This window comes from Triticum dicoccoides, chromosome 2B (assembly GCF_002162155.2).
Source record: "Triticum dicoccoides isolate Atlit2015 ecotype Zavitan chromosome 2B, WEW_v2.0, whole genome shotgun sequence".
Lineage (NCBI taxonomy): Eukaryota > Viridiplantae > Streptophyta > Magnoliopsida > Poales > Poaceae > Triticum > Triticum dicoccoides.
In genome coordinates, this window is record NC_041383.1 from 4,790,110 (window position 1) to 4,851,057 (window position 60,948).

Below are 60,948 nucleotides of genomic sequence, written 5' to 3' on the forward strand. Positions count from 1 at the left end.
AAGATGCATTGTGCCCCGATTCTCTGGATGGAAAAAACATAAATAGGGAGGACTTCGTTCGAAGGAGGGGCTGGGTACCAGCAATGACTACGTACGGATGGCCCTTTAATAGTAGAGATTTGGTTGTTCAGAAAAACAGGGATCGATGCGTTAGGGAAGTTAGGATTTGAAATTGATTGCCACGAAACTGGATCTCATTGTTTCATAAATGTGTTATAGGAAAGTTTGGAAAGGTTAGAAAAGTTTTTTATTGGGAGGGTGAAAAAACCAATTTGAAGAGGTGATGGTGAGAAGTGAGACGGAATAAAACCATGGAGGCGAAGCTACCAAGTCCCCTTTAAGAGTAGAGATTTCATTATCTAGAGTAACTTATACTTCTTATTACAAATAGCTTCCAAAAAATTATAAGCAGTGACAAAATTTCAGTTCTTGTAACAATGGCAATAATGTTTTCCTCGCTTGAGCTCGCATGCCCCTCTGGCACATCGATTTTTGCACCATGAGTCGCACTCGTCATTTTTAGGAGGAATGCAGGAGTCGTGCTCACCCCAGGAATGAAATTTTTTGCCACATCTTGGTATTAACGTTGCAGGTGCTGCCCAAGCAAAAAATACCAAATAATTGGCTTTGAATCTTAACAAATTAGGTTACACCGATACAATGCTTCAAAAGTAAACATGGCCGATGTCTCTCTATCTAGATAAAAATATATGACAACATTTAGTGAATATATCATGCAAACCAAACAAAAGTATTCGTGAAATTCCATCATCATCATCATCAACATTTGTAAAACAAGTGAATGTAACTCTACCTGCCGAGACTATCATGGATGAAATAATAAGAAATGTAACTAAACCGCGGGCACCGGCCATATTGTTCTTGTAGGCAACTTGGTAGTCAGGTGTTCAAGTTTGAATTTTTGATATATTTTTAGTGCGTGGGTGCGTACTAACCTGCTCATATTTATAAACCAGGACCCCTGCTATTTTTAGAATCAATTAATTGCTAGAGGCGCCATTTTTGCAATGCACGTCGTGATCAGGTATGATATCAATTACTCATATACTTCCTCTGTCCGGAAATACTTGTACTACAAATGAATAAAATTTAAGTATCTATAACTAAAATAAGTCTAATCCATTTCTAGGACAAGTATTTTCGAACGGAGGAAGTATGTTAATATGCGCCAATTATGTCGGTTGGGGCCGACAGGTGTGATATTATTAGGCCTTGTACAATGGAAGGTGCTTAGAGAGATGCTTAGAAAAATAAACCGGATTTTTCTGAAGCACCGGTGCCTATTTCTATAGAAGAGACGCTTAAGCACTGATGCTTAAGAAAAGCTTGTTTTATTTCTCTAAGCACCTCCCCTAAGCATCTCCCATTGTACAAGGCCTCACGTGTTAAACATATCGGACGCTCAACATTGAACATGAAACGTGGCACTTCCGGCAAGCTTGGGCTGGCAGTGGCGGACCAAAAATATTTTTCTGCCATGGGATGGACATTGACGAGGCTTGAGGTTGATACGCGTCCGTCCACCACACAGGGGAATCCCCTGCCTGGGCCAGCCCATGTACTAGGGACCTCCTATATTGCGCTTTGCGCGCTGGGAGAAGACGGAGCGCACCCGTTTGGATGGGCCCATGTCTGAACCCCTTTTTCTAAATTTGTTTTTATTTTTTCCTTTTACTTTTCATTTTTTATATAATTTAAATAATTTGAGATTTCGAAAAAGTTTTGGAAAAAATTAAAAATAGAATTTTCAAAACAAATGTTCACGAAATCAAAAAATGTTCATGATTAATTTAAAAAGTTTATGTATTAAAAATATTAATGAAAATGAACAAAATTTTGCCAATTCAAAAAAAAATCATGAATGAAAAAATATCCTAAAAATTCGAAAACTTATTGTGACTTAGATAGTTTATTCATTCATGAAATATTCGCTGATTCAAAAAATGATCATGCATTTAAAAAAATGTTTGTTAAATTAAAAAAATATTCCTGAATTTCAAAAGTTGTTCCACCAATTTCCAAAACAATGTTTGTCCATTCAAGAAATGTTCGCCGATTCAAGAAAATTGTTAAAAAAATGTTTGCTAATAGTATAAAATGTTCATGAATTCAAAAAATGTTTTTGATTTTAGAAAATGTTTGAGAATATGTAAAAGTGTTCATGAATTTGAAAAATGTTCACGAATTTAAAAAATGTTCATGATTTCACGAGAGAGTGATAGTGTATCTCGGGGATGCAACAAAATGTGATCATGCCCATTGGAGATTATAAAAAATTTCTCATGTTGCAATTCATGGACCCTTTTTGCTAGTGATATCCAGTATGTGGTTCAACAAGACCAAAATATATTAGTCATGTATAAAGAAGACTTCCATAAGAAAGTTGAACATGTTTTTCTCCTCCCCACAAACGACTCCCACACGTCTAGGGTTTTCTCGTTTCTCATAGGGGGCGCCGTCGATCTACCTCATCTCCTGTGGCCTTAGGGCCATGCAGACGCGGTGGATCCCAGCACTTGCCAATGGGAGGGCACCTGCTTCATTTTTAGGTGTTCTTTGAGTCTGTTTAAGGTTTATGTCCTACTTAGGAAGGCAAAGCGACGATGCCTCCTTGAAGATAGAATAAGGTTCTCCCCGTCTAGACTCCATCCCGTCGATGCGTCACGCATTGTCAGAGGGCGTGTGGAGGTGTGCCTCCCACGGATCTCATAGGATTTGGTCGGTGTTTGTCTTTCGTGGATCCGCATGGATTCAGTCTTCATTCGTCTGCCTTCGTGTGTCTACGGATTGGAACCTTCCGATCTACGCTTCTATTCATCGGCGACGGTTGCTGTAATGGTGCGCTGACTCTTTGGGGCCTTAACACGACGACTTCCTGGTTGTCTACCAGAACAATGCTTGCCCGACTCCTGTGACGGAGCGACAATGATGGCGGCGTGCATTCGTCTCGCTCCGGTCAGTGTAGTGATCTACGGACATGGTTATAATTTTTATTAATTTTGATGTTCTTTGTACTATCGTGGTATTTGATGAATAGATAGAAAGCTTTTCCCTCAGAAAAAAAGAAAGTTGAACATAATATGACCCTCACTCACAGAATTAACCGGGTCCATGAGTAACATTTGGTTTCAAGGTAATAGCTACTAAGAAAATATATTACTGTATATAGACGTTATCTCGTTTTCCCCAACTAATCCTATGCGGCTAGGGCACACTCTTCCCTCCAGAGTTCACCCGTGATCTCGTTGCGCCTCCTGTCTGCCCGCCGCTTCGGCAACCGGTGGTGGGGAGGGGATCCTGGTGCATCCGCTCCGGTTAGTAGCTAAGGTTAGGGTTTTTTAGTCCTTGCAGATACGACGCTTTAGGGTGCTTCTTCTTCGAGTTTGTCTTCCGTGTTTCGATCCTCTCCAAGTTCGTCTATCTGGACTTAGTCGACAGATCTCTAACTTAGATTCATGTAATCTCGTTGGGGCACACTAGTAGAAAACGGAGCTTTAAAACTGGTTTGTAAGGGCCTTTAGTGCCGGTTATGGAACCGGCACTAAAGTGTGGGCACTAAAGCCCCCCCCCCCTTTAGTACCGGTTCGGCACGAACCGACGCTAAAGTGCCACCACGTGGTGTGAGCTCGCGCCCTAGTATGGGGGACCTTTAGTACCGGTTGGTAACACCACGTTGCCACCACGTTGCCACCACGTGAATTTTTTTTTGAAAATTTTGGAAAAAAAATTTGATTTTTTTTCAATTTTTAATTTTTCTAAATTATTTGATGATTTAGTCTCTAATCACCTCTCTTAACTGCTCAAGTGTGGATTACTCATTCGAAATCATCTAACTTCCCGACCGGTCACCCATCCCTCTCACTACTCCAGCCCGAGCACGCTTAACTTTCGGGTTCTATTCTCCTTCGTTTCCAAGTCTGCACTTGTTGTTTTCCTGACAATAGTAAGATGTCAATCCTATTAACCCTCAGGAGTTTAGCTTGAGCATGAAGTCACACATTTCACCGTTTGAGTTTGAAACTATTATTCTAAAAAAACTGTAATTATTTAGTAACGCTGATATTTCTTGAATAAGTTTGACCATAGTTTGACCAAAATTCAAAAAATTGAAATAATTATTTAGTAACACTAATATTCTTGAATAATTATGTAGTAACATTAATACTTCTTGAATAAGTAGTTTGACCAAATTTAACCAAATTTTTTTAAAAAAACTGAAATTTGACCATACCTTTTTTTTCTTTTCGAATTTGAGGATTCTAAAAAATTCCAAACAGGCCGTAGGCTGTCTCCATCGGATGCGGATTTTCTTGCTGAATTTTTTGATATATTATACATTTTTTTCCGACATCGTATGCAAAAGTTATAGCCGTTTTACATTTTTCCTACACTTTTTGCAAAACATGTCCAAATTTAAGTTTTCAAATTTTCCTAACTAGTAGATATAGTAATATAACTACCTCTCGAAGGATTTTATTTTTTGAATTTTTTATCATTTTCTTTTGATTTTTTCAAAACTGAAATGGCGATACACGGGGGAGGGGGGTAGAGTTTGAAAATTGGCCCCTTTAGTACCGGTTCGTGGCACGAACCGGTACTAAAGGCTTGTCCCTTTTAGTACCGGTTCGTGGCACGAACCGGTACTATAGGTTAGACCTTTAGTACCGGTTGGTAACACAAACCGGTACTAAAGGGGCTCGTGGGGACCCGGCCTGACGCCAGCCTGCCACTACCCCTTTAGTACCAATTCGTGGTACGAACCGGTACTAAAGGCTCAACACGAACCGGTACTATTAATCGCAGCCACGAACCGGCACTATTGATCACATTAGTGCCGGGTTTTTTTTTACAAACCGGCACTAATGTGCTTCACATTGACCCTTTTTCTACTAGTGGCAGTGTGGTTAGGATTCCTCATCACGTGGCAAAATCAGATGTCTGGTGCTTCATATCTATGCAAGCAACAGCGATGATGGCGGCTTCAGGGCGCTGGTTCTTAGAGGCACGTGCCCGAAGACTTTCCGGCTGTCATCGGCAAGGTGGCTCGTTCTCGCATTAGTAATGGTCGTTCGGTGGTCTTGAAATCTCGACGTAATTTTTATTATGTTTGGTGGTTGTTTGGTACTCCCTTCGTAAACTAATATAAAAGTGTTTAGAATACTAAGTTGTGATCTAAACGTTCTTATCTTATACTCCCTCCGTTCTAAAATAGATGACCCAATTTTATAGTAACTTTGTACTAAAGTTAGTACAAAGTTGAGTCATCTATTTTGGAACGGAGGGAGTATTAGTTTACAGAGGGAGTAGTTTTGTAAATTGCCATCCCACAATGGGTTTTACTGCGAAGAAACCTCCGCGGCATAAAACCCTCGCCGCAGCCTCCTCTATCACGCGCAGGCTGTAGCTCCACTCCCCTCGCCGCCGCCGCCGCCGCCACGCAGCTGCCATGGCCGACACCGCGCCGGCCGACGACCGGCCGGAGCCCTGCCCCGTCGCCGCGGACCCGTCGCCCCCTCCGCCCCCCACGCCGGAGGAGCTGGTGGCCCGCGGCGTCGCGCCCGTCAAGCCCGCCTTCCTCCGCCCGGCCCCCGTCCGCGACGCCCCCGGCGAGGACGGCAGGGCCAGCGGCGCCGTCCCCCTCGAGAAGAAGTCCAAGCGCCAGTTCAGGCGCGACCGCAAGCAGGTAACGATGGCGGTGCACTCAAGGTGCTCGCGGTAATGCCCCACAGACAGCGTAGACCGTAGTGTTGTGAAGCAGCGCGTGCCAGGTGCTTGTGGTAATGCCTGCGCGTAGTTGATTTGTAGTTGGACGGCGTTTCTGTCGTGGCGTATCTGTTTCCTGAAATTTTGATCTGTTGGAGGGTGGTATGTGCCCGTGCAAAGTGTGAAGTGGACCAAATGTGTTAAGGAATTCAGGCTAAATAGTTTCTAGAAATTGGTCGCGGACCTGCCCTGACAAGATTTGTTTTGCCTCGACACTAATGGCTAGTAAGTACATAAGTTGTGAGCAAGAACCACTTACTGAATACAAATGCGAGGACTAGAAATTTTCACTGGCCTGCATGAACACATGCTCTGTTTCATTGACTATAGTTTATGTAAGAAGCAAGCCTGTGGGCGTCTGATTTCTCTCTAATGCAGGTACCCTTACATTTGTGATTCCTGTGTCGGCACGATGTCTCTTGTTACTATGATCTTTACCACTATGAGCATGTCCTGTGTCCTTGTCAGACTGATTGCTTTCTTTAAATACTCATCGCTCTTTATAAGCTGGAAGTGTGCACCCCAATCCCTGCAATTTTTGGTGTCCATGCCAGCAATTTTTGATATCTAAGTTGGAAGCGACTTAACACTCGTTATGTTCCGTCTTTGGTTGTAGTAATGATATAAGATGGCCTGCTTTGATTTTCAATGACAATTTGGGGCTACCTTACTAGTAGTATAGTAAGATCTATGTAACTCAAGTTATGTACCATCTTTGTTGCTAAGCAGCCTCTGAACTACCCCTGTTGCATGCCTGCATCTCCCATCAATTTTTGTCTCTACTATTCGCTCCGGTCATAAATATCTGCATGCTTTGGGAGTGCCCCATGAACATGGCAGACCTTTGTGTATTTGTTATGTAGGCAACATATACTAAAAACTGTTGGTCGTCAACTTAATTTGGTTAGTTTACGTGCCACTTATGCAGGAACAGGAGTCGGTGTTGCGTCTTTGTGTGGCAGTTGCCAAAAGTGGAAATGTGGACGCTTGCAAATTTGGTGCTTCTTGCCGTTTCACCCATGACATAGATGCTTATTTGGCTCAGGTATTCTTTTATTTGGCCATTCCTGGCCCTTCTTGATTTGGTGTTCTCTTCTCCCTGGACCTATAACTCATGACTGAACTCTTTGTTACTTTCACAGAAACCAGCTGACCTTGAAGGAACATGTCCATTCACTGTTCTGGGGCAGCCATGTCCGTATGGACTAACTTGCAGATTTTCTGGTACACACAAAGATAACCATGCACCTTCTGAAAGTCACGAGATAAACACTTTGAGTAAGGATGTTCAAAAGCTCTTATGGAAGACCAAATATAAATTTCCCAGGGCCAGTGAGCAGATCAAACATCTTGGTCTTAAGGTACATAATTTAAATTTCTTGAATTCTATTGTCTACCAGGTCTGTCTTTTACACTTGTTATCATGGACACAGAGTGCACGATTTATGTTTATTGGAGCACATTGCATTTGTACGGGTTAAAATTTGCATATTTAATGGTTACCGGTTATCACCTGCTAGATGGGAATGGCTAAACATATAGTAGTCGTAGCCCTAATTTTGGCAATATTGGAATTTCTCTGCCTACTGATTTTACTGCATCTCCAAATGTAAATCATAGTGGTCCTCTCATACTCAACTTCTTAAATACATAGAAGAGATGTATGTTCTTAGCATTGGCAGTTACTATGTGCCTGATACTGATATGGGTATAAGATCTCAAATCTTGCCAACACATGGCTATTGAAATTTGTTATGTCATATACCACTTTTTATTTTGATTATAAGTTATTGTTATGAATTTTCTGATGCAACATGGGGCGTGGGTGCAGAATCTGTTGTTTTAGGATCTATTCTGTGAGTTCTGTCACATGATAATACTTTCATTTAGTCTCAATCGGTGTGTTTCATAATGCAGGAAGTCATCAAGATTAAAGCAAGTGCATTAGCTGAAGATCGGAGCGCTGATCATGATAATCCAGACGTATCATGTGAACTGAATGGTGATGAAAAAACTGAATCTTCTTGCAATACTGCTGTGAATGTGGAACATGATTCCAGTTTGTGCAAAGAAATTGATAAATTGGGGGGAGAACCTTTGGATGGTGACTCTGTTGCAAGGGCAGCAAAGAAGTCAAAGATTGAAGTTGTTGAAATTAACAAAGGAGCTGGTAATTTTGTTTCTGGATTTAAGAGCCATTCTTTTAAGTGCTCCTATTGCTCATAGTATGGTTTCATTTATTAACCTTTTTACGAACATTATGGGTTAGGTACTCATGACACTAAGCCGGAGCCTGAAGATCCTAATTTAGTTAATGGATTGGAAGTGCCCTCAAATATCCCAAGCTCTTGCAGAGTTGACCTAGTCGCAACACCTCATTTACGTGAAAGGAAGATAATAGATTTTCGGGAGAAGCTGTACCTTGCTCCCTTGACCACTGTTGGAAATCTTCCTTTCCGGAGGCTGTGCAAAACATTGGGAGCTGATGTTACTTGTGGAGAAATGGCCATGTGCACAAATCTTATGCAGGTTAGAAAACAAAGCACCTTGCTGGTCTGTTCCATCATCATATGTGACATATGCCCTTTTTGTGTCTTTGAGTGGACTTAATTTCTTACATCCCTTACAAAATGCTGCCAAGGTTAATGAATTGTCATCTATTTATTCCTTGTGATGACATTTCATATGAATAATATGTTTCATGTAGGGGCAAGCTTCAGAGTGGGCTTTGCTGCGAAGACATTCATCAGAGGATTTGTTTGGGGTGCAAATCTGTGGAGCTTTTCCAGATACAGTGTCACGGACAATTGAACTTGTGGATAATGAGTGTTCGTTTGACTTTGTTGACATAAATATGGGCTGCCCAATCGATTTAGTTGTCAATAAGGGTGCTGGGTCCTCATTGCTTAACAAACCTATGAGGATTAAGAGTATTGTTCAAGCATCATCTGTCGTTACTAAAAGGCCTTTAACTGTTAAGGTAATTCAACGACACACATATTAAAATTGAGTAGCAGAATTGTTGTGCTCACCTTGTCTTTGCTTCTTGATTCTAGGTAAGAACAGCTTTCTTTGAAGGCAGGAACCGTGCTGATTCTTTAGTTTCAGACATTTATGACTGGGGTGCTTCAGCCATAACAATACATGGTCGATCGCGGCAACAACGCTACAGCAAAAATGCCGATTGGGACTATATTAACCAGTGTGCACAGAAGGCCCCTGACGACTTGCATGTCATTGGAAATGGGGATATATTCTCCTTTACCGACTGGAACAGGCATGTTTCTGGCAGCTCCAAAATTTCCACTTGCATGATTGCTCGAGGTGCGCTTGTCAAGGTTAGTATGTACAGCAGTTTACATGATTTAAGTTGTTATATATTATGAGAATAAAACAAATGGTTCGGAGTATTTTGGGAAAGCATGATTATGAACCAAATTTTTAGCTTGGAATTGTGTTCAGTTCTAGATCAGTGAACTATGCTCCAGTGTTTAGTCTTGAAAAACTTTCGACCAAAATTTCAATGGCCGTTTGCCATAAGAATAAGTGCTATTCATCGTTGCAAAACATTGGATATTTGTGACACTGTTTAATGCTCTCCATGTGTCTTCTTTGTTTTTTGTGTGAATGGTACTCCTTATACTTATAACCATTCTAGAATTGGAACAACTACTTTGCATGTCTTCTGTTGTGCCTCAACTGCAGCATATAAACTGTTATTTTCACATTTGTTCCTCTTCTATGAATTTCTCACTTATCCCTCTTAAATCTAAAAAATTCAGATGCCAATTATTCTAAAAATCTGCGCATTTGGTCCGTGTTCGTAGCTGCCAAATGGTTGATGACTGTGCATCCATATTGTTTACGTAGTCAGTGGACGGTCTGTATAATGCATACTTCACATTGAATCGATACCTGATAGACAAGGTAAACTGTAGCATGTAATCGGTAGTAATTCAGGAGGATACATGCAAACTCAGTATTACCTGGATGCTCATAGGTCCTAACATTTTTTGTAATGCTTTTACTACCTTAGTTAATAAGCTCTCTGCATGTCTGTACTAGATGAGATGTTTGAATGATCAGTCTAATAATAGTGCCTGATCACCATTGAAACAACCTATGCATTGATTTCTCAAACATAATGGAACACATAGTCGGCAGGAAACGTCTACATGGGCTTGCCCTTTATGGGTTATTGTATTAAATTGTGTTGGTGCTCATGCATGCCGTTTTGATGCCTGGCAGCCTTGGATATTTACTGAGATAAAAGAACAAAGGGACTGGGATATCACATCAGGCGAGAGATTGAATATTCTGAAAGATTTTACGCGTTTCGGTTTGGAACACTGGGGCTCTGACACCAAAGGTGAGTCCTCTCAGCTCCGAGAGAGTATGTAGAAATTAGGACATTTTCCTTGCCATGTTTTCACAGGGAGTTGTATGGCCCATCGTTTAAACTTACAAATTGTCTTGTCTTGCAAATAATCATCTTCATTCTCAACTTATAGTTCAAAAAATGTGTTTTCAGGTGTGGAGACGACACGCCATTTCCTACTAGAATGGCTGAGCTACACGTGCCGGTACATCCCGGTCGGGCTGCTGGACGTCGTCCCGCAGCAGCTGAACTGGAGGCCCCCGAGCTACTGTGGCCGCGACGACCTCGAGACCCTGATGGCCTCCGACTCAGCAGCCGACTGGGTAAGCCAGCTGCTATCCTCTTTCTCCACCCGGTTGTCTGATGAACTACTTGCAACATGATTGGAAAGCTAGCTGATGCACCTCCTCTATGCAATACGGCAGGTGAGGATCTCGGAGCTGCTGCTCGGCAAAGTCCCGGAAGGGTTCACCTTCGCGCCCAAGCACAAGTCGAACTCGTACGACCGCGCCGAGAACGGCTAAAAGAACGCCGCATGATGGTTATTCGGCAGTTTACATGACGTGAATAAGATCGCGCCTCTTCTCAGTTAGTTTGAAACTCAGCAGGGGCTCCATGTTGCCTGCCTCATAATGGTTATTCAGTAGAGTGTGGAGCAACATCATGATGCTGTTGCATCTTCTTTTTTTCTGAATGGTGGTTGCTTTTTAATTTGAAGCATGCAGGATCCTGCTAATTGCAAGCATTAACAGTTCTCTATACAACCAAACATATTAATTTAAGTTGTTGGTGGCTCAGTTATATATCGCTTAATTTTCTCTCTCAAACGATCAACACAGAGCCGCTGGAAGATTTGGAAGGTTTCGGGCAAAATTATGAGAAATATATTCCCAATTTATTTTCCTATCTGAAGACGACCCATTACTAGTTATTTTGGTGAGTTAGCCCATGATTTACTGGATGCGGATTTGATGAATATGATTCCACGTGCACCCCTTATAAATACTAAATTCAAAAGAAAATACTAAGAAAAAATCAAAAGAATCTAAATATTATTTGTAACATACATAGTCAACCAGTGTACTCGCGATCGAGGCAAAAATGTCAAAACCAAAGCTATATCTTAAGAAAACACTGTTTGATGAATAGTACGGTCTCAATTGTATTTTCTTCACTAAGAATACCACGGATGTCAATAATTCATGAAGCTTCACACATAGAATGGTTGACCATGTTTGGTACCCCAAAATTTTAGAATTAAAAAAAAGTTTCCTTGTATTTTTCAAATTTACTATTCACATGGTGCACATGGAACCATGCTCAGCTTTGTATTTTCAATGATTATTTTAACATAGTACAGACGCAAGCGCTCATATATGCGCGCATACACTCACCTCTATGAACGCACACACGCACACCCTACCCCTATGAGCTAATGAGCACCTACTGATGTTTTAAAAAAAAAGAGCCAATGAGCACCTCCGAGAGACTGAGTCGGCATATCATCTTCAGATTTACGAAGTCACCGCATGCACTGTCATCGACGGGAACGTCTCCTTTCACTAAAAAAGCGCATCATCGAAAATCCTGAAATAAATCCAGAAATAATGCAAGCACCAGGACTTGAACCCTAATGGGTTAGGCATACCATCGTCCATCTAACCATCCAACCACAGGTTGGTTATATATTATGATTGTGTAAAAAAACTAGACCCTTATACCTACCCATACATAGTGTGATTGTGTTAATTTTTTTTATACTATACCCTTATTTGGTAAGAATTTTCTCGGTTTACCAAAGAAAACATAATTTTATTCGCAAAGTCTATGCGGTGGAAAGTTGACGCAGTTTTCAGGAAAAAAACAGTGTGAAAAATCATAAATGGAAGGAAAAAAAATCAATGCGGATAGAGGGAGAGGGGGCATGTAAGATTGGCCAAACGCACAACAAAACCTTACTATAAGCAGGAGAGATTTCATGGTGCATACAACATTCATTTGAAATGATTTATCACAAATGAAATGAAGAAAAAAAAACATTTCATGATCAAGACGTCGTAAGCTCAAACATTGACCTGTGATGTAAGTATGTATCAAGCAGCTCAAATGGCCGTAGCAAAATGGTGAGACGATACAAGACATTTTTTCTTCATTCATTCAAGTTTCGGGCTGCCAGAATGAGAAGAGCCGCAGGCCCTGGAACAAGGAAAAGGGCTAGATAACATCAGAGGGTGCTGTGACGGTGACGGCGTGGGGCTTCTTCCTCCTTATGCGGTGCGCAGGATGATGTGAACCCCGCTCTCGGTGTCGATGATGTTGCTGATCTCCCCCACCTTGAGAGCGTACGTGGCGTCCTCGAAGGGCTTCTGCATCTGCCTCCTCCCAAAGGTGCCTATCAAGGATTCATAGCAAGATAACGGTTACCAAGGCGCAGTTGTGGTGGGACGTCAAGGGGTGCAATCAGCAAGAATTCCATGAATGAAAATCATTGCTGTGTTTCCACAGAGATTGTATTATTAATTGAGCGGATAAAATGTAGGAACAATCAATAGCATGATGGTTGCAGCACCATGGTAGCGACGCTTCACCCTAATCAGCAAGAGTACAAGCTTCACGGAAGAGATGCACACTGATATTATAAGTCTAACAACACAACAAGGCAAGGTTCTGTGATAACTGGTGTCAAACTTGCAAGTTCATAACAACTTCTGCTTCATGCTTCTTCCTTCAAACTAGTTAGGCGACACGAAAATCTTAGCTTCAGGCTTTCTTTAAATATCATAAGGAGACCCAAGCTCTCTCTCTTGTTGAAAGCCTAACCCCACATTCGTCATTCAGAATGGGAACAAAAACGAGCAAGGAAGAAATTGAAACAGGCTCATACCATGTCACTATTGTCATATCATAAAAATGATGCTCTTTTATGACATTGCATAAGAGGGGATATATTCCAGCAGCAGGCAAGCACAGGAATGTATGGCGTACTTCAACTATATTTAATATCAAAACACCAGGAAATGATGAGGCATGCAAATGTAAGAGATCACAATTAACACTACGAAACGATTCCAGCCAACTTATTATTTCTCACAGATAATCGACATCAAAGATCCAACGAAAGGCGCGTGCCGGGACAACCGACTGAATATTTAGCACTCTTGTTTTAAAGGCAAGTTACAATCTTACAGAATGTTTATGCACTTTCAACTGAACCCTATCCATCATCCTCTTATCTTAGACATAGCTATCCCTGAACTATCATATTCATTCATACTACATACTACACCCAGCAATCACCGCTTCGTACTACGAAATAGCATCACTTCACTTCCCTACACAGTATGACACATGATTAGTTCGTGGATCCAGGAAGGAATGCCGCTGGCCGATCGATCCGCCTATCTTCGCATAAAAATCAGTTTCCTAGTCAGAATTTGGCCTCCTGTGATGTAATGTTCACCCCATAAAAAGCACAGTAGTCAACACCTTCCATCGTCCATGAATTCATCCTAATTACATTACTGGCCCCTGCCCATGTTAGGAAATAACCGAGCGCCGAATCGCCGGATCGACAGCTCGGATCGTAACCCTAAATCCTGGCGGGCGGCGGCCTCGCATCCAAATCTAGCCGGAGCGGAGCGGGGGGCGAGGGGGGCGGCGCATCGCGTCGTGCGTGCGTGCGTGCGTACGTACCTAGGTCGCCGCCGCGGCGGGCGGAGGAGCAGTCGGAGTGCTGCGCGGCGAGGTCGGCGAAGGAGGCGCGGCCGGCGAGGATCTGGGCGCGGAGCTCGCCGAGGCGGGCGGCGGCGTCGGCGCGCGTGGTGGCGGAGATGACCCGGCCCTCGGGGTCCTTCCACGACGCCTTGCGCCGGGACCCCTCGTGCTTGATCAGGATGTGCGACGCCCGCACCGTCTCCTCCCCCGTCGCCGGCGACGCCATCTCTCCGCCGCTCGCCGGTCCGGTCGCTTCGGTGGGTGCGGTGGCTCCGTCCGGCGCAGGCAGGCAGGGCAAAGCGGAGATCTTTTTTCGAGTTCCCCTGATTGGGTTCTGTGGGCGGAACCTAGTAGCGAAAGCAGAGCATGAGGCGTATTCCGAAAGTACGCCTTCGGGCTGCGTAAACGGAGAATAGGCTCACCTTAACATTGGATTTTCCGGGACCCCTAGATACATCCATATGTGCGACAAGTAATTCGGAACGGGGGAGTACGTCAGAGGCTCTACCAAGTCTTTGCGAGAGAATTAAATTTCAGTTCTTGTAACCAGGCCTTAACAATCTTAGAGGTGTAAACACTATAATTGAAACAGACAAGGCTATGAGGTTTTGATCCTGGGTACCTGCAGGGTCGTAGAACGATAAAGAGATAAGAGACAACTCTGTAGCAATCAGACACATACATGACATTAATAATTCAGAGTCATTCCATCGACTCCTTATACAAGTATATAGGGTTGCAAGACTATGTCTCAACCTATTTGCTTACCGAATTACTCGCACATGACAACCAGCTCGCAAGAGGAAATCATTGGAGAAGACATAAAGATGAATTGATAACATCCCTTACAATGGTTGCCAAATGCGATACACGGTGACGACTATGGTGGTAAGAGTGGAAATGGCGACGGCTAGGGTTGGAAAATGGCTTATGTAGTGTTCCGCTTGACGTTTTGTTCGCCCTCATCCACAATTCTGGTACGGGGCCCTTCATAAATGTTGTTGGGTTGGACCTCCTGGAGCCGTGGGCACTTGGTATGTACGGGCGCTCGTGTGAGCGTATGCCGTCATACTAGACACCGTCTTTCGCTCTGGTCTCCTTGCTGCGCCTTCAATTCCTTCCAGCCCTTCTCCATTAATTTATTTCGTTCTATGTGATCATTTATCCCCATAATTTAAATTTTTTCTATGAAAACAAACTAGACAAAGGATTTCGTGATCTCTCACATTCATTAGTCATTAGTAGCAATATCAGATGATTTTCTCATAGTTTTCAAGCTTATCATGTTTAAACAAACATTGTGATGAGTGTAAAAACATCACTCATCAAACCCCCACACAACCTGAAAAACAACAACAAAACGCAGCATGAGCCCTCCCACCGGCAAGGGCCAGGATGCACCATGCCGCCATGGCCCTAAGACCATAGGAGACAAGGCAGATCGGTGGCGGCTCCGGCAGGAGGCGGAGAAACCCTAGTATGGGACTCACTCGTGGATGGAGAGGAGGAAAATGTTTCGTTAGGGCCGGGTAGCTTGTATCTATAAAGTGTGGAAAAAACCTATTTTAAGAAAGACAGAAAAGGGTACTTTCTTCCATTCTAATTTATTCCTTCATGTTTTTGTTTTTTTTTTCTCACTGAACTTTCCCCCCAAAACCGTCTCAACTTTTAGCTTTAGGGGAACATATCTTCCGTAACTACTGAATCCCCGAAAGAGTGTTCCCCTCCTTATCCCCATTAGTGTTTACTCGGGAGTAGTGCGTGCATGACTCTAACCCTTAGACAATCGGGTCAGTGATATGCTCCAGATTTACCCATAAGGTATCCTCCTCCGAATGGGTACCCTTACCCACCAACATAGGGCGACTAACCAACAAAGTTTGGACCGGTCAAATCCTGACAACCCAAAATTGAAGTTTTCGCGAACCACCATGTAGTTGGATGGTTAGAAGGACAATGGTATCCCCAGCCCACCAGGGTTCAGGTCCTGGTGCTTGCATTATTCCTAAATTTATTTCAAGATTTTCGTCTATGTGCTTTTAGTGGAAGGAGACGTTCCTGTCGACGAAGAGGCGCCTACGGTGACTTCCTAAATCTCAAGATGATATGCCAGCTCAGTCTCTCGAAGGTTCTCATAAGGGTAAGGTGTGTGTGTGCGTTCATAGGGATGAGTGTATGCACGTATGTATGAGCGCTTGCGTTTGTATTGTGTTCGATTTTTTGTTTCGAAGTTTTCAACATTTTTGGCACTTTCTATTCTTGGTCCGTTTTTGGTGACTTCTAGAAACTCCAGTGCCAAATTTCAAAATTTCTTGGGCCATCTTTTAGAATTTAAAACTTTTGAGATTATTTTGGCCATTCAAAATTTTGGACTTGAATTTAGGAAATTTTCAGATTTGTTGCCTCGGAATTTGAACTTTTAGCATGATTTCAAACTTCGCAAATGAAAGGGAAATATGAAAAAGGCAGAACAACAGGGCCCACACATGAGAGAAAAAAAGGTGGAGAGAGAAGGGAAAGAACCCATTTGTGGGTCCCCATGCACATTCTGTCTACCAAAAAAGGATACCTCCCAACATCCTGTATGTAGACTTAAAAAAAAACATCCCGTATGTAGGTCCCACCCATTAGTTGTGACATAACAAGGCATGTCGCCTCGCTTCCCTATGCTCGCGCACACGGATATAAGCATGTCTTTTCGTGACGTTCCCCTCCTCTTAAGGGTAGGTTTATTATACCCCTTCCGGTTCCAGGCGCATAGGGCACCTTGGGGCATACACATCGATCAAGACACACTAAGATCGGCCAATGTAATGTTTGAAATTGTGGAAACGAACCTGTCATGTTCCCACAAAAGATGCAACTAAAAGAGGCGTTTAACCCTGCATGTGTGGGGAACTGGGGATGAAAGCTTTGAGATATGCATGTGTGAGATGGGGAGCCAAGAAATATTAATTTGTTGGTTACAAGGGATATTAATTACAGTCGTTCGGTGGTCTACATACATGGATGTAATTTATGTTTCTTCTGTTGTTCTTTGTACTGTCATGATTATTGATAAATAGATCGAAAGTTTTCTTAAAAAATACCCGATTTCTTGCAAGCGCTCTATGCACCTGGATGGAGGGAGCATTACGGTTGATTATTGTGATCTTGTCTGTCACAATGACAATTGTATTCAAGTGCCCGTGCTTAGCGAATGTTTAGGGTGTCCCACGAGTTTATAGCCAGCAGTAAATTCAAAACAAATGTGAAAAAAAATTTAAAAGTTCTGATGTTCTTACTTGTTCATGTTAGTGTTCAAAAGTGCCTTTGAATTTTTTTCATGCGAAACGAAACAGTTGTGTTTCAACAGAAACAAGACAGTTTAGTGGTCTAGAAGTAGCAAAATTTTGCTACTCTGTTCATGTAAAAAATGATTGGGCTTTCACCTAAACTTTTGCTGATGACACTTGGCCATGTCCAATTTTTTCTGTATTTTTTTAACTTTTATTACTAAATCATTTTTGACGCGGAGTCCAAGCCGGAGACGCTTTGATCATCCGTGCGCCCAACGTAGCTTTAATAAGCAATCCAGATTCCTCAACGCCACCGACCCCGAAGGCCGACGCCCAAACTCGAGCGAGCAGCCGCCGGCACGCGCAGCGCGCAGGCGATCCACCGACGTAGTACATGGAGACGCCGGCGGTTCGGATCGGAGCAACCGCCGAGGAGGCGAGGGCGGCGGGCCTGCATTGGATCAAGGTTAGGGACGGCGACGGCAAGAGGATGATCCTTGTGTCCGAGGAGTTCATGGACGAGCTCAGGGCGAGGCCGCCTCCGCGCTCGCGGTTCCCTCCGCAGCTTCAGCGAGGAGCTCCTCCGCCGGGTGGTGAATGGTGACGAGGCCAAGCTCGCCGTGCTGGTCGAGGGGTTCGAGGCCGCGCGGAGGATCGTGGACATGGAGAATGACATCCTCGACCAGCACAAGGCCGTGGGGTACGCCTACACCGAGCTCCGCGGCGACGCCGTCGTGGACGGCGACGAGGCTTAGGTCTAGCAGTGATTAGCTCGATCGATATGAAACTGTGTGTCTTACTCCCTCGGTACGAAGTTATACTAGAGTTGAGACAATTATTTTGGGACAGAGGGAGTACTATCTTGCAATGCTTTGTAATGACCTAGGCCAAGTTTGGTTCGTTAATATTGATCAGTTCATCGACGGTGGTTGCAATCATGATCTTGTATGTATTCCGTGTGTATCTCATGGATGTATCCGGAAAACACCGTGGATTTACTTGGGTCGCATGTTTTGTTTTGCCCGTTTCGATTGCATAATTTGGTGTGACTAGTTCTTTTTTGCCGGGGGATCACATTGGTTATTGGATGGTCCTGTTCCGGCAATAGGATCAAATTATCCCCCCAAAAAGGTCCCAAAGTTTAACATGAAACTTAACAGAAAGCCTTCTGGTGTCCGCTCCGCTCTATCAGAAGCTACCCTTTATAGTCTCTTCTCTTGAATGTCAAGTTGACAAAATCAAACGATGGCGACTGATTGCATGATCATGGATTAAGATGTTGATTACCTAAGCAATTCATACTTCACAAAGGTTGATTGCCCTTCAGGGTCTTCAACAAGAAAGAAGAGATTTTTGTAAACTCAAATCCTGTTTTGTTCTTTCTATATGTGTGGATATCCTCCATGGTGATTCACAGAAGCAGCCAACATATGCATGAATGAATAATTTCTAGCAGACTGGCCAAGAAGTGGCATGCCTGATATCTTGGTTAGCTATTACTTTGTACGTGATGCCAGTGATAAATGACCTAGATATGAAAGACATATTACCTAGATATGTTAGATCCACTATCTAATACTCCATCTGATCCATAAAAAGTGTCGCGGTTTTGAACTACAGTTTTGCTATTTCACATCTAGATGTGAAATAGTATCTCACATCTAACTTTCTAAGCACATGATTTATACATCAAGATTTGTATTCTTTTTTTGTTAATTGATCTTGTTCCCGTGCATGTCACTAGTGGGGCGCCCGTTGTGGCAGTAGGCCGTGCTGTTTTTATCGATTGATTTTGTTTCTCGTGAGTTGCCTCGTTGGCTGTTGTGGCCACGAGTGAACTTTTTCAATTTTCAATTTTCTTTTTTTTTTCTTTTTCTTCTTTTTTCATTTATTTGTTTAAAATTTGTAAGCTTTTTAAAATTCATGACTTGTTTTTTTACTTTTTATCTTTTCTTTTTAATTTTTTAAATTCATGTTTTTTTTCATATCGTTGTTAGTTGGCTCTCCATCATCAAACATGAGTTGTCTTTTTTTTTCAAGTTGCAAGTCTACCCTCAATTTGCAACTCAGGTCCGACCTTCTTTTGTCATAATTGCAATACCATCCTCGATGCGCAACTGAAATTTGATATATTTTTGTCTCGGTTGCAAGTCCATCCTCGAATCGCAACTCGGCACGAAACTTTTTTTTTGTCCTAGTTTTAAGTCCACCCTCAACTTGTAACTAAGGCCCAACTTTTTTTTCCGAGTTGCAACTTCACCCCAACTCGCAACTGGAGCCTGATCTTTTTTAGTCCCAATTGCATGTACATCCTCGACTCGCAACTGGACCCGACTTTTTTTGTCCCGGTTACAAGTCCACCATCGGCTAACAACTGGACTCAACCTTTTTTTTCCCAGTTGATAGTCCAACCTTGACATAACTGGGTCAACATTTTGTCCCAGTTGCAAGTCTACCATCGACTCGCAACTGGGCCCAACCTTTTTTGTCCCAGTTGCAAGTCCACCCTGGACTCACAACTGGGGTCCGGTCTTTTTTTGTCCCAGTTGCAAGTCCACCCTCGACTCGCAACTGGAGTGCAACCTTTTTTTGTCCCACTTACAAGTTCACCCTTGACTCGCAACTGTGCCTCGTTCTTTGTTTGTTCCAATTGCAAGTCCATCCTCGACTCGCAACTGGGATCCGGCCATTTTTTCCAGTTGCAAGTCCACGGTCGACCCGCGACTGGGGCCCGAGCTTTTTTATGTCTAAGTTGCAACTCCGCCCTGCACTCGCAACTGGGGCCTGGCCTTCCTTTTGTCCCAGTTGCAAGTACGTCCTCAACTCGCAACCTAGGCCCGACCTTTTTTTGTCCCAGTTGCAAGTCCACCCACGACTCGTAACTGGGGTCCGACCTTTTTTGTCCGAGTTGCGACAGAGTGGGTGCTTGAATTTTTCATGGGCGACAAAGAAAATAGCAAGAAAACGAAACAAAACAAACAAACAATACAATGATGAGGCTTTATTTATCTCTTGATGTGGGATGATGTCATAGTTAGATTATCTCACATCTAGATGTGACATAGTCGGACCCATCTTTTTCAAATGCATGAACATTTCAAAATTTCAACATTTTTAAATTGTACAAACAAGTTTTTTATTGAAATTCTTTTATTAAAATGAAAATAGAATAAACTTATTCGTGTCTCCCAAAAAAGTGCACACTCTAAAAATTGTTCAGGGATCTTAAAAAATTGTGCATGTTTTCAAATTTTGTTCGAGAATAAATTGTTCAGAATACCAAAATTTGTTCTTATTTAAAAAACTGAATTACAAAGTTTATTCACATTTGAAAATACATTTTCGAAATTTCAAAATTGTTTGTGTTTAAAAAAATATTGAACATTTCAAAAATGAAATTGCAATCTGTAAAAAAAGAGTTCCAAAAAATCAAACATGCTTTCTAATCTGGACGCTATGCTATGTTCTTAAATGTTTCTGGTTTACTAATTGTCAATAACAGTTGTTGGTTGGAGAAACAAAAGATAAAAGAGACTTAGATGTGATATATTTATCTCACATCTAGATGTTATATAGCCACACCCTTTGAATTAAGGTTCAAAACTGCGACACTTATTATGAATCAGAGGGAGTATCGAACAGATAAGCGTTTTTCTGCAAGTTACTTTTGGTCTGTCACTCTTCCCCTCCTATGTATGGCGCAATGAAGCACCCAAGCGGTGACACGGGTGAGGCAGTCTTGAAGATGAATTTGATGGTATCATCTCTTTGATAGAGTCCTTTGTCTAATATTTCTATTCTATCTTGTTTATCTTCTAGTTTGAGAGTCTTTTGTAGATATTTTGTGCTTAGATTTATTCTCCGTTGTGTTGTACCGAGAGTTTTCAAGTTTCAAAAGAATTTTTAAAACTCCCATTTACCCCCCTCTGGTCGATATACTATAGCTCCTACAGGACCTACCGCCAACACATTGAAGCCTCGCACATCATTCTTTGAAGTTGTGGAACCTCCTAGGAGCCCACACATGGCAACCTAGACGTGACACTACGTGTACTAGACTTGCACAAACTGGCAGCCCACACCCTAACATCGACGCCACATATCACCAGATGAGTACAGTGGGTGGTACTAGGACTAAAGAGCGGAAGTTAGACCTACATTTTTATATATTACTTATTAAAGTACTGCTCCATCTATCTATGCGCCGAAAATGCGTCAGAAAATGGATATGTATATCTTCAACTATATCTTTCTTAGGCTCTTACGTCTCTTGTGCACCGAAAGTGTGTCGGGATAAGGATATGCATATGTTCAACTCTATCTTTTATCATTCAGAAAAGGCAGTCGACAGGATTTGACCCATAGTCTCCTATTATTCCAAATAACGCAGCCCCTATCTATCTAAATATCTATCCGTAGTGCGGCATACATCTTTAGGCACCAATCCTACTTAAATGTCAGGCATGGATGTTGTACTGGCCGAAAATTGACATTGCTCCGTGTGATCATCCTATAAAAGCACCACTCTGTTGCCCACACAAAGAAAGAAGCATTGACCCCTATGATCTAAGAGGACTCATAGAGCAGGGAGGCTATCTGGTATGCTTTTCATAGTTATAAAGGGCATTCTCCCATTGAAATTTTCTAGGCATACTATGCATAACTTGAAATTACGAGTTCTTGTATTTTGTATATTTGAAAATCATAGCTTGTTTTTTCGGTACATGCCCGCGCCAAAGAAAGGATTGTCATTTTTCTTTGTTGGCGAGGTTCCCGAACTTATTTTCTTTCCCTACGTACTATATATGTTTGAACATTTTTTCCTAGTCTTGCACGTCATAGGGTCCTTGATGGTAGATAACCAATTATGTTTGACAAGTACTCAAAGTAGGTTATTACTTTTATGTTTTCAAATATACATCAATGCATAAATTGTGTTATATTTGTTGAGTTTTATTATGTTGGAATATTGATGGTAAAATAGTCGATCTGAAGAAAAAAGATGCTGAAATTTCATCTTTTATTTCAAACACATGTCACTTTCCTTGTCGTCGGAGTTTTTTTCACATGAAAGTTCAGAACAAGAACTTGAACAAGTTTTAGAATTTTCTATTAGATTGTAGAAAAATTATCCTATAATGGCCTAATTAATCAAAACTTTCCCTCTTGTAAAGTGGAAGATCTTTTTTAACTTGATTGACTAAAAGTAGAAGATCTTTTCTTGTTCAATAGAGAAAATCCTCACATGTTCACTAAAGGATCAGAACAACAAAACACTAAAGTACGACTATGTATTTTACATATAAACTAATCCATCCATGTTATTTCCGTGAAACGTACTGTCTTTCTTGTCGTTGATTTTTCCTAGTTAGTTTAGTTTTCACTTTTGGAAAACTAGGAATACTTTTGGAATATATAACATATTTGTTCCCATGATTTGTGTCATGGTTGACAATATATTATTATTTTGTTCAAAATAAATACTCATTTTTTGTTATAATATTCACACCACTCTGAAAACAAAAGAAACCTCTATTTTCATGCTATAAATTTGTAGTAGTAATTGGAAGTGCAAAGTTCACATATAGACTTATGTATCCGCATATATGTATAGTCATGCGAGGCTTAAAATATTCATGTATACACTTATAGTTATTCATGTATACATTTATTATATAGGTGGCAATTTGTTTCTTTTCACATAATAAAACATCATATTATCTCAGAGGCCTTAATTGTTTTGATACATACACCTATTTCTTCTACAGTCATATTGGAGAGCATTTCATCGGCTTCATCAAAACGAGCGAAGTTGTTGGTCATGAAGATGGGTCCTCAGATTAAGGTCGCAAAGTCACAACACAAAACCATATAAATTTATTTGTGTGTGTCTTAATATTTTTGGCACCAACAAACATTTATGTGCTTTTTTTATCATGCAAAATTATTTGATCTTATCAAGTGTATAATATATTTTTAGACATGCCACAATGTTATTGTTGTTTTGTAGTCTTGTTAAATATAATACTACAAATATACTAAACTAGTTAATGATATTCATCACAGAAGCTCTCCATCAAGCAACAGAATGAGCGTCTGGAGATTGAGAACAAAATACTGGCGATTGAGAACCACAAAATACGCGAGGAGTTGAGGACGTACCGATGTGTTGCTTGCTTGAAGATTGAAAATGCCTACCTGAAAGTTGAGGTTTGCCAAAGTAGATCCAAGACATACAACGATATACTATAACACTTCTATCGTGCATTATTTCTAAATCAAGACTAGAAAATATTATTACTAGATATAGAATGTTGACAACTGAATAATATATTTCTATCATATTGAATAGTTAAACACCCAATGGCTAAATTCTTGCATTGCAATAACACGAAAACATTACAAAAATGGTTGAAAGAAAATATGGAATTTGAAATATAATGCAAAAGTGTGTGCTATTACATGTTCAAGTCAAACAAATTGCACCCATGTCAGCATGTAGATGGTTTATGAAGTAGTGTCACTCATTTTAATGTGCATCTAAAGAAATATTTATATTCCACAAAATGGTTAAATAAGGAAATTTATTTTGCTTCCTAGTTGACCCAATAACGTGACCATGTAGCACATTCGACATTTCTTGGCTAGGAGTAAAATTTAAGGTCCGGATTAAGCATTAGCCTCCTACCATCACATGGATCAGTAGTATTTCCGAAAAATAGCAAAAAATATTGTCAAGACTTACTAAAAGCAGCACCCTGTATAAATGGGAAAGTGAATTTCAACACCCAATGAGATATTGAGATATATCATACAATAAATGCTTTCCCCGTGCGTGGCCAGGGGGGACAGTATGTTCGAAATTGGTTTTTTGAATGAATCAAGTTTGCGACTATGCCACTTCTGACTATTGGTCACAGAATAAATAAGAAATTTATATTTAGTTCCACCAAATATGCCCAACCGCAAGCAATACTAACCAGAATCTTGATAATATAGGATCTAAAAAGTACACAAGCATAGATGGAAAATATGATTCTAGAGATATTAATAATTGCTTATGTGTGTGGAGACTATTGTTCAAGTGTTTATACAAAATTTAACACATTTACTTTGTGAGAGGTTCATTTTGGTTGATTATTGCAGTTTGATATACTTAGATGTTACCTCTGATTGAATAACTGCCCAATCAATAAACATAAAATATTTTGAATATTCATTATTACTAACACAATATTTACGTACTTACATGTTTAAAAACTTAGAATTCAGCACATAAGTAATCCATAAATGAAGAAAAATGAGAAACTGAAGCTTGAGAACACAATGTTTTTAGGATAAAACCATCATACCAGTTTAGACTTTTATTATTATATACTTTCTACTTCAAAACTCAACAAACATATAGTTCAATGTAAAATGTTTTTAGAGGAGATATATGAAAACATGTAATCCAATCAAGCAAAGGAGTGAAGATGCTTGTCCGATATAGATTATGAAAGTAAGTATTCAATTAGATAGGTATAAATTAACTCACTATATTTGAAACACGGTGAAAACATATTGAGAAATATCCATACCCATAAATTAAGAGCACTACATATAAAATGCTCTTTTATTCCGTTGAAGCAATGAAGTTATGCATTAATTATCAATTGTCCAAAACAAAGATACATCACTTTATATTTGCTCTAGTATGTTAGTGTTGTGTTCTTGTTTCTAGTATACTACTTACGACTGAAATCCATAACTTTACTATTTTTGAAATAGTCGCCGGCAATAAATTGAGCACACAAAAAAAAACATAAGTAACTTCCTTGGTAAATATTTATTATTGAGGGAAATTGGATATACCTTGTTAGGGATGTGTATTTTTTTAACCGGAGGCGAAATCTTGGTCTTGTTTCACCAATTGAGAACAACATATTCTATTTTTTAAAATGAGTAGAAACCAAAGATAGAACATGTTGAGTCATCGACAAGCTAGGATCACCATCATTTATAAATATGACAATGTAGACAGGATAAATTTGACACACTGTTAGGGATACGCGTCCATGAATTCTCATCGTCTATTAATGCCATTCAGTCATTGTAATCTATATTGTGTCAATAGGAAAAGTGAAATCCTAGCTTTCGCTAGAACTAGCTTCTTACTATCCTATCCTGTGGAGTTTTTCAGGCAAGTCAAATCAAAGATGCAACTACCTAATGGTGTAGGTGTACCATAAAAACACTAGACTAGAGAATCAATATGTGGTTGAATGGTAATGCGGGTGGTTGTTCCCGTGGTTCACCAGAGATTAAACCCTAGGTTTAACGTCCAGTGTCTCGTTAAAGAGGGAATATTCTTTTGGTGGGAGACGACGTTCTCGTAGATAATGAGGCATCTGTGGTAATTTCGTCAATCTTAAAATTTTGACTATGGTATTCAGTAGGCCCTTTGTGGTGACGATGTGGGTGATGGTGTGCATGTGTATGTGTGTGCATGTTGTATTTGTGTGTTACTATTGCCTACTCAACGGTTGTAGGTGCGTGTGGGCGCATGTTAGGATGGCCATAGCTCTGCACTCAGTCACTCACATTGGTAGCACGTGTTGGTTTGGCTTATCTAGCTACCGAAACATATTGGATTGGCTGTCACATTTTGATATCAACGGACTTTTTTTTGGAGATAACATCTTGTGTATCCAAGTGGGCTTTTTAAGCCCACTAGTGTGTGCTCCGAACTACAATGTTGGCTTGTTTTGATAATTTTACCCAAACTAGTTCCTTTGTATCTAGCGCGAGACACATCTCCATTTGCCAACATGCTGCTAAATATGGTTTTCTTCAAATTAAGTCCAAGCTACATCCAGTTCTTTATTTCCTGCTAAGATGCACTCTATCTAATGGCTTGTTCTATTGGCTACAAAACTTGGCCACATCTTCAAACATTCAGGTCCTAATAAAGTGCATAGCATAAATAGCAAATACATATTTCTTACAATCCAAAATATTTGAGATAGAAAAAACGATTGTACAGAATTCATTGGGGTCTATGCACCAAAGCTGATTCATGTTTCAAGAATCAATATATAGTTGCATGTGGCCTGCTTTGTTAATTATTTTTGCCTCGATTTCTTCACATTGCACACCACAATTTTGCAAACGTCAAAGCTTTACTTCATGCCGTATTGATCATTCTTGCTAGATGTTTGGTCAAGCTACCAGACTTACATGTATTGTTTTTTGCAGCTTGCACACTCGTTTCGTAATGCTGCTGCAATTCTAGAAGCTGAAGCACAATCTGAATTGGAGGTTGGGTTTTCCTCTACAGCACCCCAGATTCCAGCGGATACTAGCGCAACTGGACCACTCCAGTCGGGTGCAGCTGGGAGCCAAGATGAACCATGCGAGTAATCAACTGGCAGCAAATTATTTGCTGTAGTTACAAAAACCTATATACATACAGAATAAAAGTTTCAGAGACTCGGTGTGTTGGTCATTTCAATGACAATAAGTGACACTACAAGTCCATTGTGTCTTGTAGTTAAGCACCAAAACCTTTTTATGTGTTACTGGTACTTGAGAAAGTTGTATGTCTTCTCATATCTATCTTTTACATTTGAAACATGGGATATTATATTGTGTTTGTGCAATCTTCTGTCCTATAAATATTTTACTTATTTATTTTATTTCCGAGGAAATTTGTTTTTTATTGGATGTGATTGCTAAGTTTTAGATGTATGTTTATGCACTATTTTTTGAACTCTTTCTCATATACTTGAGAGGTCATAAACTAAGCCACGAAATTGGATGGCCCACAAATGGGCTTGATTTAGAAAGGGAATGTGATTGCTAATTTCTTATTTATTGGTTGCGATTACTAAGTTTTAGACAAATGTTTATGCACTATTTTTTGAACCCTTGCCCATATACTCCCTCCGTCCCAAAAATAAGCGTCACGACTAAGATAGATAGCTGTCAATTATCAAAAGCGTTGCGGGTCGGGATTTGCCACGACTAAGTGGAGATGTATGCAATAAAATAAATAAAGAGTAGAAACGGAATGAGTGCTTTTCTAACTTATATTAGGCAGTTAGATATTCAGATGATACTCATGCTATGTGCTGCTGAGGGAACAAAGACCTTGTTAATAGTAGAAAAGGAGAGAATGGACCAGATAGTCATTTCATATTACAATATATTCTAATCCGCATTCATAATTTCCATGATTCAAGGGGGGGGGGATTATCAATGTCGCGGCTAGCTGAATTTTGCCATCTATAGCAGAATCTTGATTCCCATGATTCAGTACCAAATCAATGGTATGAGTTGAAACCTGCCCAGGAGGAGGCGGGGTGATCTTTACCATACAAAAAGTTATTACCTATATGTGAAAGATGGACTGTGCAGCAGTTGCTCATCAATCAAGTTGGATTGCGCCAATGGTGCTCGACCAATTTCTCTATATTTGACATTATGACAAGCTATGCCAACTAAAGGGTAAAAGCCGTTCCTGTTAACACATCTAGGAATAAAACACTGCCTGAAGTATCAAGATATGGCTAGGATCAGGGGCAACTGACTGACTAGCTGGCAAAAGGGTTGAAGGTAAAGCCCACCATACAGCCTGCAAGTTTTGAGAGAGGACAAATGTTATTGGTAACTGTGGTAGTTCAGATGTGTGTGCATTGTACATGTTGATTAATCCCTGCAGTAGACCATGAAAGAATGAAAAGCAATTACAACACTGATATATGAAAGCTCCGGTCTCAGCTTTACGGGATGATATAAGATAATCTTTATTGAAAAAAAAGATAATCTGATAAACTTTTTTCTCCAGGTATGCTCCTTGATCAATATATGCAAAATTATAATTTTGTTGCTTCTTTTTATCGACCAGCATGCCATGCTCGCCGGGGTGTGGTGCGGTGGATCTGGGGGGCTTGGCGGCGGTGAGCTCTCCCTGTGTCTCTGTGGGTCTCGTTGACTTTGGAGCAAATATGTTTGCGCCAAAATTTGGATTCAGAAGGTTTATGTTTGTGTAATTTCAGTATATGGCTTCTGAAGAGGAAGTTTGTGTTAGGGTAATTTCAATTTTTGTGCAATGTTACAAAAAACATCTTCGCTTGCGGATCTAAGGCTTAAAGGACGTTGAGGGAGTCCTGGACTAGGGGGTGTCCGGATAGCCGAACTATCATCATCAGCCGGACTCCAAGACTATGAAGATACAAGATTGAAGACTTCGTCCCGTATCCGGATGGGACTTTCCTTGGCGTGGAAGGCAAGCTTGATAATACGGATATGTAGATCTCCTACCATTGTAACCGACTCTGTGTAACCCTAGCCCTCTCCGGTGTCTATATAAACCGAATGGCTTTAGTCCATAGGACGAACAACAATCATACCATAGGCTAACTTCTAGGGTTTAGCCTCCTTGATCTCGTGGTAGATCTACTCTTGTAATACCCACATCATCAATATCAATCAAGCAGGACGTAGGGTTTTACCTCCATCAAGAGGGCCCGAACCTGGGTAAAACATCGTGTCCCTTGTCTCATGTTACCATCCGCCTAGACGCACAGTTCGGGACCCCCTACCCGAGATCCGCCGGTTTTGACACCGGCATTGGTGCTTTCATTGAGAGTTCCTATGTGCCGTCGCAATCAAGAGGGATGCCTTTTCCCGTCTTTAAAGACGGCGCCGTCGTCAAGGGAGCTTTGGCCACCGGCCAAACTATCCGGCTAGGCGGTTTTCTTATGACCGCCTGTTCGGCCGCCGCTCCGACAATGACCTCTCAGGTCATCAAAAGTGATCTTCACGTCAACTCGGAATTCGCCGAGCAGCTAGATCCGATGGAGCTCTCCTCCGTAAATGAGCTCTTGGATCGCATCGCCGCCCTGGGAGTCGCTACATACTACGATCAGATTGGGCTTATAACCGATCTGAGAGAAATTAACTCTCCCCAGGCTACCCACCACGTTGTTGTGGTAGAGGAACAACGCGGCGACTCTTCTTCTATGTTAAAGACCAGTTATGTCCGGATTCCCGATCCCTCCATGCCGGATTCCCACGGAGGGACGGACGTCAGTCAAGTACTGAACCTAAAGTCAGGCATCGGACCAGATTTATTGGATAACATCCAACAATCCAAGCTTCCAAATCCGGAAACTTCTCGGCCTTTGAGCCTCAGATTGGGCGGGGTTCCAAATTTAATTCCGCCCGCCCACCCAAACATAAGCGATCTATCTCAAATACGGCAAGAGCCCGATGAAACAGCACATCATTACTGGGCCAGATTCCTCCTGGTTATGGACAGGATAAAGGACTGCCATGAGGAAAGCGCGATCTCAATTTTCTGCAACAATTGCACGGACAAGGGAATCATGAACGCCATAAGTCATCGCTTCGCCGACCTGGCAACCATAGTACAAAAATACTGTGCGATGGAGAGTGCCTGGAAAACCGAAACCAGGTTTTGGGACAATCCGGCCTTGAACACAACCCTAGTTCAAAGTAAAAGGGTGCGTCATACTCAAGCACCTGGGTTAAAAACCAAAAAGAAAAAAAACCCTAAAGGGCACGGAACCGTACTGGAGGGATGGCTCAACGGACCCTGCAAAATTCATAGTACAGAGGGCGCCACTCCAACACATAGCCTTCGAGCATGTTGGATACTACGGCAGGTGGCCAAAAGTGGCGAAGGTTTTCTAGCCCCGGGTAACCAGCCCAACAATACCAGTACGGTATTAACAGTCTTCGAGACTTTCGCATCAAATAATATGCGGAAACGAACAATCCGCAGCCTCGCCGAAGTCTACCAAGTAGCAACAACAAATCCATGGAGCGACACGGCTATCACCTTCAATGCCAGCGACGAACCTAAATTCCGAACAGCCCGAGCACCAGCCGCATTGGTCCTCAGTCCGATAGTGGACGGCTTCGTCTTACCAAGGTACTCATGGATGGCGGCAGCGGATTAAACCTCATCTACGAGGAAACCCTCCAAAAAATGGAAATTGACTGGAGCCGCATTGAGCGAAGCAGCACAACCTTTAGAGCAATAATCCCTAGTCGGGAAGTACGCTGCACAGGAAAAATCACACTAAATGTAGTGTTCGGCTCACCGGACAATTACAGGTCCGAGGAGGTCACGTTCCAAGTGGTCCCGTTTGGCAGCGGATATCACGCCTCGTTAGGGCGAGAGGCATTCACAATTTTCTAAGCTATACCCCATTACGGGTACATGAAGCTTAAAATGCCCGGGCCCAATGGAATCATCACTCTTGTCAGTGATCCAGATATAGCACTCCGCACCGAAAATAAGACAGCCGCACTAGCCCTGGAGGCACTATCCGAAGCCCTAGCGGCAGAGGAACTCACTGCGCTGCGCTCCACGGTGGATAGGGACGACGTGATACTCGATAAGAGATCTAAGTCCACCTCTTTTAAACCAGCAGACGAAATAGTCAAATTCCAGGTCCATCCAACGGACCCCACAAAGACGACCTCCATTGGGGCACAATTAAACCCCGATGTAGAAGCCGCACTACGAGAATTCCTTCGGGAAAATTGGGACATTTTTGCCTGGCACCCTTCAGATATGCCAGGAATCCCACGCAGGCTGGCAGAACACAGCCTAAATATCCTAAAAGGATTCAAGCCAGTCAAACAGGCTCTTCGGCGATTTTCCGAACCCAAAAGACATGCAATGGGAGAGGAGCTAGCCAAACTCTTAGAAGCCGGATTCATCAGAGATATAAAACATCCGGACTGGCTAGCAAACCTGGTAATGGTACCAAAAAAGGACAAATCCTAGCGCCTTTGTGTCGATTTCAAAGACCTTAACAAGGCCTGTCCAAAGGATCCTTTCCCCCTCCCCCGCATCGACTAAATCATCGATGCTACCGCAGGGCACGATTCATTGTGCTTCCTCGACGCATACTCCAGATACCATCAAATCAAGATGGCGGAAAAAGATCAGGCCGCAACGGCATTCATTACTCCATACGGACCATTCTGCTTCAACACAATGCCCTTCGGACTCAAAAACGCCGGCGCAACATATCAGCGCATGATTCAGACATGTCTGGCTACCCAGATAGGCAAAATAGTGGAGGCATACGTAGACGATGTGGTCGTTAAGACCAAACACGTCGAAACTCTAGTAGACGATTTGAGGCTTACATTCGACAACCTCCAAGCATACGACATTAAGCTCAACCCGGAAAAATGTGTTTTCGGTGTACCAGCCGGAAAGCTCTTGAGCTTCATTGTATCCGGTAGAGGAATTGAAGCAAACCCAGCCAAGATCCGAGCTCTGTCATAATTGGATATCCCAAAAGACCTCAAACAAATACAAAAACTAACTGGATGCGTGGCGGCTCTAAGCCGCTTCATCTCCCGTTTGGGAGAAAAGGCACTGCCCCTCTATCGCCTCCTCCGGCGCACCGAACACTTTGAATGGACGGATGCTGCCACGACCGGACTCGAAGAAATTAAGGCCATATTGGCAACAAATCCGGTCCTGGCTGCGCCAAACCTAGGCGACCCGATGTTATTATATATCACGGCAACACATCAAGTTGTCAGCCCGGTACTCGTCGTCGAACGAGAAACAGAAGGGCACAAATTCCCTCTTCAAAAACCAGTGTACTACGTATCCACTATCTTAACTCCATGCAAGTCCCGGTACCCATATTATCAAAAGATAGCGTACGCGGTGTTCATGGCATCCCGGAAGCTGCGACACTACTTTCAAGAGTGTTCCATAACAGTGGCCTCCGAAGTACCTCTCAACGATATTATAAACAATCGCGACACGACGGGCAGGATTGCAAAATGGGCCATTGAGCTCTTACCATTTGACATAACCTACAAACCACGGCGAGCTATAAAGTCGCAAGTTTGGGCTGACTTCATCGCCGAATGGACCGAAGCCGAACTCCCTAAAGAGTACGGCGCATACTCCAATTGGATCATGCATTTTGACAGCTCCAAAATGTTGGCTGGCTTGGGGGCTGGCGTCGTCTTGACGTCCCCAACTGGAGACACAGTCCAATACGTACTTCAAATAATATACACAGACTCCAACAACGCAGCCGAATACGAGGCCCTTCTACATGGTCTCCGGATGGCAATCTCCATGGGTATTCAACGCCTAGAGGTGCGCGGGGATTCAAACCTCGCAATACCCCAAGTAAATGGAGACTTTGACGCCAAGGATCCGAAAATGGCAGCCTACTATAACGCCGTCCTAAAAGTGTCAGCTCGGTTCGAAGGACTCGAATTCCACCATGTAGCCCGGGATAATAACCAGGCAGCAGACGTGTTGGCACGCATCGGCGCAAAACGCGATGCCGTCCCTCCAAACATCTTCCTAGAGCGGCTCTTTAAGCCATCCGTATTATGGGAAGAGGAGTCCGGAAATAACAACCCGGAACCAACTGCACCACCCAACACGGAACATTCTAACACAATCGGTGGCTCAGCCAATGAAATAACACCTTCAGCCCACGAAATAATGGCAGTAATTGCCCCGTGAACGGAACCATTCCTAGCCTACTTAATTAGGCAGGAACTTCCCGAAGACCAAAATGTGGCCCGCTGCATAGTTCGGCGATCTAAAGCCTACAAGGTCCATGAGGGAGAACTTTATAAGAAAAGCACAACCGGAGTCCTTCAAAGGTGTATCTCCGAAGAGGAAGGGCGAAATCTCCTGGCTGAAATTCACGCCGGACTCGGCGGGCACCACGACGCAGCCCGGGCCCTTGTAGGCAAGGCCTTCCGTACAGGATTTTATTGGCCGACAGCCCGGGTAGATGCTCAGGACTTAGTCCAACGATGCGTCGGTTCTTTGCTAATCAAAGCCACATGCCACCCACCGCCCTCAAAACTATACCCATCACTTGGTCGTTCGCGGTCTGGGGGCTTGACATGGTTGGACCCCTTAAAGGGGGAACCCACAAGCAAAAATACTTATTGGTCATGGTGGACAAATTCACCAAATGGATAGAGGCCAAGCCGGTTAAAACGGCAGAATCCGGACCTGTGATAGACTTCATATCCGGGGTAGTACACCGTTTTGGCGTCCCCCACAGCATCATCACTGATAACGGCACGAATTTCACGGCCGACGAGGTTAAACTCTGGTGCAAAAACATGGGCATCAAGCTCGACTACGCTTCAGTCTATCACCCTCAAACTAACGGTCAAGTCGAACGAGCAAATGGTCTAATCATGAGCGGCATTAAACCCAGATTAGTGCGGTGCCTCACAGAATCTAACACGCACTGGGTAGAGGAGCTCGACTCCGTACTCTGGGGGCTGCGGACCACGCCAAACCGCACTACAGGATTCACACCATTTTTTATGGTATACGGCGCTGAGGCAGTTTTGCCCTGCGATATAATTCATGACTCACCTCGCGTGCGCATGTACGAAGAAAGAGAAGCCGAGTTGGATCGGCAGGACAGTTTGGACGCCTTAGAGGAGGAGCGCGACGTGGCAAAATCCCGTTCCGCATTCTATCAGCAGCAGGCTCGAAGATATCAAAGCAGAGAAGTACGGGCCAAAACTTACAATGTTGGCGAGCTAGTTCTACGCCTGCCGGACAAGAAAAAGGACAAACTTAAGCCCAAATGGGAAGGTCCCTTCATCATCGACCAAGTCCTTACCGGCGGTGCATACCGTCTACGCAACGCATCTAACAACCGACTCGAGCTGAACCCATGGAACGCAGCCCGTCTCCGAAGATTCTACGCCTAGCGCTGGACTCCGAGTTCGTCTCCTTCCTCCGTCCACCTTTCATATTTTTTTCACTGTCTTTGGTTTCCCTCCTTTTTCCTCCCTCTTTCAGTAAAAGCCTTTGAGGGCTGATCTGCGCATTGTTCGCACACACTTGATGTGCTACTCGCACTCGTTATACCTGGGGGCTTCTTTAACAGAAGCTTATTTATACGGGCTTCATGCCCAACACATGCGTCATACTTCTGTTGGGGAACGTAGCAGAAATTCAAAAAATTTCCTACGAATCACCAAGATCTATCTATGGAGAGACCAGCAACGAGTAGAAAGGGGAGTGCATCTACATACCCTTGTAGATCGCTAAGCGGAAGCGTTCAAGTGAACGGGGTTGATGGAGTCGTACTCGTCGTGATTCAGATCACCGATGATCCTAGTGCCGAACGGACGGCACCTCCGCGTTCAACACACGTACAGCTCGACGATGTCTCCCACGCCTTGATCCAGCAAGGAGAGAGGGAGAGGTTGAGGAAGACTCCATCCAGCAGCAGCACAACGGCGTGGTGGTGATGGAGGAGCGTGGCTATCCTGCAGGGCTTCGCCGAGCACCTACGGGAGAGGAGATGTGTCACGGGAGGGAGAGGGAGGCAACCAAAGGCCTTAGGTATGATTGCTCCTCCTTTTCCCCACTATATATAGGGCCAAGGGAGAGGGGGAGGGCGCAGCCTTGCCCCCTCCTCCAAGGAAGGGGTGCGGCTAAGGATGGGGAGGAGTCCATCCTCCCCAAGGCACCTCGGAGGTGCCTTCCCCCTTTAGGACTCTCCCCTTTTTCCTTTATCTTGGCGCATGGGCCTCTAGGGGCTGGTGCCCTTGGCCCATGTAGGCCAAGGCGCACCCCCTACAGCCCATGTGGCCCCCCGGGGCAGGTGGCCCCACCCGGTGGGCCCCCGGGACCCTTCCGGTGGTCCCGGTACAATACCGATGACCCCGAAACTTGTCCCGATGGCCGAAACAGGACTTCCTATATATAAATCTTTACCTCCGGACCATTCCGGAACTCCTCGTGACGTCCAGGATCTCATCTGGGACTCCGAACAACATTCGGTAACCACATACAAACTTCCTTTATAACCCTAGCGTCATCGAACCTTAAGTGTGTAGACCCTACGGGTTCGGGAGACATGTAGTCATGACCGAGATGTTCTCCGGTCAATAACCAACAGCGGGATCTGGATACCCATGTTGGCTCCCACATGTTCCACGATGATCTCATCGGATGAACCACGATGTCAAGGACTCAATCAATCCCGTATACAATTCCCTTTGTCTAGCGGTATGGTACTTGCCCGAGATTCGATCGTCGGTATACCGATACCTTGTTCAATCTCGTTACCGGCAAGTCTCTTTACTCGTTCCGTAACACATCATCCCGTGATCAACCCCTTGGTCACATTGTGCACATTATGATGATGTCCTACCGAGTGGGCCCAGAGATACCTCTTCGTTTACACGGAGTGACAAAATCCCAATCTCGATTCGTGCCAACCCAACAGACACTTTCAGAGATACCCGTAGTGTACCTTTATAGCCACCCAGTTACGTTGTGACGTTTGGCACACCCAAAGCACTCCTACGGTATCCGGGAGTTGCACAATCTCATGGTCTAAGGAAATGATACTTGACATTAGAAAAGCTTTAGCATACGAACTACATGATCTTGTGCTAGGCTTAGGATTGGGTCTTGTCCATCACATCATTCGACATCCAATGTCCATGGTCAGGAAACCGTAACCATCTATTGATTAACGAGCTAGTCAACTAGAGGCTTACTAGGGACATGGTGTTGTCTATGTATCCACACATGTATCTGAGTTTCCTATCAATACAATTCTAGCATGGATAATAAACGATTATCATGAACAAGGAAATATAATAATAATCAATTTATTATTGCCTCTAGGGCATATTTCCAACAGTCTCCCACTTGCACTAGAGTCAATAATCTAGTTCACATCGATATGTGATTAACACTCAAGGTCACATCCCCATGTGACTAACACCCAAAGAGTTTACTAGAGTCAATAATCTAGTTCACATTTACCATGTGATTAACACTCGATGAGTTCTGGGTTTGATCATGTTATGCTTGTGAGAGAGGTTATAGTCAACGGGTCTGAACCTTTCAGATCCGTGTGTGCTTTACAAATCTCTATGTCATCTCCTGGATGCAGCTACCACGTTCTATTTGGAGCTATTCCAAATAACTGTTCTACTTGGAGCTATTCTAAATTGTTGCTCCATTATACGTATCCGGTATCTCTACTCAGAGCTATCCGGATAGGTGTTAAGCTTGCATCGACGTAACCTTTACGACGAACTCTTTTACCACCTCCATAATTGAGAAAATTCCTTAGTCCACTAGTTACTAAGGATAACTTTGAACGCTGTCCTGTGATCCATTCTTGGATCACTCTTGTACCCCTTGACTGACTCATGGTAAAGCACACTTCAGGTGCGGTACACAGCATAGCATACTGTAGAGCCTATGTCTTAAGCATAGGGGACGACCTTCGTTCCTTTCTCTCTATTCTGCCATGGTCGAGCTTTAAGTCTTAACTTCATACCTTATAACTCAGGCAAGAACTCCTTCTTTGACTGATCCATCTTGAACACCTTCAAGATCACGTCAAGGCATGTGCTCATTTGAAAGTACTATTAAGCGTTTTGATCTATCCTTATAGATCTTGATGCTCAATGTTCAAGTAGCTTAATCCAGGTTTTCCATTGAAAACACTTTCCAAATAACCCTATATGCTTTCCAGAAATTCTACGTCATTTCTGATCATTAATATGTCAACAACATATACTCATCAGAAATTCTAAAGTGCTCCCACTCACTTCTTTGGAAATACAAGTTTCTCATAAACTTTGTATACACCCAAAATCTTTGATCATCATCAAAGCATACATTCCAACTCCGAGATGCTCACTCCAGTCCTCAGAAGGATTGCTGGAGCTTTGCATACTTATTAGCATATTTCAGGATAGACAAAACCTTCCGGTTGTATCACATACAACCTTTCCTCAAGAATCGTCGAGGAAACAATGTTTTGACATCCTATCTGCAAGATTTCATAAATAATGCAGTAATTGCTAATATAATTCCAACAGACTCTTAGCAACGCTACGAGTGAGAAAGTTTCATCGTAGTCAACTCCTTGAACTTGTCGAAAAAACATCTTAACGACAAGTCGAGCTTTCTCAATGGTGACACTTACCATCATTGTCTGTCTTCCTTTCAAAATCCATCTGTACTCAACAACCTTACGACCATCAAGTAGTTCTTCCAAAGTCTACACTTTGTTTTCATACATGGATCCTTTCTCGGGTTTTATGGCCTTGAGCCATTTATCGGAATCCGGGCCCACCATCGCTTCTCCATAGCTCGTAGGTTCATTGTTGTCTAGCAACATGACTTCCAAGACAGGATTACGTACCACTCTGAAGTAGTACGCATCCTTGTCATCCCACGAGGTTTGGTAGTGACTCGATCCGAAGTTTCATGATCACTATCATAAGCTTCCACTTCAATTGGTGTAGGTGCCACAGGAACAACTTCCTGTGCCCTGCTACACACTGGTTGAAGTGATGGTTCAATAACCTCATCAAGTCTCCACCATCCTCCCACTCAATTCTTTCGAGAGAAACCTTTCCTGGAGAAAGGACCCAATTCTAGAAACAATTCATATTGCTCTCGGATCTGAATTAGGAGGTATACCCAACTGTTTTGGGTGTCCTATGAAGATGTACTTTATCCGCTTTGGGTTCGAGCTTAATCCTGAAAAATTTTCACATAAGCAGCCCCAAACTTTTAAGAAACGACAACTTAGGTTTCTCTAAACCATAATTCATACGGTGTCATATCATCGGAATTACGTGGTGCCCTATTTAAAGTGAATGTGGTTGTCTCTAATGCCTAACCCATGAACGATAGTGGTAACTCGATAAGAGACATCATGGTATGCACCATATCCAATAGGGTACAACTATGACGTTTGGACACACCATCACACTATGGTGTTCCAGGCTGTATCAGTTGTGAAACAATTTCCACAATGTCTTAATTCTGTGCCAAACTCGTGATTCAGATATTCATCTCTATGATCATATCATAGATCTTTTATCCTCTTGTCACGACGATCTTTCAACTTCACACTGAAATTACTTGAACCTTTCAATAATTCAGACTCGTGATTCATCAAGTAAATATACTCAATATCTACTCGAATCATCTGTGAAGTAAGAACATAACGATATTCACTGCATGCCTCAGCACTCATTGGACTGCACACATCAAAATGTGTTACTTCCAACAAGTTGCTATCTTGTTCCATCTTACTGAAAACGAGGCTTTTCAGTCATCTTGCCCATGTGGTATGATTTGCATGTCCCAAGTGATTCAAAATCAAGTGAGTCAAAACGGTCCATTTGCATGGAGTTTCTTCATGCATATACACCAATAGACATGGTTCGCATGTCTCAAACTTTTCAAAAACGAGTGAGCCCAAAGAACCATCAATATGGAGCTTCTTCATGCGTTTTATACCGATATGACTTACGTGGCAGTGCCACAAGTAGGTGGTACTATCATTACTATCTTTTGGCATGAACATGTGTATCACTACGATCGAGATTCAATAAACCATTCAGGTTTAATACTAATATCTTTGGTAGAGGGAGCGTGCGATGCTTGATCATATCAAGCTTGGAAAAACTTCCAACACATATCGTCAGCTCACCTTTAGCTAGTCTCGGTTTATTCCGTAGCCTTTTGTTTCGAGTTACTAACACTTAGCAACCGAACCGGTATCTAATACCCTGGTGCTACTAGGAGTACTAGCAAAGTACACATTAACACAATGTATATCCAATATACTTCTATCGACCTTGCCAGCCTTCTTATCTACCAAGTATCTACGGTAATTCTGCTCTAGTGGTTGTTCCCCTTATTACAGAAGCACTTAGTCTCGGGTTTGGGTTTTACCTTGGGTTTCTTCACTAGAGCAGCAGCTGATTTGCCGTTTCATGAAGTATCCCTTCTTGCCCTTGCCCTTCTTGAAACTAGTGGTTTCACCAACCATCAACAATTGATGCTCCTTCTTGATTTCTACTTTCGCGATGTCAAACAACGCGAATACCTCAAGGATCATCATATCTATCCCTGATATGTTATAGTTCATCACGAAGCTCTAACAGCTTGGTGGCAATGACTTTGGAGAACCATCACTGTCTTATCTGGAAGATCAACTCCCACTCGATTCAAATGATTGTTGTACTCAGACAATCTGAGCACAAGCTCAACAATTGAGCTTTTCTCCTTAGTTTGCAGGTTAAGAAAGTCATCGGAGGTCTTATACCTCTTGACATGGGCACGAGCCTGAAATCCCAATTTCAGCCCTCAAAACATCTCATATGTTTCGCGATGTTTCAAAAACGTCTTTGGTGCCTCAACTCTAAACCGTTTAACTGAACTATCACGTAGTTATCAAAACGTGTATGTCAGATGTTCGCAACAACCACAGACAACGTTCGAGGTTCAGCACACTGTGCGGTGCATTAAGGACATAAGCCTTCTATGAAGCAATGAGGACAATCCTCAGTTTACGGACCTAGTCCGCATAATTGCTACTATCAACTTTCAACTAATTTTTCTCTAGGAACATATCTAAACAGTAGAACTATAGCGTGAGCTACGACATAATTTGCAAAAACCTTTTGACTATGTTCAGGATAATTAAGTTCATCTTATGAACTCCCACTCAGATAGACATCCCTCTAGTCATCTAAGTGATTACATGATCCGAGTCAAACTAGGCCGTGTCCGATCATCACGTGAGACGGACTAGTCATCATCGGTGAACATCTTCATGTTGATCGTATCTTCTATACGACTCATGTTCGACCTTTCGGTCTCCGTGTTCCGAGGCCATGTCTGTACATGCTAGGCTCGTCAAGTTAACCCTAAGTGTTTTGCATGTGTTCCGAGGCCATGTCTGTACATGCTAGGCTCGTCAATACCCGTTGTATTTGAACGTCTGAATAAAACACCCGATCATCACGTGATGTTTTGAAACAGCGAACTGTCGCAACGGTGCACAGTTAGGGGAGAACACTTCTTGAAATTGTTGTAAGGGATCATCTTATTTACTACCGTCGTTCTAAGCAAATAAGATGCATAAACATGATAAACATCACATGCAATCAAATAGTGACATGATATGGCCAATATCATTTTGCTCCTTTTGATCTTCATCTTCGGGGCTCCATGATCATCATCGTCACCGGCATGACACCATGATCTCCATCATCATGATCTCCATCATCGTGTCTTCATGAAGTTGTCACGCCAACTATTACTTCTACTACTATGGCTAACGGTTAGCAATAAAGTAAAGTAATTACATGACGTTTAAGTTGACACGCAGGTCACAAATAAATAAAGACAACTCCTATGGCTCCTTCCGGTTGTCATACTCATCGACATGCAAGTCGTGATTCCTATTACAAGAACATGATCAATCTCATACATCACATATATCATTCATCACATCCTTTTTGGCCATATCACATCACATAGCATACCCTGCAAAAACAAGTTAGACGTCCTCTAATTGTTGTTTGCATGTTTTACGTGGCTGCTATGGGTTTCTAGCAAGAACGTTTCTTACCTACGCATGAACCACAACGTGATATGCCAATTGCTATTTACCCTTCATAAGGACCCTTTTCATCGAATCCGATCCGACTAAAGTGGGAGAGACTGGCACCCGCTAGCCACCTTATGCACCAAGTGCATGTCAATCGGTGGAACCTGTCTCACGTAAGAGTACGTGTAAGGTCGGTCCGGGCCGCTTCATCCCACAATACCGTCGAAACAAGATTGGACTAGTAACGGTAAGCATATTGAACAACATCAACGCCCACAACTACTTTGTGTTCTACTCGTGCAAAGAATCTACGCAATAGACCTAGCTCTGATACCACTGTTGGGGAACGTAGCAGAAATTCAAAATTTTCCTACGCGTCACCAAGATCTATCTATGGAGAGACCAGCAACGAGTAGAAGGAGAGTGCATCTACATACCCTTGTAGATCGCTAAGCGGAAGCGTTCAAGTGAACGGGGGTGATGGAGTCGTACTCGTCGTGATTCAGATCACCGATGATCAAGTGCCGAACGGACAGCACCTCCGCGTTCAACACACGTATAGCTCGGTGACGTCTCCCACGCCTTGATCCAGCAAGGGGAGAGGGAGAGGTTGAGGAAGACTCCATCCAGCAGCAGCACAACGGCGTGGTGGTGATGGAGGAGCGTGGCAATCCTGCAGGGCTTCGCCAAGCACCTACGGGAGAGGAGGAGGTGTCACGGGAGGGAGGGAGGCGCCAAAGGCTCAGGTATGGATGCCCTCCCTCCCCTCCACTATATATAGGGGCAAGGGAGAGGGGGGAGGCGCAGCCTTGCCCCTTACTCCAAGAAAGGGGTGCGGCCAAGAGGGGGGGAGGAGTCCATCCTCCCCAAGGCACCTCGGAGGTGCCTTCCCCCTTGAGGACTCTTCCCTCTAGGGTTCCCTAGGCGCATGGGCCTCTTGGGGCTGGTGCCCTTGGCCCATGTAGGCCAAGGCGCACCCCCTACAGCCCATGTGGCCCCCGGGGGCAGGTGGCCCCACCCGGTGGGCCCCCGGGACCCTTCCGGTGGTCCCGGTACAATACCGATGACCCCGAAACTTGTCCCGATGGCCGAAACAGGACTTCCTATATATAAATCTTTACCTCCGGACCATTCCGGAACTCCTCGTGACGTCCGGGATCTCATCCGGGACTCCGAACAACATTCGGTAACCACATACAAGCTTCCTTTATAACCCTAGCGTCATCGAACCTTAAGTGTGTAGACCCTACGGGTTCGGGAGACATGCAGACATGACCGAGATGTTCTCCGGTCAATAACCAACAGCGGGATCTGGATACCCATGTTGTCTCCCACATGTTCCACGATGATCTCATCGGATGAACCACGATGTCAAGGACTCAATCAATCCCGTATACAATTCCCTTTGTCTAGCGGTATGGTACTTGCCCGAGATTCGATCGTCGGTATACCGATACCTTGTTCAATCTCGTTACCGGCAAGTCTCTTTACTCGTTCCGTAACACATCATCCCGTGATCAACCCCTTGGTCACATTGTGCACATTATGATGATGTCCTACCGAGTGGGCCCAGAGATACCTCTCCGTTTCCACGGAGTGACAAAATCCCAATCTCGATTCGTGCCAACCCAACAGACACTTTCAGAGATACCCGTAGTGTACCTTTATAGCCACCCAGTTACGTTGTGACGTTTGGCACACCCAAAGCACTCCTACGGTATCCGGGAGTTGCACAATCTCATGGTCTAAGGAAATGATACTTGACATTAGAAAAGCTTTAGCATACGAACTACATGATCTTGTGCTAGGCTTAGGATTGGGTCTTGTCCATCACATCATTCTCCTAATGATGTGATCCTGTTATCAACGACATCCAATGTCCATGGTCAGGAAACCGTAACCATCTATTGATCAACGAGCTAGTCAACTAGAGGCTTACTAGGGACATGGTGTTGTCTATGTATCCACACATGTATCTGAGTTTCCTATCAATACAATTCTAGCATGGATAATAAACGATTATCATGAACAAGGAAATATAATAATAATCAATTTATTATTGCCTCTAGGGCATATTTCCAACACGGGGCAGGTGGCCCCACCCGGTGGGCCCCCGGGACCCTTCCGGTGGTCCCGGTACAATACCGATGACCCCGAAACTTGTCCCGATGGCCGAAACAGGACTTCCTATATATAAATCTTTACCTCCGGACCATTCCGGAACTCCTCGTGACGTCCGGGATCTCATCCGGGACTCCGAACAACATTCGGTAACCACATACAAACTTCCTTTATAACCCTAGCGTCATCGAACCTTAAGTGTGTAGACCCTACGGGTTCGGGAGACATGTAGTCATGACCGAGATGTTCTCCGGTCAATAACCAACAGCGGGATCTGGATACCCATGTTGGCTCCCACATGTTCCACGATGATCTCATCGGATGAACCACGATGTCAAGGACTCAATCAATCCCGTATACAATTCCCTTTGTCTAGCGGTATGGTACTTGCCCGAGATTCGATCGTCAGTATACCGATACCTTGTTCAATCTCGTTACCGGCAAGTCTCTTTACTCGTTCCGTAACACATCATCCCGTGATCAACTCCTTGATCACACTGTGCACATTATGATGATGTCCTACCGAGTGGGCCCAGAGATACCTCTCCGTTTACACGGAGTGACAAATCCCAATCTCGATTCGTGCCAACCCAACAGACACTTTCAGAGATACCCGTAGTGTACCTTTATAGCCACCCAGTTACGTTGTGACGTTTGGCACACCCAAAGCACTCCTACGGTATCCGGGAGTTGCACAATCTCATGGTCTAAGGAAATGATACTTGACATTAGAAAAGCTTTAGCATACGAACTACATGATCTTGTGCTAGGCTTAGGATTGGGTCTTGTCCATCACATCATTCTCCTAATGATGTGATCCCGTTATCAACGACATCCAATGTCCATGGTCAGGAAACCGTAACCATCTATTGATCAACGAGCTAGTCAACTAGAGGCTTACTAGGGACATGGTGTTGTCTATGTATCCACACATGTATCTGAGTTTCCTATCAATACAATTCTAGCATGGATAATAAACGATTATCATGAACAAGGAAATATAATAATAATCAATTTATTATTGCCTCTAGGGCATATTTCCAACAACTTCCGCATGTACCTTTTACTCACCATTATATGCATCGATATGACTTAAGTTTTGGCCAAGCTGGGTTGCCTGGCTCCTGTGCTTACCCCTACATTCCCGATTGTTCGGCTAGGAGGTAAAGGGAGCACCTCTGCGATTGTTACTGCCGGGTCAGCCGAATGTGTACCTCAGACTGGGTGAAGCCGAAGGCTAGCGTTCTTAAGGGAATATTCGGTCGGTGACTTGAAAGATGATTTATTACTTATTTATTTATCTGCCCCCAGATGCTTTTTCTGCTCTTTTCGCAGTCCGGACATGCACTTTAGGGCATGCCTCCCAGGAAAAGGAACCCCTAATGGAACTATTCTCCCTGGAAGATGTTTCTTACTAACCATGTAATATAACATAGCTAGTTGGGCACTTGTCTGATAAAGCACTTATGACCCCTACGCCTGGTCTTCATGCATGCCCCGGTTTTTGTATAACCGTGAGGGTATTCGGACACACTCCGGATTGTTGGGTCCCGAGGTTGAAGCGAAAAGGTCCGCAAAGACAAACGATCTACAATCCGGCTAGAAGGCATTTTACATGTCATTTTCAATTACATCGTCAAACTGACTGATTGTACTCCTCTTCAATCCCATCTAACAGGCTGTCTAGTTTACAGTCCCGTTGGGAATATTTCGCGGCCAACTCTACTTGGCCGTACATCAGGCTCACAGGGATCTCCTTCCCATCGGGCCCCACAGGTCCGACCTCGGCCATGTGGTTTGGATCAGCCTCCGTGTACCGCGTCTTCACCATGGCCCAGGCCTCCCTGGCGCCTTGACGGCAGACCGATATCTTCCACAGACGGAAGCGCTGCCGTACTCCCTGAAGCTTCTCAGCAAGCCCTCCAAGACCCTCGGGTAGGGAGACGGAAGGCCATAAGGCCTGAACGACGCCGCTCATCGCCTGCCGGACATGTTCGTGCAGTTGCAGCAGCTCGGGAAGAAGGTCACCCGTGGAACCAGGCATTTCCTCCGCCGGACGACCCGTGAGCACACCTACAGACACATTTCTGTCAATCGGCTTCCTCGCCGAACTCTTCTTTTCAAAAGAGTTTGCTCAAGCACTTACTATAAATGTCGCGACGAAGCCGCCGATTCTCCTTTACGGAGTTAGACAGCTGGACCCGGACATCTTTTAGTTCTTCGCCCAGCTGGGTGTTGGCATCTTGGAGTTTGTTCCTCTCCTGATGCACCCTCATAAGCACCTTCTCACCGGCCTTCAGCTGGCGCAGCAGATGTTGCTTGTACGGATCTAGTCCGGCACCCTCTGCAATATTATTGTCAGACTAAACGCACACGCCGCACTTCATAAACTACTTATCTTTTCGAAATATATATTACCAGAGGGGGTCTCTGTGGCTCCCCCGGCGGCGACTAGTGCGGCCTCAAGTTGGGCCTTGCATTCTTGAAGCTCCTGGGACAGGTGGGTATTCTTCTCCGTAAGATCCTGCATAACAAATGATCCTTAAATCAGTTAGTTTAACTATTTTAAGTCTCGGGGGCTACTGGCATATATAACTATTAAAATTCCTCACCCGTATGTCTTTCACATACTGCTCTGTGGCTCTGGTCAAACCATCTTGAGCAGCACGGAGGTGCGCGTCTCCCGCATTAAAGGCATTCAACGCCTCTGGGGAGAAACACGCGTCACGAAGAACTGTTCGACGGCGCCTGTGATTCATGGCACTCTCCACCTCAGACCTGGTGGCGGACAACCTGTCGGCATCCTCCGTTGGAGGAGCATCCGGCTCGCGCCTTGCGCTCGCCTCCCCCTCCGGACCAGGTGTTGGAGCCTGGCTAGCGGAGGCTTGGTTGGCAACCTCTCCGGGCACAGTCCGGCGAGCGCTCTTTCTCCTGGAAGAATCATGAGCATTAATATACCTCCCAGTAGTCTTTCCCCTAAAGACAATGGTGTGCCATACCTTTGCGGCGACGTTTCGATTCACGCCGCACTCCTCTTTCGCCTGCTGGGCCGCACTGACCCTGGTTGGTCAGTCGCCGCGGGCTCAGCTTCCCACCATAAAGGCACCTCCTGCGAAGCACCGTTGGTACACGGTGGTCAGAAATAAGCATTAAAGAAGTAATGGTGTCAGGACTTCGGTCGTACTCACCTGGGAAGCCGGAGATAAACCGGGGTAGTCAGCCGTAATGGCGACTAGAGCATTGTCTATGCTGAGTTGGTGGAACACCCCGTCAATCAGTTCCACCATTATGTCTGGATCCTCCCCGGAGGCCGGATCAAGGGATCTTCCCGGATCCTCGGGTTGTGGAGTCGGGCTTTCTATGCCCTCCACATCCCGGCGCAGTTCCTGCGTCGAAATCGTAAAGTAAGACACTTATCTTTGAAAGCACGGATCGGATATATAAACGTCCGCTTACCCAGCTCCGAGGGTTATTCATGGAGAATCCATTCAATGGACTCGTGCGGAGGAAGTCCTCCTTCTCCCCCTTGTACAAGCCGGACAGGATCTTCACCAGGTCGGCGGCCGATCCCGGCCCCTTGCGGCCATGACGGGTGGCGTCATTCTCCCCGTTGAAATCCCACATGGGGTGGCCCCTATATTGGAGCGGTTGCACCCCTCGCATAATGCATGTGGCCATGACTCCAATCATGGTCAATCCGGAATGGGCCAGTAACCTTATCCGGCCCATCAGATATTGGACGCTCCTATCATCTTCCCGTTGAGGGCTCCGCGGGCGCCAACTCAGGTGTTTCTTTAGAGGAGCGTTGCTAAACTCCGGGAGGCCAATCCGAACTGGATCCGGCAGCGGGGCGTCTTCCATATAGAACCACTCCGAAGGCCAGTCTTCGGACGCCTTCTTCGGGGTTCCGGATAGATATCCGGTCCCAGCGATGCGCCATATTTCGGCTCCGCCCACTTGATATATCGACCCCTTGTGAGAACGGGGTACGAGGCAAAACAATCTCTTCCACGGCGCAAAATGGGGCTCGATGCCCAAGAACAGCTCGCAAAGAGCTACAAAGCCCGCGATGTGCAAGATGGAGGCATGTGTGAGGTGGTGAAGTTGGAGTCCATAGAACTCCAGGAGCCCCCGGAGAAACGGATGTATGGGAAATCCGAGTCCCCTTATTAGGTAGGGGACGAAGCATACCCGCTCTCCTTTGGAGGGATTGGGGACGCTCTCCGCCTGCTTCCCACCCTTGTAGGTGGCCAGTCCGGCTCGAACCGGAACCATAAAGGCTGGGGGAAGGTATCCCTCTGCTTGGAGCGTCACTAACTCGCTATGCGGGACTGAACATCTCCTCCAATCTCCTGGCTGAGGACTGGGAGCGCGAGAGGAGGAGCCGCGTCGACTGTCCATGTTGGAATGGATTTTTGTCAGATGCGCTTCGATGAGTACTTGCGGAAGGAGGATGGTGTGATTCGGATCTGGATCCTCGCCTCTCTTATAGGCGGCTTATTCACGCAGCTAGGGGGTAAAACGTAAAAATGCCCTGGCTTTTCGCATTCATACGACACGTGGAAGAGGGCCATTATTGGACGTGGAAGCCAAGGAGCGCAACATTTATAAGGAAACCGGACACTATTCGGCAAACACATGGAATATGGAGGAGAACCCGCCTTGCAAACGCCGAAGACAATATACGCGCCGGACTCGTCGTCATTGAAGCCTGGTTCGGGGGCTACTGAGGGAGTCCTGGACTAGGGGGTGTCCGGATAGCCGAACTATCATCATCAGCCGGACTCCAAGACTATGAAGATACAAGATTAAAGAATTCGTCCCGTGTCCGGATGGGACTTTCCTTGGCGTGGAAGGCAAGCTTGGTAATACGGATATGTAGATCTCCTACCATTGTAACCGACTCTGTGTAACCCTAGCCCTCTCCGGTGTCTATATAAACCGGATGGCTTTAGTCCATAGGACGAACAACAATCATATCATAGGCTAGCTTCTAGGGTTTAGCCTCCTTGATCTCGTGGTAGATCTACTCTTGTAATACCCACATCATCAATATCAATCAAGCAGGACGTAGGGTTTTACCTCCATCAAGAGGGCCCGAACCTGGGTAAAACATCGTGTCCCTTGTCTCTTGTTACCATCCGCCTAGACGCACAGTTCGGGACCCACTACCCGAGATCCGCCGGTTTTGACACCGACAGCCGCTGTCATCGTCGCCGCCAACCACAAGCCCATCCACCCCCGAGCTCCCATCCCGACCCCGCCAGCCTCTACCGCCCGTCACTTGGGTCGGCGAGCGCGCCATGCCCTTCTTCTTCCTCCCCTCCTCCTTCTTCTCATCTTCCTCCTTACCTGACACTTTCTTCTCTTCTCTACAGATCTTCAAAACCGCTTGAGCTCGGCTCAGTTGATTGTTGCAGCAGACCTCTTGTTGCGCTTAAAGGCATTGCAATGAAGGCCACATTGCAAAAGCTATCCTATGGTTGCTTGCTATGGACCGTCCGATAATAGGCAAATCTTATGGTCGTAGAGGCGGTGGACGGCGGAAGAAAATCGGTCGATTGGGAAAAAGCGTTTCCTGCTAAATATTGGCTCCATCATGGTGGTTGTGTGTGTGTGTGTGTGTGTGTGTGTGTGTGTGTGTGTGTGTGTGTGGTAAGTATGGAGTGTCGAATCCAAGAAGCTAAAGGTAATATCAATATTCTCTCAGGTAACTAGGACACAAGAACCAAGACCTACGCAAAACAACACTCCACATTGGACGAAACCCTAGCCTCTTCTATTTTCAAGGAGGAATTGAAACAAACCAAATGACATTATGACGCACACCATACCAGAGAGCATCACCAAATAGAAAGCACTTGATCTGCAAGAAAAGGCATCACACACTGCCACCGCTTGAGAGCGTGAAGGATGCTCTCAAGGAGATGGACATGGAGATGGAGGAGATCGCGGGGGAGAGGAGGGGCCATGCTGATGCTATGCTGCAGCTGGCGTCCTCGCCATGGTGATCGGCGATTCGACGTCGTCTCATGTCACACTTGGTCGACCAATGTACATACAGCAAGGTACCGCTAGCTAGCTATGATGATGTGTTTGTGTGCACATCAGCTTTAACTTGGTGTGGCACGGCAATGGTGGTAGATGGAATGATGAGATATGGTTTGTTGAGCCCTTGGTTTGTGCCTGCGGCTACTAGTTTCAGTGCCAAACTGAAACTGAAATGATCTGCGGGCAACCAAACTGGGAAGTCCCGGCCCGGGGTGATCAGTCAAATCGTGGTAAAAAAAAGAACTTGCCCTCCAAATTCTACCCAGAAGCGAAGCATAAGATTTCATGGCCTGGCATTTTGACAAACACGTGGTGTGTTCACTGTAAAGGAGGCCTCTGACCTGCAGCCTGCTATCGCCGGGGAGGGATGGTGCTTGAGCCACCAGAGTAGGGGAGGGCCTCGACTGCATGCAGGAGGTAAGGGAAAACAACGCGCAGGAGGCGCGTGGTCGATCCATCGAGAACCAAGCAATCGAACGAGGCATGGCATCGAGATTTGTTAACGAGGTTCATTGGACATCGCCTACATCCCCGGGGGCCAGGGCTTGACTATGCATGGACGCTCCTTCCCCATTACACCATCACGATATTGCACACCGACCATCCGGGCACCGGCACACACCGTCGGCTTTTCCAACGTGTTTGTGCTACTATTATGTTGGTATAGGTTACATCGTATGTCTATCTCGCATTATATAGGAGGCATGGGATACAAGTGTTCTATAAAGACATGCTTCTACCTTATCTAAAAATACTACAACTCAGAGTCCAATTACAACCTTCCTTGTACAATATATCCGACACATTTCGAACAATCTGAAATCCCATAGCTACTTAGATCTACGAATTCAACTCTGCGGCGTTATACCGTTCAGGTTCAGGGCAGCTCCACACGCTTCGTCCGCAGAGTTCGGAGCTTGAGGGATCCCGAATGAGACCGAAATATGTGGTGCTCATCTATTATTCTCACGCTTTGCTATTGGCCTCAAACTTTATAAAAATGAAATACGCAAACAATCACTAGCCTATCTCTGATGATTCACGAAAGCATGTGTTAGTTAGCTTCTTTGGAATCGGTGTGAGAGTTAAAAGATCGGCATATCCTTTTCTAAAGCTCGTGATATGTTATTATTCTCTATCAGAACCACGTGGGGCGTGTTTGGTTGCTTGCATTACCTCCAATCAGGCCGAGTTAGGCCAAGAAAAGCGTGTTTGGTTGCAAACAGGGAGTCCTGGCTTGTATCGACACGAACCTTAAAGCTGCCCAGAGCCTGGCTCGCTGGAAACCCTTGAATCGGCAGTTTCCGGCGAGTCAGGCTGAGTGCGGCCCAAAAGGGAGGCAACGCATTTGCGATGGTGCAAGGTGAAATCGAGTGGAGATGACAGAAGATGGAAATCAACCGAGGCGGGGACGGTGCGAAATCTAGCCTCATTACCCTATTTACTCAGTCACCACTAACTCTAGGAGAAGCACTTCCTCTGTTATTAGCACCGGTGGAGGTGACTCGGCTCTGAGCATGCGGCAACGATGGAGGCAACGAACACGGCAGCAGAAGTTGATTCTCCCCATCCTCTTGGCAACGGTCTGGTCCTCCTCGACTCAGCCATGGCCCTCCCTTCCTCATCGTCGTCTCCGAAGCCGGTAAGAAACATGGAATCCCCCTCCCCCTATGTTAGGTCGGTTGTTAGGTAGTTAGGCAAGGTGTAGGATCGATTTCTCCATCACCTCAACCACAATGTCGTGGAGAATCTTCCCAGACAGTCGGCGATGAAGCCAGGTGGCGGGGTGCGCTCAGTTTCATTTCCGCGTGCGACTTTGGTTCGAGTTCTTTTATCCTCATGGGAAGCTCGCAGATCTCGAAAGTTCGCCTCGTGGGGTTATTTTTGCAACTTAGAGGATTCCTTGCTGGGGGCGAGCTTAGGGTTCCATGCACCCACTCGGTGAACTGAATCAATACCGCTGCCAAGCGGGAGCGGATCAAACCTTTACTTCTCTGTGGACACCATTGTGGTACAGGAGAGAGATGTCTAGTAGTGACCGGAGCGTGTCCCTGATCCTAAATTTGCAATGGTAGGTGTGAAAGGCCGGGCTTTGTCCGAGTGGTTTTGAACCGGACCCGTGTGAAGCAATTATTTTATATAAAATATTTATCTATACATACCTAAACATGGATATCAGCATATACAATCTATCTTTAGCTATTTTCTCTAAAGAAGGCCATCAATCATTGTATATATAGATTGGAACTAAAATTAGACTTGAGGATAAGGCATAAGGCATATATAATTAGAAGTGAAATTAATTATATGTTAGGATAAGCGTTGGTGCTAGACATTAATTATATGTCAGAATAATCATGTCAATGTTCACATACTTTTTCCTATAAATATGAATCAAGGAGATGCTCATAAACTCATCGTCTTCGTCTAGAAAGAAAATCACACATATATACTATTACGTACCTCATCAATCGATATGGCATGCTACCAGGAGAATAGTGGCAGAGGACTATCGGGAAGCACCAAGGTGTTGATATGTCTGTGGCTGCTGGCGCTATTTGTCCGGTCATCTGGTAGGGATTAAGACCATCATCGACACACAAACTGACTAATTTCCTTAAGTTGATTGCTAATTCGTGGGTATGTATGTATGTTGTTTTTGGATTTATATATAGATGCAGAAGAGGTGGGACTGAAAGGCTGTGAGTTCAATGACTGGAGCAAGACGTGGAACAAGATATGCGTGAAACGTGGCACTTGCAACACGCCCTGCAGAGCCGAGGGCTGGGAAAAAGGCGCATGCTTCTTCATCAATCACTGCCTCTGCTACAAGAACTGCTCCCCGTCCCCGGCTACTTGATTCATGTACTCACTATTGTGATGTGAGTGCATATATACTCCCTTAGTTGTCTTAGTTCATGTTGTCTTAGTTCAACATTTTGTTTTAGTCCAACATGCATGTATGGCTTAAGACAAGAGTAAATGGTCTTATATAGATGCAGGGCGTACATGCATGCGTTGTGACTACATTTTTTTGCAAAATAAAGTTGGGGCAGTATTCATCAACTGCAATCTTTTACCCGCTTTTAATTTGCTTGTGATGATGATTGGCTCTCACTCGCCACTTACCGCTTCGTGGTGACCGGAAAAACCGGAAAACTACACTGGTTTGCGCGCGATGTCCATGTACACCAATAGTGCAGCCAATCCTTGAGGTTGTATGGTAAGAAACATGAAACGAGATGTGATCATATCCCCCCATACATCCCTCCAATAGTGAAACATGAAACTGAATCATCTATGGTTGTCTCTAATCGTACAGAGTGTTGGACAGGAATTCATCGTACGTATAGCAAGCTTGTTAATGTAATATGAAACAGGACATGGCAAAGAAATGGATATTTACTGCAGGTTCTATTCATTTCGGCTATGTAATGTACATTTCCATGCATGTTTGGTTGGTACAAACTGTCTAATTAAGAATGACATGCAACACACTGGAATATCTCATAATTAACATACAGTGGAATAATAGTGAATTACGAGGCGATAGAAGCTAGTGGAATAATTCCGAACGGTGATAGTAGTGAATTACTAAAACAAGAAGAGCATATCATCAATTTTCAATTGCTCTTGCACTCAAGAACCAATCAACTCCACAAATAAAAATGCAAAAGAAAACCCAACCCAAACATTACAGGAGAGGGGAGTTGGCGGAGGATGGCACCGGAGAGATGAACAGAAGCACATTATGATGTTTACAGTTGGCGGTGTTGCTCCTCGAGCGGTGATGCTGCTCTCCATGTGCGGTAATGTTGCTCTAAGAGATGTGCTGGACAAATGATAGGTCCAGCTCTCAATATTTCCTTCATAATTTCCCTTTTTAAAATCACGACACGGGGTTTCCACTTTCAGTGAGATTTCGATTGTACTTTCTATATTTCATTAATTTCAGTGGACACTGAAATATTTATCTTTCGGCCACAATATTTCAGCCATTTCAGTGGTACATAGGAATTCAAATATATTTTTAAATGTTTTTCAATTTTTGGTTAGATCAAATTGAATATTTTGACCGCAATGCAAACCAAATTTACTGAAATTCACTGAATTTTGGTTGCCGCTGAAATTTTCCTGAAACTGAAGTTGAAAACCTTCACATAAGTAACACGCTCCTTTGTAATATTGATACCGGTATGATTAATGCTTCATTGTTGTTCACACGTGAATATACAAAGAGAAAATAAGTTCGCTACAATTGAGGAAGCTCTTGATCTCCTGAGTTTGGACACATCCATGGAAACCAATACATCAGTTTGAAAAAAAAAACAATACATCAAAGTGAGTTGGAAATCCTATCATGTTCATATTTTTCCGAACCATGTTGGAGGGTTGCATGTGATTCCATTAAGAAAGAAGAATGCGTAGAGCGTGAAAGGTATGACCCATGCATCGCCACAGAGCCACGACCCACCTAGACAACACAAACAACCTAGAAACTAGAACATGAAAAGAGTGACACGCTGGGCAACATAGCAAGAAAACATCCACTATGAGAACCTGGGTCGGCATAAACGACCCAAACCAGAGTACCAAGACAAGGACGGCAGCTGAGCGCAAGCAACATAGGGACGAGTCTGCCACCAACCATGAACCAACATCCCTTGCACTACACGGTATGATACCACCAAAAGGCAGTCAGCCGGAAGCAAACAACCATGGCTTCAAACGACTAAATTCAACTCCAAATCACAACTGAGAGGGCAGTTGAAAAGGTTGGTTTCCTCGTGAGTGGAATTTATCCATACTTTTTAGACTATATTTTAGTGCTTAATTAAAATCCCTCGTATCATATTCATCTTGTACTTATTCATGTCCTCAGAGCATCTACAATCAAACTCCTCAAATCCTTCTTAAACATCCATGCGGACAACCCGGTTCTTGCCCGGACAGGAGGGAGAAGGAAAAAAAACACCCAACCACAACCCTCTCTTTGTTCGGACGTGTCCAGCCAGTCCATAAATCCTCATATATATCCAGCCCAAATATGGGAAGGATATGGAGATGTCGTGGGTTCCAACCGAGCTAGGCCCACATGCAGCGACCCATCTCCCTTACCTCTCTCGCATTTTCTTCTCAATCGAGCAGAACCACGCGTCCCTGAGAAGCTCGCGGCAGGGAAGAAAAGCCGTTGGGGCTTGCACACATCAGAGCTGGAGCTCGCTTGTCCATGCGAACTCCTCGAGAGGGGCTGCTATGCATCAGCCGATAGTTTTATTCTCTATTCTAGTTTAGTTTAGTTTACGCTCTAGTTTGTAGTCCCTATGGGTTCGACACTGAACTTATCACGAAAGTACTACACCATTCTATGCTCTTGCGGAACATCAAGCATTTTCACGCGCCGTTACCAGGGAGCACAACGCTTGACGTTACCTTCCGACTCACACATAGTTTATTTTATTTGTTGTTATTTTTCTTACCGTTATTGAGATTAAGGAGAAGAAAAATATACTCATCATGTCTTCTAAGATGACTATAGAGGATCACATGAGACTTGCAAGAAAGGAGGTAATAAGGGAAATGTTTACATCCTTGGGGCCGAGACCCGAACAGAGTTATGAAATTAATCTGATTCTACTCATTCAAATTTCCACTTCCATACCGCGTTCGCGCCTTATCTGTTTTGAATCGTTCTGGGCTCAGCGCCCGGCTTGCAAACGGGTCATTGCTAGCTCTTGGGCTCCCAAGGATTGCTCCGACCCCGCGGCCTTGCCACTTGCATCAAACTACCAGGAATAGGCCTAAGGTTTGGGCAAAAAAAAAACTGAAGCCGGTGCAACAGCGCGAAAAGGACTGCAAAATTGTTATTTCCCTCCTGGACCTTCTTGAGGAATCGTGATCTCTCACTCACTTTGAGAGGAAACTCCGCATTGTCGTCATTATCACTCTCGAACATGCTACTCCCTTCGTCTAGGTGAGTAAGTCATTTTAGGTTGTGCACCGTGACCAAGGAGGAGGGAAAAATGAGAGACCTTAATGTTTATTTGCTAATTGATAGCATTGCATGCAATAAACTAACCACTGCATGTCGTGGTTGATAGTCTCAGGTCATTAAAAGCATGCACACCCCTCGTCTCTTATTGGTTGATATGTGAAGAAACAAGAAACGAGGTAAAAGTTAATGCACCGCGTCTAAGTGTTTTGGAATTATTTGGTTTTTGTAAGATGACTTACACACTTATACGGAGGGAGTATTAGTCGAATAAAATCTTCTGGAAACTTAGGAGCAGGACTAAAACTACTATTGAAGGCGACAAGAATACCGAGTACTTTCACATTTGTGTATTGCAACGTGTTTCGCAAAAACAAGATCTTTGTTCTTGAGTACAACGGCGTCGACCATTTCGCTCATGATCAAAAGGCTCCGGCCCTCAAAGACTTGTACACCAGCCTCATTGGCTCACCCGTTCCTACAAACTGGCTCATCAATCTTAATATCCTCTGCCCTAATCTTGTCCCCCAGCCACGGTCACTAGAAGTCCCCTTCTCCGAGCAAGAAATCATCGACGCTTTCCTCCAGATGAACCCTAATGCCAGCCCTGGTCCCGATGGTTTCGAACCGGCTTTCTACCGCAAATTTTGCATGTCCTAAAAAACTCACCACTACCTTTTCTCCAATGCCTTTCATAACTACACTGCTAATGTCGAACGCTTCAACAGGGCATGCATGGTCCTTCTCCCCAAGGAAGACACCGCTCGAACGCACGTACACACACCTTATCACTACAAGCACCTCCAGAAGACTAGGCCGGCACATCATCTTGAGATTGACAAAGTCGCCACACACACCTTCGTACTCGACGGGAACGTCTATCCTCACTGGACGCACGCCGTGCGAAGGCTTGGAATAAAATCAGAAGAATGCGAGCACCGGCGTCACGTGAGCTCCACAGGCTGGGAATAACAATGTACTTCTAGCCATGATTGTTTTTTTTTAATTAGTGGAACAATAGATTAGTTCGCGGATAGTAATAAATTTGTTGATTATGATAACTTGGTCACGTCGGAACTACCATATCAGGAGTGCGTACGGAAAGGCAAATTAAAAAAATGATTTTGGTCACCTCCGTCGAGTCGAACGTGCGGGTGGATTCGGCGGCGCGTGGACCGCGTGGCCGGCCGGTCAGCTCCTGGACGTAGGGTCAAACATTGCGCTCGCTCGCCACCGTACGTATCACCCCCGGAGCGGACGGAGCACATCGCTCCACGTCCAGCCTGGACGGCAGGATCCATACGTCTCACTTTTCTTCTGCCTGCCCAGTCGGATCAGCGGTCGTGGCCTCTGCCTCAGCAGCATCTGCGCACTTGAATCTCACTTCATTTGTCTTCAAAAGAAAAAAACTCAATCTCAGTCCGTAAAACATTTTTTTTTCTCCTAATATAAGGCTAGAGACCACCGAAATTACATACATATAGAAAATAAAAATGGCGCGCCTATCCCTACGGCATCAACAGTGGCTTCCTCACGTGCTCGTCGACGTTGCGTCGTGATTGACCGCTACTATACTCGTTTTGGTGGAGCGGAGACCCATGCCATGGGTTCCTCGTGCTCCGCGTCGGCGCGTGTCAAGTGTGAACCGGTCCGTTTCCCGGTCCACCACGCCGCCCCGTTCCGCTCTGCTCGCGGCTTCCTGCCACCACCACCGTCCACCCCCGAGGCACACAGAAAAGAAAAAAGCAAAAAAAAAGTGGACGGAGAGGCCGGCCCAGCGCGGACCACGACCCAGCAGCCCTGGGCTGGAGTGGACGGAGGGAGTAGGAACTAGGAAGAATCCAACCACCTCCCGACGGAGGGATTAGTAGTATATCAATGGCTCCCGTCCCCCCGTGAGGAGATCCGCAGCCTGCCTGCTGCGGCGCCCCAATCCTCTGCTGCCTGCCTTGCATCGCCTGGACTCTGCTGCCTGCTAAATCCATCTCCTCTCCTCCCGACGGCCTCGCCTTATCCCCAGCGCATCCCCCCGCGCGCCACACATTCCTCGCCTGCCTGCCTGCCTGCGCCCACAACCCTCTCTTCTCCCCTACCCACCCCGATCTTGGATTCTTCCGCCGTGGTGTCTTCTGTGGTCGCCGTGCACCGCGCGCGGTTTATAGGCTCACGCCGCTCCAACCAGGGGCGTCTCTGTCCACGCATAGCCACGCGTGAGTCCCTCTGATTCGTTCATACACTACCACACCCACCACTACCAGCACATCTCGAGCAAGTCTCCTGCTGCCCAGATTCTGCGCTACAACAACAACATGTCGGTGCTGGCGGACCTGCTGACGGAGGTCTTCCGGGAGCCCACCCTGGCCGGGGTGGCGCGCGAACTAGCAACCCTCGCCGCGCCGCTCTGGCTCGCTGCCCTGGTCGGCCTGCTCATCGGCTGGGCCTGGCGCCCGCGCTGGGCAGCCGCAGTCGTCGACGTCGCCGGCCACCACCACGAACCAGTGCTGGCGGCGGCGCAGGCCCCTGACCAGCTCGCCGCCGTCGCCGACCACTTGGCCGTCGTGCCTAGGTGAGGACTTTGTTTCTGCTTAACCATATCCTTCCTTCTGCCCCCAATTGGATTTGGGGTTTCTGATTCACACTTGTACTGAATTCTATCTAATTTGTCTTGGTATAGAGCTAAGCCGGCATCTGTGGCGCCAACGGAGGAAGAGGAATTGGCGGTCAGCACCCCGGACCTGATGCACCTCCGCAGGGTCGTCGAGGAGAAGGACGGCGGCCCCGCCTGGACGCACATCATGGACCGCACGCTCCCGACATTCCGCTACCAGGCATGGAAGAGAGAACCCCAGGTATCATATCACCAAGCCTTTCCCACAGCTTTTTAGTTGAGTGCCCAAGAATTTTGTTTTGTGTGTGGACTCTTTTATAAAGCTGATCACTAAAACATAGCCTCAGAATTTAACAACATGTATAGGTGTATCAACTAGTCAAAATTGTGTCAATTATTATTCTACTACTGTCTTTGGATTGATGACAGTCAGTTGTTGCAGATTTGTGAGACTAGTTGCAACTGAATTCGGTTCAGTAATTCAGTGTTTGGACATCATAGTACAAGATACTATTCTAGAGCTCAGGATTAAAATGTTTGTTCCATTCCAGAACGGCCCGCCGCAGTACCGCAGCAGCACCATCTTCGAAGACGCGTCGCCCGATGTCGTCAGGGATTTCTTCTGGGACGATGACTTCCGGATCAGCAACACCTGGGACGACATGCTTCTTGAGCACGAGACGCTGGAGGAGTGCACAAAGACGGGGACGATGGTTGTTCGCTGGGTCAGGAAGGTGAGCCATCTGCTTGATATCCCTCCCTGGCAACCCTTGTGATATCTTTTGCTTACACTGCTTGCCTTGCCTCTGCAGTTTCCATTCTTCTGCAGCGACAGGGAGTATGTTATCGGACGCAGGATATGGGCATCTGGAAAGACCTACTACTGCGTTACCAAGGTATGTTATGCGATGAAATAGTATAGCTTTATATCTGTTAGAAAGCTGTTATTGGAGCACACCTTGACGTGATCGCTTTTACAGCCATGTTTAGAGTTCCTTTGCGTAATGGATTTGAGATGGGCGCTGTTGCTGTTTGTTCCATCTTCTCATCTGCAAATTTGGAAAAATATTCATTGCCGCTTTGTCTATGTTTGATTATAGATGCACTGCATTCTATATCTATCTGTGCCAAGCATACTTGTCTTTCTATATCTGTAGTTTCTCACATACATACATACATATAGTCTATCTCTAGTTTAGATGCCATTCATCATTGAAGCATTGCTTTATTTAGGCAAACAGATCATTAAATGTCTTACTGCATTTTTTCCAGAGCGTGCCTCGTCCCTCTGTTCCAAGGTGCAGCAAACCTCGCCGTGTGGACCTGTATTACTCTAGCTGGTGCATCCGTCCAGGTATTATTCCAGTTCCTTCCATCGCAGGCTCCTCATCACTAGCTGATTTTGCTAGGCCAATGTATTTACACCTGTTCCTTTTTTATCAGTTGAATCAAGAAACGGTGATGGGGCAATGACGGCATGCGAGGTGCTCCTGTTTCATCATGAAGACATGGGTATCCCATGGAGCATCGCGAAGCTCGGCGTGCAGCAGGGCATGTGGGGCTGCGTCAAGCGGATCGAGCCTGGCCTACGGGCATACCAGACCGTGAGGGCCGCCGGGGAGCCCATCTCGAAATGCGCAGCGATGGCACACGCCAACACAAAGTTTGTCGCCGACGAGCTCGCCGCTTCAGAGAACAACACCGAGGCCGGTTCGACCAGCAACAACGCCCAAGCCGAGAAGCCGAAGCACTGGACGGGCAACCTACCCAAGGTCTTCGTGATAGGCAGCGTGGTCGCCCTGGCTTGCACCTTCGACAAGGGGCTACTGACCAAGGCCCTCGTGTTCGGAACGGCGAGAAGGTTTGCAGGACCAGGAAGAAGATAGGAACCAAACATCGGCGATCCATGACGCGCATTTGTTCCGATGCACAACCGAGCGAGCGACGCTATCCGGTATTATCTTCGGTCCCGAGACGCTCGCGCTTGCAGATGAGGACGAGGACGGCGTTTGCTCATGCTAGAGAGCATCTGTAAGCAGGCTTGTGTACATACTGCTGTAGCTGCAGTCTGTGAAGCTGAGAGCTGATTAGGATATGGAACCATGGTGATAATGAGACTGAATTGTATTGGATGCTGAGACATGGCCATCATCATTATGATGATGATGTACTACAATGAATAAGCTCATATTTTGGAGGTGCTATAAAAATATAGTGCTTTTTGTTGGTTGGTTACTAACAAGAATTTCTTTCTTGCTTTGCTCGCTGATGACATGCATGCATAGGCATGTGCTGATTTACCTATGGTTGGTGTTGACATTTTGATTGGCCTTTCTTTGTTGAATATTATTCTTGAGAGGCATCTGTGTCCAGTTGGACTGTCAATCTTCAACCTTCTTGTTTCATACTAGCCTTTTCGGTCAAAATGTTGGAAAAATGTCATACTTAGCTGAGGTGATGCTCTATGAACCTGCTAAGTTTCAACCTCAAATCAGGACGCGGTTGTTCTGATCCTGAGCTCATGTGAGCTCGGGTGAAGAGTAAAATAAAAATAGAAAAAGGGTTAAAAAGACCTGAAATTTTTTGTGCCAAACATTGGGCATATGTTTTGGCTGCTTGCAAAGCTTCATCGTCAGATGACATTCGTGGAAAACAAGGCAAAATAGAATTGATGCTCCAAAATGCTTTGGAAAAACAAGGCAAAATAGAATTGATGCTCTAAAATGTTATTTCCAAAGCATTTTGGAGCATCGACTTTTCTTTTGCCACGTCTTCCACGGATATCATTTCATGATGAAACTTTGCAACCAATGAAAACATCTGTTAATGTTTGGCACAAAAATTATTCAGAATTTTTAGAATTTGTTTTCATTTCACTAGCACTTTCGTGCTTCAAACTCCACCACTTTTGGAATCTAAGAGCGAGCAAATTTGTGCACCACTATTCATTTCCAATGTTTTCATGCCACCAAATTCCAACGTTCTCATATGGCCAAAGCGACGACTGGATTTGATCTTTGAATTTTACACATCATGTGGCCCGCCTCCCTCACATGTCTGCAATGTTTTCGCAAATTTCTCCAAATGTTAAAGACTCTACTGTTAGCATTCAGCACCTTAGGTGAGATGATTTTCCCCATCAACACAACACATGTTCAATGACTCCTTCCGGCAGACTGAAATGTTCTTCGAGATACAACTTTGACCGCTAATTTCCGTCGTAATATATTACGAAACCCAGCAAAAAATACATACCGCAAAACAGCTTCCCATGTATTTACAAGAAGAAGAAGAAAAAAATGCGGGAAACACTTCTAATCCATTCATCGTTTGTCGTGGCAGTACAAGGAACACGAGAAATAACAAAAGTTAAACATTCTCCAAAAACATCGCCACCACCAGATCAATATGACACATGTGACTAAGATAAAGGAAAGAGAGAGAAAATAGTACTTGCCGTGTTCTCCTTGTTTCCTTTCCACTTCCTCTCAACTGCTTCCTGGTCCATCCTTTTCCCTTTGCCAAAGCAGTGGTGGTACCAGTGCCATCCTAGTGAGGGAATAAACGTTGCTTGACACACCATGATT

General features: G+C 44.6%; 4 protein-coding genes and 1 long non-coding RNA gene across 5 annotated transcripts; 4 read left to right on the top strand and 1 right to left on the bottom strand.

Moving 5' to 3' along the window:
• Positions 1-5,444: 5,444 nt before the first annotated feature.
• LOC119361678 (tRNA-dihydrouridine(47) synthase [NAD(P)(+)]-like) lies at positions 5,445-10,963 on the top strand. The gene is made up of 10 exons (XM_037626808.1): positions 5,445-5,704; positions 6,713-6,829; positions 6,927-7,145; positions 7,702-7,954; positions 8,054-8,313; positions 8,492-8,764; positions 8,841-9,122; positions 10,033-10,153; positions 10,316-10,485; positions 10,588-10,963. Exons 1-10 carry the CDS (start codon positions 5,468-5,470, stop codon positions 10,684-10,686), a joined length of 2,031 nt encoding a protein of 676 aa, XP_037482705.1. The 5' UTR covers positions 5,445-5,467; the 3' UTR covers positions 10,687-10,963.
• Positions 10,964-12,141: 1,178 nt separating this feature from the next.
• On the bottom strand, positions 12,142-14,202 carry LOC119361679 (peptidyl-prolyl cis-trans isomerase Pin1-like). Its single transcript, XM_037626809.1, has 2 exons — positions 13,856-14,202; positions 12,142-12,554 (listed from the first exon to the last, which is right to left on the bottom strand). Exons 1-2 carry the CDS (start codon positions 14,100-14,102, stop codon positions 12,430-12,432), a joined length of 372 nt encoding a protein of 123 aa, XP_037482706.1. The 5' UTR covers positions 14,103-14,202; the 3' UTR covers positions 12,142-12,429.
• Positions 14,203-21,621: 7,419 nt separating this feature from the next.
• On the top strand, positions 21,622-26,788 carry LOC119366761. The gene is made up of 4 exons (XM_037632487.1): positions 21,622-21,753; positions 22,923-22,999; positions 23,221-23,364; positions 26,392-26,788. Exons 2-4 carry the CDS (start codon positions 22,976-22,978, stop codon positions 26,554-26,556), a joined length of 333 nt encoding a protein of 110 aa, XP_037488384.1. The 5' UTR covers positions 21,622-21,753; positions 22,923-22,975; the 3' UTR covers positions 26,557-26,788.
• Positions 26,789-51,193: 24,405 nt separating this feature from the next.
• LOC119366762 lies at positions 51,194-51,840 on the top strand. The gene is made up of 2 exons (XR_005176099.1): positions 51,194-51,334; positions 51,437-51,840. It is a non-coding gene; the product is annotated as an uncharacterized LOC119366762 (long non-coding RNA).
• Positions 51,841-56,676: 4,836 nt separating this feature from the next.
• LOC119361680 lies at positions 56,677-59,587 on the top strand. Its single transcript, XM_037626810.1, has 6 exons — positions 56,677-57,319; positions 57,428-57,602; positions 57,913-58,095; positions 58,174-58,257; positions 58,634-58,715; positions 58,805-59,587. The coding sequence occupies exons 1-6, from the start codon at positions 57,063-57,065 to the stop codon at positions 59,245-59,247; spliced, it is 1,224 nt and encodes a 407-aa protein (XP_037482707.1). The 5' UTR covers positions 56,677-57,062; the 3' UTR covers positions 59,248-59,587.
• The last annotated feature ends 1,361 nt before the right edge of the window (positions 59,588-60,948 follow it).

Coding starts and splice junctions, on each gene's coding strand:
- LOC119361678 (XM_037626808.1), top strand. CDS start 5,468: ATGGCCGACACCGCGCCGGCCGACGACCGGCCGGAGCCCTGCCCCGTC. Junction 7,146..7,701: donor TCAAACATCTTGGTCTTAAG/GTACATAATTTA, acceptor TTCATAATGCAG/GAAGTCATCAAGATTAAAGC. Junction 8,765..8,840: donor AAAGGCCTTTAACTGTTAAG/GTAATTCAACGA, acceptor TCTTGATTCTAG/GTAAGAACAGCTTTCTTTGA.
- LOC119361679 (XM_037626809.1), bottom strand. CDS start 14,102: ATGGCGTCGCCGGCGACGGGGGAGGAGACGGTGCGGGCGTCGCACATC. Junction 12,555..13,855: donor CCGCCGCGGCGGCGACCTAG/GTACGTACGCAC, acceptor AATCCTTGATAG/GCACCTTTGGGAGGAGGCAG.
- LOC119366761 (XM_037632487.1), top strand. CDS start 22,976: ATGAAGATGGGTCCTCAGATTAAG. Junction 23,000..23,220: donor AGATGGGTCCTCAGATTAAG/GTCGCAAAGTCA, acceptor TATTCATCACAG/AAGCTCTCCATCAAGCAACA. Junction 23,365..26,391: donor ATGCCTACCTGAAAGTTGAG/GTTTGCCAAAGT, acceptor TGTTTTTTGCAG/CTTGCACACTCGTTTCGTAA.
- LOC119361680 (XM_037626810.1), top strand. CDS start 57,063: ATGTCGGTGCTGGCGGACCTGCTGACGGAGGTCTTCCGGGAGCCCACC. Junction 57,320..57,427: donor CACTTGGCCGTCGTGCCTAG/GTGAGGACTTTG, acceptor GTCTTGGTATAG/AGCTAAGCCGGCATCTGTGG. Junction 58,258..58,633: donor CCTACTACTGCGTTACCAAG/GTATGTTATGCG, acceptor CATTTTTTCCAG/AGCGTGCCTCGTCCCTCTGT.